The sequence below is a fragment of the Doryrhamphus excisus genome, chromosome 5 (assembly GCF_030265055.1).
Source record: "Doryrhamphus excisus isolate RoL2022-K1 chromosome 5, RoL_Dexc_1.0, whole genome shotgun sequence".
In the NCBI taxonomy this organism is placed as follows: Eukaryota; Metazoa; Chordata; class Actinopteri; order Syngnathiformes; family Syngnathidae; genus Doryrhamphus; species Doryrhamphus excisus.
Window position 1 is genome coordinate 16,531,394 of NC_080470.1, and position 72,089 is coordinate 16,603,482.

General features: G+C 42.5%; 1 protein-coding gene across 4 annotated transcripts; it reads left to right on the top strand.

The window, feature by feature from the left end:
* Nucleotides 1-14,293: 14,293 nt before the first annotated feature.
* On the top strand, nt 14,294-30,284 carry LOC131129981 (uncharacterized). Of its 4 annotated transcripts, XM_058073987.1 has the most exons (22): nt 14,303-14,373; nt 14,505-14,540; nt 15,985-16,428; nt 16,539-16,598; nt 16,677-16,760; nt 17,029-17,062; nt 17,237-17,340; nt 17,422-17,688; nt 17,780-17,873; nt 18,032-18,099; nt 18,184-18,324; nt 19,324-19,356; nt 19,427-19,573; nt 19,639-19,701; nt 19,794-19,928; nt 20,054-20,116; nt 20,690-20,755; nt 20,851-20,991; nt 21,111-21,254; nt 21,399-21,466; nt 29,488-29,545; nt 29,635-30,284. In XM_058073987.1, the coding sequence occupies exons 3-21, from the start codon at nt 16,330-16,332 to the stop codon at nt 29,516-29,518; spliced, it is 1,842 nt and encodes a 613-aa protein (XP_057929970.1). In that variant the 5' UTR covers nt 14,303-14,373; nt 14,505-14,540; nt 15,985-16,329; the 3' UTR covers nt 29,519-29,545; nt 29,635-30,284. The 4 variants fall into 4 exon arrangements, with proteins under 4 accessions (XP_057929967.1, XP_057929970.1, XP_057929969.1 ...); XM_058073984.1 differs by having other exon boundaries at nt 14,294-14,373; nt 21,399-29,545; XM_058073986.1 differs by lacking the exon at nt 14,505-14,540 and having other exon boundaries at nt 14,306-14,373; nt 21,399-29,545.
* The last annotated feature ends 41,805 nt before the right edge of the window (nt 30,285-72,089 follow it).

The window sequence follows — 72,089 nt, forward strand, 5'->3', positions numbered from 1 at the left end:
CATGTTAGCATTTAAGCTAATTTACTCATGTCTAAAGGCAAATACACACATGGCATGATGTAGGGAGGTTATAGGACAACCTTGGCACTTTCTCAACTTGATGCTCTCTTGCTAGGTGCTAGCATGGTAGCCGTTAGCATGTTAGCATTTTAGCTAATTTACTTATGTCTTCAGGCAAAAACACATATGGCATGGTGTAGGGAGGTTATAGGACAACCTTGGCACTTTCTAAACTTGAGGCTCTGTTGCTAGGTGCTAGCATAATGATTGTTAGCATGTTAGCATTTAAGCTAATTTACTCACGTTTAAAGGCAAATACACACATGACATGATGTGGGGAGGCTATAGGACAACCTTGGTAGTTTCTAAACTTGAGGCTGTCTTGCTAGGTGCTATCATATTAGCCGTTAGCATGTTAGCATTTAACCTAATTTACTCATGTCTAAAGGCAAATACACACATGGCATGATGTAGGGAGGTTATAGGACAACCTTGGCACTTTCTAAACTTGGGACTCTCTTGCTAGGTGCTAAAATGTTAGCTGTTAGCATGTTAGCATTTAAGCTAATTTACTCATGTCTTCAGGCAAATACACATATGGCATGGTGTAGGGAGGTTATAGGACAACCTTGGCACTTTCTAAACTTGAGGCTGTCTTGCTAGGTGCTAGCATAATGATTGTTAGCATGTTAGCATTTAAGCTAATTTACTCACGTTTAAAGGCAAATACACACTTGGCATGATGTGGGGACACTATGGGACTGCATCAACCTTTTCCGTACTTGAGGCTTTCTTGCTAGGTGCTACCGCGGTAGCCGTTGGCGCACCGGGCCCGAGGTTCACAGCACAGGTGGCCAGTCCATCAAAATTTCCGCGGGAATTTTCTAGTTATGGACTGGCCCAGTAGCCAGCCCATAGACTGCTACTTGCAGTAGCAGTCTATGGGCTGGCTACTGAGCCAGCCCATATTGTTATTGCTGTTTAGTTATTATTATGGACTGGCCCAGTAGCCAGCCCATAGACTGCTACTGCAAGTAGCAGTCTATGGGCTGGCTACTGAGCCAGCCCATATTGTTATTGCTGTTTAGTTATAATTATTATGGACTGGCTCAGTAGCCAGCCCATAGACTGCTACTTGCAGTAGCAGTCTATGGGCTGGCTACTGAGCCAGCCCATATTGTTATTCCTTGTGCGTTTAGTTATGGACTGGCTCAGTAGCCAGCCCATAGACTGCTACTTGCAGTAGCAGTCTATGGGCTGGCTACTGAGCCAGCCCATATTGTTATTCCTTGTGGCGTTTAGTTATGGACTGGCTCAGTAGCCAGCCCATAGACTGCTACTTGCAGTAGCAGTCTATGGGCTGGCTACTGAGCCAGCCCATATTGTTATTGCTTGTGGTGTTTAGTTATTTTTCTTCTTATTATATCTTAATCTTCCCATTTTTGCGCGCGTAATGCGGCCAAAACCGCAAGAAGGACCCCCACACATGTTACACCGTCGGAATCGTGACGCTCGGGACTACAGCGGTATTTATTTTTTGGAACGTTTCGTGTAACCATGGCGACGCTATTCGCGATAGAAAAAAAAATCGGCCACTAGATTAGGTACACCATTCTATTTTTAGAACAGCCGCATTCCAGAGAAAACGAGAATTTACAGACTTTTCACAGCCTTGTAGCTCAGCCATACGGCCACGTAGAAACGTGATTGATGGCTCATTTTTTAGATAAACTTCTGAACTCTCTCTGTGGCTAAATGCTAATTGCTAGCATGTTAGCATGTTAGCATTTAAGCTAATTTACTCACGTTTAAAGGCAAATACACACATGGCATGATATAGGGAGGTTATAGGACGACCTTGGCACTTTCTAAACTTGAGGCTCTCTTGCTAGGTGCTAGCATGATAACTGTTAGCATGTTAGCATTTAAGCTAATTTACTCACGTTTAAAGGCAAATACACACATGCATGATATAGGGAGGTTATAGGACAACCTTGGAACTTTCTAAACTTGAAACCCTCTTGCTAGGTGCTAGCATGGTAGCCGTTAGCATGGTAGCATTTAAGCTAATTTACTCATGTCTAAAGGCAAATACACATATGGCATGGTGTAGGGAGGTTATAGGACAACCTTGGCACTTTCTAAACTTGAGGCTGTCTTGCTAGGTGCTAGCATAATGATTGTTAGCATGTTAGCATTTAAGCTAATTTACTCACATTTAAAGGCAAATATACACATGACATGATGTGGGGAGGTTATAGGACAACCTTGGTAGTTTCTAAACTTGAGGCTGTCTTGCTAGGTGCTAGCATGTTAGTCGTTAGCATGTTAGCATTTAAGCTAATTTACTCATGTCTAAAGGCAAATACACACATGGCATGATGTAGGGATGTTATAGGACAACCTTGGCACTTTCTAAACTTGGGACTCTCTTGCTAGGTGCTAGCATGATGACTGTTAGCATGTTAGCATTTAAGCTACTTTGCTCATGTTTAAAGGCAAATACACACATGCATGATGCTGGGACGTTATAGGGCATCCTTGGCAGTTTCTAAACTTGAGGCTGTCTTGCTAGGTGCTAGCATGTTAGCCGTTAGCATGTTAGCATTTAAGCTAATTTACTCATGTCTAAAGGCAAATACACACATGGCATGATGTAGGGAGGTTATAGGACAACCTTGGCACTTTCTAAACTTGAGGCTCTCTTGCTAGGTGCTAGCATGACGACTGTTAGCATGTTAGCATTTAAGCTAATTTACTCACATTGAAGGCAAATACACACATGGCATGATATAGGGAGGTTATAGGACAACCTTGGCACTTTCTAAACTTGAGGCTCTCTTGCTAGGTGCTAGCATGATGACTGTTAGCATGTTAGCATTTAAGCTAATTTACTCACATTTAAAGGCAAATACACACATGGCATGATGTAGGGAGGTTATAGGACAACCTTGGCACTTTCTAAACTTGAGGCTCTCTTGCTAGGTGCTAGCATGGTAGCCGTTAGCATATTATCATTTAAGCTAATTTACTCATGTCTAAAGGCAAATACACACATGGCATGATGTCGGGGGGTTATAGGACAACCTTGGCACTTTCTAAACTTGAGGCGCTCTTGCTAGGTGCTAGCATGATAACTGTTAGCATGTTAACATTTAAGCTAATTTACTCACGTTTAAAGGCAAATACACACATGGCATGATATAGACAGTTTATAGGACAACCTTTGTAGTTTCTAAACTTGAGGCTCTCTTGCTAGGTGCTAGCATGATAACTGTTAGCATGTTAGCATTTAAGCTAATTTACTCAAGTTTAAAGGCAAATACACACTTGGCATGATGTGGGGACACTATGGGACTGCATCAACTTTTTCCGTACTTGAGGCTTTCTTGCTAGGTGCTACCGCGGTAGCCGTTGGCCCACCGGGCCCGAGGTTCACAGCACAGGTGGCCAGTCCATCAAAATTTCCGCGGGAATTTTCTAGTTATGGACTGGCCCAGTAGCCAGCCCATAGACTGCTACTTGCAGTAGCAGTCTATGGGCTGGCTACTGAGCCAGCCCATATTGTTATTGCTGTTTAGTTATTATTATGGACTGGCTCAGTAGCCAGCCCATAGACTGCTACTTGCAGTAGCAGTCTATGGGCTGGCTACTGAGCCAGCCCATATTGTTATTCCTTGTGGTGTTTACCAATTTTTATTATGGACTGGCCCAGTAGCCAGCCCATAGACTGCTACTTGCAGTAGCAGTCTATGGGCTGGCTACTGAGCCAGCCCATATTGTTATTGCTGTTTAGTTATAATTATGGACTGGCCCAGTAGCCAGCCCATAGACTGCTACTTGCAGTAGCAGTCTATGGGCTGGCTACTGAGCCAGCCCATATTGTTATTGTTGTTTAGCTATTATTATTATTCTTATATCTTAATCTTCCCACTTTTGTGCGCGTAATGCGGCCAAAACCGCAGGAAGGATCCCCACACATGTTACACCGCCGGAAACGTGGCACTCGGGACTACAGCGGTATTTATTTTTTGGAACGTTTTGTGTAACCATGGCGACGCTATTCGCGTTTGAAAAACGCAAAAATCAATCGTTCAAAAAATTAGGGACATTTGGGCTATTTTTAGAACAGCTCATGCCAGTGAAAAGAATGAGAATTTACAGACTTTTCACAGCCTTGTAGCTCAGCCATACGGCCACGTAGAAACGTGATTGATGGCTAATTTTTGAGATAAACTTCTGAAGTCTCTCTGTGGCTAAATGCTAATTGCTAGCATGTTAGCATGTTAGCATTTAAGCTAATTTACTCACATCTAAAGGCAAATACACACATGGCATGATGTGGGGAGGTTATAGGACAACCTTGGCAGTTTCTAAACTTGAGGCTGTCTTGCTAGGTGCTAGCATGTTATCCGTTAGCATGTTAGCATTTTAGCTAATTTACTCATGTCTAAAGGCAAATACACACATGGCATGATGTCGGGAGGTTATAGGACAACCTTGGCACTTTCTAAACTTGGGACTCTCTTGCTAGGTGCTAGCATGATGACTGTTAGCATGTTAGCATTTAAGCTAATTTACTCATGTCTAAAGGCAAATACACACATGGCATGATGTAGGGAGGTTATAGGACAACCTTGGCACTTTCTAAACTTGAGGCTCTCTTGCTAGGTGCTAGCATGATAACTGTTAGCATGTTAGCATTTAAGCTAATTTACTCAGGTCTAAAGGCAAATACACACATGGCATGATGTAGGGAGGTTATAGGACAACCTTGGCAGTTTCTAAACTTGAGGCCGTCTTGCTAGGTGCTAGCATGTTAGCCGTTAGCATGTTAGCATTTAAGCTAATTTACTCATGTCTAAAGGCAAATACACACATGGCATGATGTCGGGAGGTTATAGGACAACCTTGGCACTTTCTAAACTTGAGGCCCTCTTGCTAGGTGCTAGCATGGTAGCCGTTAGCATGTTAGCATTTAAGCTAATTTAGTCATGTCTAACGGCAAATACACACATGGCATGATGTCGGGAGGTTATAGGACAACCTTGGCACTTTCTAAACTTGAGGCTCTCTTGCTAGGTGCTAGCATAATGATTGTTAGCATGTTAGCATCTAAGCTAATTTACTCACGTTTAAAGGCAAATACAAACACGGCATGATATAGGGAGGTTATAGGACAACCTTGGCACTTTGTAAACTTGAAACCCTCTTGCTAGGTGCTAGCATGGTAGCCGTTAGCATGTTAGCATTTACGCTACTTTACTCATGTTTAAAGGCAAATACACACATGGCATGATGTAGGGAGGTTATAGGACAACCTTGGCACTTTCTAAACTTGATGCTCTCTTGCTAGGTGCTAGCATGGTAGCCGTTAGCATGTTAGCATTTAAGCTAATTTACTCATGTCTTCAGGCAAATACACACATGGCATGGTGTAGGGAGGTTATAGGACAACCTTGGCGCTTTCTAAACTTGAGGCTCTCTTGCTAGGTGCTAGCATGATAACTGTTAGCATGTTAGCATCTAAGCTAATTTACTCACGTTTAAAGGCAAATACACACATGGCATGATATAGGGAGGTTATAGGACAACCTTGGCACTTTGTAAACTTGAAACCCTCTTGCTAGGTGCTAGCATGGTAGCCGTTAGCATGTTAGCATTTAAGCTAATTTACTCATGTCTAAAGGCAAATACACACATGGCATGATGTAGGGAGGTTATAGGACAACCTTGGCACTTTCTCAACTTGATGCTCTCTTGCTAGGTGCTAGCATGTAGCCGTTAGCATGTTAGCATTGAAGCTAATTTACTCATGTCTTCAGGCAAATACACATATGGCATGGTGTAGGGAGGTTATAGGACAACCTTGGCACTTTCTAAATTTGAGGCTCTCTTGCTAGGTGCTAGCATGATAACTGTTAGCATGTAAGCATCTAAGCTAATTTACTCACGTTTAAAGGCAAATACACACATGGCATGATATAGGGAGGTTATAGGACAACCTTGGCACTTTGTAAACTTGAAACCCTCTTGCTAGGTGCTAGCATGGTAGCCGTTAGCATGTTAGCATTTAAGCTAATTTACTCATGTCTAAAGGCAAATACACACATGGCATGATGTAGGGAGGTTATAGGACAACCTTGGCACTTTCTCAACTTGATGCTCTCTTGCTAGGTGCTCGCATGGTAGCCGTTAGCATGTTAGCATTGAAGCTAATTTACTCATGTCTTCAGGCAAATACACATATGGCATGGTGTAGGGAGGTTATAGGACAACCTTGGCACTTTCTAAACTTGAGGCTCTCTTGCTAGGTGCTAGCATAATGATTGTTAGCATGTTAGCATTTAAGCTAATTTACTCATGTTTAAAGGCAAATACACACATGACATGATGTGGGGAGGTTGTAGGACAACCTTGGCACTTTCTCAACTTGATGCTCTCTTGCTATATGCTAGCATGGTAGCCGTTAGCATGTTAGCATTTAAGCTAATGTAATCATGTCTAAAGGCAAATACACACATGGCATGATGTAGGGAGGTTATAGGACAACCTTGGCACTTTCTAAACTTGAGGCTCTCTTGCTAGGTGCTAGCATAATGATTGTTAGCATGTTAGCATTTAAGCTAATTTACTCATGTTTAAAGGCAAATACACACATGGCATGATGTAGGGAGGTGATAGGACAACCTTGGCACTTTCTAAACTTGGGACTCTCTTGCTAGGTGCTAGCATGATGACTGTTAGCATGTTAGCATTTAAGCTAATTTGCTCACGTTTAAAGGCAAATACACACATGCATGATGCAGGGACGTCATAGGACATCCTTGGCAGTTTCTAAACTTAAGGCTGTCTTGCTAGGTGCTAGCATGTTAGCATTTAAACTAATTTACTCATGTCTAAAGGCAAATACACACATGGCATGATATAGGGAGGTTATAGGACAACCTTGGCACTTTCTAAACTTGAGGCTCTCTTGCTAGGTGCTAGCATGATAACTGTTAGCATGTTAGCATTTAAGCTAATTTACTCACATTTAGAGGCAAATACACACATGGCATGATGTAGGGAGGTTATAGGACAACCTTGGCACTTTCTAAACTTGAGGCTCTCTTGCTAGGTGCTAGCATAATGATTGTTAGCATGTTAGCATTTAAGCTAATTTACTCAAGGCAATTTACTTAAAGGCAATTACACACTTGGCATGATGTGGGGACACTATGGGACTGCATCAACTTTTTCCGTACTTGAGGCTTTCTTGCTAGGTGCTACCGCGGTAGCCGTTGGCGCACCGGGCCCGAGGTTCACAGCACAGGTGGCCAGTCCATCAAAATTTCCGCGGGAATTTTCTAGTTATTTTTATTCTTATATCTTAATCTTCCACTTTTTGCGCGCGTAATGCGGCCAAAACCGCAAGAAGGACCCCCACACATGTTACACCGTCGGAATCGTGACGCTCGGGACTACAGCGGTATTTATTTTTTGGAACGTTTCGTGTAACCATGGCGACGGTATTCGCGATAGAAAAAATAATCGGCCACTATATTAGGGACACCCCTGTTCTATTTTTAGAACAGCTCATGCCAGTGAAAGAAACGAGAATTTACAGACTTTTCACAGCCTTGTAGCTCAGCCATACGGCCACGTATAAACGTGATTGATGGCTCATTTTTTAGATAAACTTCTGAACTCTCTCTGTGGCTAAATGCTAATTGCTAGCATGTTAGCATGTTAGCATTTAAGCTAATTTACTCATCTCTAAAGGCAAATACACACATGGCATGATGTAGGGAGGTCATAGGACAACCTTGGCAGTTTCTAAACTTGAGGCTCTCTTGCTAGGTGCTAGCATGTTAGCCATTAGCATGTTAGCATTTAAGCTAATTTACTCATGTCTAAAGGCTAATACACACATGGCATGATGTAGGGAGGTTATAGGACAACCTTGGCACTTTCTAAACTTGAGGCTCTCTTGCTAGGTGCTAGCATAATGACTGTTAGCGTGTTAGCATTTAAGCTAATTTACTCACGTTTAAAGGCAAATACACACATGGCATGATATAGGGAGGTTATAGGACAACCTTGGCACTTTCTAAACTTGAAACCCTCTTGCTAGGTGCTAACATGGTAGCCGTTAGCATGTTAGCATTTAAGCTAATTTACTCATGTCTAAAGGCAAATACACACATGGCATGATGTAGGGAGGTTATAGGACAACCTTGGCGCTTTCTAAACTTGAGGCTCTCTTGCTAGGTGCTAGCATAATGACTGTTAGCGTGTTAGCATTTAAGCTAATTTACTCACGTTTAAAGGCAAATACACACATGGCATGATATAGGGAGGTTATAGGACAACCTTGGCACTTTCTAAACTTGAAACCCTCTTGCTAGGTGCTAACATGGTAGCCGTTAGCATGTTAGCATTTAAGCTAATTTACTCATGTCTAAAGGCAAATACACACATGGCATGATGTAGGGAGGTTATAGGACAACCTTGGCACTTTCTCAACTTGATGCTCTCTTGCTAGGTGCTAGCATGGTAGCCGTTAGCATGTTAGCATTTAAGCTAATTTACTCATGTCTTCAGGCAAATACACATATGGCATGTTGTAGGGAGGTTATAGGACAACCTTGGCACTTTCTAAACTTGAGGCTCTCTTGCTAGGTGCTAGCATAATGATTGTTAGCATGTTAGCATTTAAGCTAATTTACTCACGTTTAAAGGCAAATACACACATGACATGATGTAGGGAGGTCATAGGACAACCTTGGCAGTTTCTAAACTTGAGGCTCTCTTGCTAGGTGCTAGCATGTTAGCCGTTAGCATGTTAGCATTTAAGCTAATTTACTCATGTCTAAAGGCAAATACACACATGGCATGATGTAGGGAGGTTATAGGACAACCTTGGCACTTTCTAAACTTGAGGCTCTCTTGCTAGGTGCTAGCATGATACCTGTTAGCATGTTAGCATTTAAGCTAATTTACTCACGTTTAAAGGCAAATACACACATGGTATGATATAGGGAGGTTATAGGACAACCGCTGCACTTTCTAAACTTGAAACCCTCTTGCTAGGTGCTAACATGGTAGCCGTTAGCATGTTAGCATTTAAGCTAATTTACTCAATTCTAAAGGCAAATACACACATGGCATGATGTAGGGAGGTTATAGGACAACTTTGGCACTTTCTCAACTTGATGCCCCCTTGCTAGGTGCAAGCATGGTAGCCGTTAGCATGTTAGCATTTAAGCTAATTTACTCACGTTTAAAGGCAAATACACACATGACATGATGTGGGGAGGCTATAGGACAACCTTGGTAGTTTCTAAACTTGAGGCTGTCTTGCTAGGTGCTAGCATGTTAGCCGTTAGCATGTTAGCATTTAAGCTAATTTACTCATGTCTAAAGGCAAATACACACATGGCATGATGTAGGGAAGTTATAGGACAACCTTGGCACTTTCTTAACTTGAGGCTCTCTTGCTAGGTGCTAGCATAATGATTGTTAGCATGTTAGCATTTAAGCTAATTTACTCATTTCTAAAGAAAAATACACACATGGTATGATGTAGGGAGGTTATAGGACAACCTTGGCACTTTCTCAACTTGATGCTCTCTTGCTAGGTGCTAGCATGGTAGCCGTTAGCATGTTAGCATTTAAGCTAATTTACTCATGTCTTCAGCAAATACACATATGGCATGGTGTAGGGAGGTTATAGGACAACCTTGGCACTTTCTAAACTTGAGGCTCTTTTGCTAGGTGCTAGCATAATGATTGTTAGCATGTTAGCATTTAAGCTAATTTACTCATGTTTAAAGGCAAATATACACATGGCATGATATAGGGAGGTTATAGGACAACCTTGGCACTTTCTCAACTTGATGCTCTCTTGCTAGGTGCTAGCATGGTAGCCGTTAGCATGTTAGCATTTAAGCTAATTTACTCATTCTAAAGGCAAATACACACATGACATGATGTCGGGAGGTTATAGGACAACCTTGGCGCTTTCTAAACTTGAGGCTCTCTTGCTAGGTGCTAGCATAATGACTGTTAGCGTGTTAGCATTTAAGCTAATTTACTCATGTCTAAAGGCAAATACACACATGGCATGATGTAGGGAGGTTATAGGACAACCTTGGCACTTTGTAAACTTGAAACCCTCTTGCTAGGTGCTAGCATGGTAGCCGTTAGCATGTTAGCATTTAAGCTAATTTACTCATGTCTAAAGGCAAATTCACACATGGCATGATGTAGGGAGGTTATAGGACAACCTTGGCACTTTCTAAACTTGATGCTCTCTTGCTAGGTGCTAGCATGGTAGCCGTTAGCATGTTAGCATTTAAGCTAATTTACTCATGTCTTCAGGCAAATACACACATAGCATGGTGTAGGGAGGTTATAGGACAACCTTGGCGCTTTCTAAACTTGAGGCTCTCTTGCTAGGTGCTAGCATGATAACTGTTAGCATGTTAGCATCTAAGCTAATTTACTCACGTTTAAAAGCAAATACACACATGGCATGATATAGGGAGGTTATAGGAAAACCTTGGCACTTTGTAAACTTGAAACCCTCTTGCTAGGTGCTAGCATGGTAGCCGTTAGCATGTTAGCATTTAAGCTAATTTACTCATGTCTAAAGGCAAATACACACATGGCATGATGTAGGGAGGTTATAGGACAACCTTGGCACTTTCTCAACTTGATGCTCTCTTGCTAGGTGCTAGCATGGTAGCCGTTAGCATGTTAGCATTTAAGCTAATTTACTCATTTCTAAAGGCAAATACACACATGGCATGATATAGGGAGGTTATAGGACAACCTTGGCACTTTTTAAACTTGAGGGTCTCTTGCTAGGTGCTAGCACGATAACTGTTAGCATGTTAGCATTTAAGCTAATTTACCCATGTTTAAAGGCAAATACACACATGGCATGATATAGGGAGGTTGAAGGACAACCTTGGCACTTTGTAAACTTGAAACTCTCTTGCTAGGTGCTAGCATGTTAGCCGTTAGCATGTTAGCATTTAAGCTAATTTACACATGTCTAAAGGCAAATACACACATGACATGATGTAGGAAGGTGATAGGACAACCTTGGCACTTTCTAAACTTGAGGGTCTCTTGCTAGGTGCTAGCATGATGACTGTTAGCATGTTAGCAGTTAAGCTAATTTACTCATGTTTAAAGGCAAATACACACATGCATGATGCAGGGACGTTATAGGACATCCTTGGCACTTTCTAAACTTGAGGCTCTCTTGCTAGGTGCTAGCATAATGACTGTTAGCGTGTTAACATATAAGCTAATTTACTCACGTTTAAAGGCAAATACACACATGGCATGATGTGGGGAGGTTATAGGACAACCTTGGCAGTTTCTAAACTTCAGGCCCTCTTGCTAGGTGCTAGCATGGTAGCCGTTAGCATGTTAGCATTTAAGCTAATTTACTCATGTCTACAGGCAAATGCACACATGGCATGATGTAGGGAGGTTATAGGACAACCTTGGCACTTTCTAAACTTGAGGCCCTCTTGCTAGGTGCTAGCATGGTAGCTGTTAGCATGTTAGCATTTAAGCTAATTTACTCATGCCTAAAGGCAAATACACACATGGCATGATGTAGGGAGGTTATAGGACAACCTTGGCACTTTCTAAACTTGAGGTTCTCTTGCTAGGTGCTAGCATGATGACTGTTAGCATGTTAGCATTTAAGCTAATTTACTCATGTCTAAGGGCAAATACACACATGGCATGTTGTGGTGACACTGTAGAACTGCCCCAAACTTTTCAGGACCTGAGGCTGTTTTGCTAGGTGTTAGCATGGTAGCCGTTAGCATGTTAGCATTTATGCTAATTTACTCATGTTTAAAGGCAAATACACATATGTCATGATGCAGGGAGGTTATAGGACAACCTTGGCAGTTTCTAAACTTGAGGCCGTCTTGCTAGGTGCTAGCATGGTCGCCGTTAACATGTTAGCATTTCAGCTAATTTACTCATGTTTAAAGGATAATACACACATGGTATGATGTGGGGACATCATGATCGTAGGATGTTTAGTTTTCGCTCTATCTTCGTCAGAAGGAGGTGTGCGCAGTTCCAGCGTCTCCCACTCTGACTCCACTGTGGCAGGGGAGACGAAAAGATAACTTTTTTGGATTTGCAAACAACTCATCTTCCTGGCCACACCGTTTTAGCCAGCTCGATTTAATTTGGTGAAAACGTAGGAAATCTTGTCCCCTTTCCAAAAATGTCACTCTTACGTCTGAGGACGGATTGCCTTCTGGGCCCTCAGAAGCGAGAAGAGCGCCGACATGTCTCCCATTCACTCCCATTCACTCCCATGTTAAAGACGCCGTCTTTTCTTTCTCCAAATCTTTAATTTTCTGTGTTTTCAACTCGTCATCTTGCGGTCGTTTCTCAAACAATATGCAAAACGAGCAGATCTATGCAAAGCCCTGACCCTCGATTTACTGTCATGGCCGCCACCTCCTCCTCCTCACAGCCCCTCCCTTCAAAAACCACCTTCTGTTGACATGTGTGATTACAATGATTCCCTTCCCAGCTGATACCATACAGCTCATGTATTGTATGTGTGTAGATTTTAAAAGTTAGATTTTTCTAATTAAGCACAGTGACTCCAGGCACCTCAAAGACCAGAGTATCAAAATATCAACATTTTTATAGAATCCATGATACAGCAATAAACTTATCATCACTTATCAAGTGTTATCATCATGTCAGGAATCGATAGTTGAGTATCGACCCGCATGTCACACACTCTCTGCTCTTTAGTACTCCATGGCAATGCAAGTGCTGCTTTCAATTGGAAAACAACACATGACATGTACAGACACCACAGCAGTGCCTGGCAACTTTCACGACTTGATGCTATGTTGCTGGGTGCTAGCATGGTAGCCGTTAATATGTTAGCATTTAGGTTATTTACTCATGTCTAAATATAATTACAAATGTGGCACGATGTAGGGACACTATGGGAATGCCTGACTACTTTATGGACTTGGTGTTTACTTGCTAGATGCGACAATGCTAACTCCTTACATGATCTTAGATATCTCATGTATCTGGTAGATTTTAAAAGTTGTCTCTTTAAAAGTAAGCACAGTGACTGCAGTCACTTCATATGACTGGAGTATGAAATACGTATTCCCATTATCAACACCTATCATATCAACACCTGTCATTACTGCATGGATAATTGTAAAACCACGCATGACATCATGTACAGACATTACAGGAGTGACTTGGCACTTTCACCACTTCATGCTATGTTATTCGGTGCTAGCATGCTGATTCATGTTTAAATGTAAATAAACCCATGGCATGGTATATACTAGTATAATAGTAAAAAAAATTACTATTGAACTGCCCTGGCACATTGGGTAGTTCATGCTATAGGTGCTACTATGCTAACTGTTCGTCCATTCATCCTTTTTCTATGCAGCTTATCTTCACTCGGATGGGGGTATGCTGTGTCTCGTTGTGTCTAGGGCAAGAGGCGGGGTCCACCCTGGACTGGTGGCCAGCCAATCCCAGGGCACATATAGACAAACAACCATTCACACTCACATTCATACCTATGGGCAATTTGGAGTAGCCTATGAAGCTACCACGTATGTTTTGGGAAATGTGGGATGACACCGGAATACCCGGAATGCATGCGTGCATGCACGCACGCATGCACAGAGATGGCCAAGGGTGGAATTGAACTTGGGTCTTCTTGCTGTGAGGCCTGTGCGCTAACCACTCGCTGCCGTATTTTCTTGACTTACAGTTGAAATTGTATTAACAGGGATATAAATACAACAGTTGTGGGGGTGGGAGTTGTACACTGAATATAAAATATTTTTAAATATATATATTTCAAATTAATATTAAAATAATAATATACTAGTAAATAATATTAAAATAAGATTTTAAAATAAAATATACTTTTGTCATTTCTCTATTTGTTTTGGATTTAATTGTGTTGGACTATTATTATTATTATTATAAGTACATTATCTGATAACATATACCACATCACTGATAGTATTGGTAGTTTAAATAGTGAAAATCTATGTAATGAAATGACGGTGGGGTGGGGGAGGGGCCACAGCGTGGGTTGCTTAATGCATCATTGAAGCAGAACTGCCTCTGTTGTATTTATTGTATTTGTAGTTGTTTTTATTTAACACAAATTCAATCTCGTTTAAAAAAATAAAACTAACAATCATTTTACAGGTTGTATATTATTTTTAATTCATTTATCACATAACGTTTCGTTGAGGTTGAGTGTGTGGTGTTAATGGCTTCCAAAGACAAGGGGGAGGGGTGGATTTTGCCGATCCAGTATGAACAGCGCCGATCCCGGTAATTGGACCTATACCTTAGCAGTATCTGATATCAATTTCGACTTGGTATCGATCCATAAAATATCATCATATACAATATCGCCATCTGGATCTCCTGGTTGGCTGATCAACCAACGCATGCGCAACCAGATCAATCAGCGAGTTCACTCCTTCCTTGCGACTGAGGTAAGTAGACGCATCCAATTATGCTCCTTTATATTAAGAGTACTGTTGTTTTTGTTACTTGTCAATTGTAGTTTATGGACAAATATGAAGTTAGATATGAACGTTGATAGATGTAGAAAGTATGTTTGTTTGCCTTGGTGATCTCTTTTGCTAAAGTTCAGTGCCACACCCAACTTGCAATTGGTTGATTGGACCTGTTGGTTGTACAGCTAAAATACACGCTTGGTGAAAGTACAAAAGTGCATACATTTACTTTAAGAATATTTCTATCATGTTTTAAAAGTTCTTTTAGCTGTTGTTTGATAGCTGTTGTCTGCATGTTTTAAGCTAGTTTGGTCCATGCGGTCCTATGTGTGCATGATTAATGTGATGATTGATGCTTTTTGCCAGCAATAATGCTCTCTTTACCTTTTAAACATTAAAATAATACAACATATTTAAAAGATGTTTTTCTAGCATGTTTTAATAGTGTGGATTGCTTATGGATGCAAAATAAGCTATGTGCATGTTTAAGCTAGCTTGGTCCATGGTCCTATGTGTGCATGATTGTGACGATTGATGCTTTTTGCCAGCAATAATGCTCTCTTTACCTTTAAACATTAAAATAATACAACATATTTAAAAGATGTTTTTCTAGCATGTTTTAATAGTGTGGATTGCTTATGGATGCAAAATAAGCTATGTGTATGTTTAAGCTAGCTTGGTCCATGGTCCTATGTGTGCATGATTAATGTGACCATTGATGCTTTTTGCCAGCAATAATGCTCTCTTTACCTTTAAACATTAAAATAATACAACATATTTAAAAGATGTTTTTCTAGCATGTTTTAATAGTGTGGATTGCTTATGGATGCAAAATAAGCTATGTGTATGTTTAAGCTAGCTTGGTCCATGGTCCTATGTGTGCATGATTAATGTGACGATTGATGCTTTTTGACAGCAATTATGCTCTCTTTACCTTTAAACGTTACTATAATACAACATATTTAAAATATGTTTTTTCTAACATGTTTTTGTAGTTTGGATTGCTTATGGATGCAAAATAAGTTATGTGCATGTGCTCGGTGGTAGCATGTGCTCACACTGCTTGCTTTTGTTGCCTTTTAAAGGTAAAAATGAGAAAACGTATACTAAAGAGAGGGGTTCTTTGCATGTGTATGTAGTGTGGGTTGAGTATGGAGCATGCTAGCTGCAGGTGCTGTGGTCCCATGTGCTCAGACTGATGTGTTTGTTCAAAGTGGAATTGACGTTTTGAGAACTATTTACAATTGTATCGCAACACATTGATGCTATATTGATAAGATATGCAATTATTCATCCCTCAGTGGGGAAATTAGCTCATTTCAAATTTGATATTGTTCTAATCAGCAGAGGTCTCAGGGTTGTTTAGCAAATATTAATCCTGATTTGTTTAATGAATTAAAATATTTTCTGTTCTTTCCAGCATCTCCCTGAGCATTGCACATTGCGAGATTTGGAAATCTGTTGGCAGCTGAAGGCGACTGAAAGCATCATCATCATCATCAGCCCTACCACCATTAGCTAATCACTACATTCATATCTATACACCAGAGAAGACATCAGTGCATAAACAACACACACCATATATTGCTAAACTAGAGTCACTGAAAACACTACACACCATCCATCCATCCATCCACACATCCATCCACGCACACACACACTGGGAAAAAGTACTATCCTAGTACTTTGCAGTGTACTACTGCTGTATTTTCAACATTCAAGTGTTGGGAAGTGTTTTTGTGCTTTTGTCTTTGCTGTGAACAGGATGCCACGGAAGGGGAAGCGTTCCGAAGCAGCAAAGCGCCGATGGAGGAAGCTGGACCTTGCTGATCCACAGACGGGCCAGACCAGCGCACCCCAGCAGGTACTTTTCCTCTTATGACTGATTTCTTACTACAGTGTTGTAGCTGTACTAAATGATTAAAGAGAATATTCCTTTGGGACCAATATGTACTACATTGACATTGTTCACAGCCTGGGTCCCCACCCTCGACGACCAGCGATGGGACCACCCTGCAGTCTCCCACGAAGAAGGTATTGGTTTCACTTTTCATTTTGAATATGAATTTGTCTTCATTGTCATAAACTTAACATCCTCTAATGTGTAATCAGAGAGCCAGGTTCCAGACCTCCCCTCTGGCCGACCAGCCCCGTGTGGTGGATGCCTGCTCCGCCACTTCTTCTGTGGTTGCCCAGGTAAGAATTTCGTCAGCCTTTTGGAAAATGTATGGGATAATTGTCATTCGTGCTGCACCTAAAGTTTTGTAGATATTCACTGACTGGTCTGGTGACTGTTTGATGAGAAATGTGAATATAACAGATAAATTGCTGGTGTTTACATGTAAGACGTGTATGTTACTGTATAGACGTACTGTAGTTGCTGACTGATTTTGCTAAAGATATATTGGTACTGGTTGGTTTTACTCGTACTCACGTTTTTTAAATGTTTGTGCTACTTCCTTAGGAGTCTCTGGCCAGACACCAGCCTCCGAGACACGGTCAGCCCTCCTGTGACTTGAATACACATTTTTTTATCGTTTTAATGTCTATTTTCTTTCACTGTGTCAAATGTATTGTCTATAGTCTCGTACTGTGCAAAACATTGCCACGGTATCTAATTTGTTTAAGGTTGCAGGATTTACCTTTTTAATTGTGTCTGTAATTGTGATTAGTCCGAGGCACTGGGCGGCGCCACACCGTGCGGAAATGGCCAGTTTCTGCAGTGACTGGGAAGAACCACAAGCTGGTCATTCCAGCCGTGGCTCAGGGCAAGCGGGTATGTAGAATGTCTGAATACAAGAGTACATTGAAGACCAATGAAGAATATGCGCTCACGTATTTATTTGTATGTTTGTAGTTTGTCCTGATCGTTGGAGACTCCCATCTGCGAGCCATTGCAGATGGATTTGTGAAGATGCCGGAGGGACCCTTGTCTTTTGGAGTGATGTCCACCCCGGGTGCCACGGCGGCTCAGTTGTGGGCTGAGGTGCAGAATGCGGTTCTGTCTCGTTCTCCTGAGGCGGTCTGTGTTTTGGCACCCAGCAACAACTTGGGTCGTCCCGTTGGCGAGGCAGCCACTGACTTCGGGCAGCTCCTGACCGCCACCTGCAGCCGCTGGCCTAACGTAAATACCTTGTGATCTATATTCTTGTTACAAATAATGATTTACATGAAGTGGAATTTATATTGTTATGATGATATGTTCATTTATTCAGGTCGTCGTCATGGACTTTCCTCCACGTCTGAACGTCGTGGTGGCCCAGCAGGATCGTCTGCGCCGGGAGTACCGTCGGGTGGCAGCTAGCATGGGTATGCAAATTGAAATAAAGGAATACTGTTATCAACGCTTAACATAAGTAGGAAACCTCAACGATGTGAAATGCCAGTGTCATTTCATTGACTTGACCTGGTAAACAAAAGTTTATAGAAACTAATAAGGGATTTGTTTTTTCCTTTCTGTACCGCAGGTATTCCCTACCTATCCTCAGCTGACCACTTCCCGCTGTCACGCCTTGAGATGTGGTGTAGGGATGGCGTAAGTAGATGACATCCTATAGTAAGGATATGTACAAGTAGAATATTTCCAGGTTTACTAATCATTTTGGGTTATGTGTGGCAGGTACACCTCAGTGACAGCGATGGGATGCCTGTGCTTGCCAGGTTGTTGTGGGTTGCTGCCCGCCGTCAGCTGGAGAGTACCGCACCAACCCCACCCCCTCCACCTCCGCCACCAGCTCCTCCTATGTCACCGCCGGGCGAGGTACTTTTGGGTTGCACCTTCATTCACACTACATTTTAATCACAAACACATTAGGGCTGGGTTAAATGATTATTTTTGTAATTATGTAATTTAGAAAATAGTTTTTCGATGCATCGATTAATCTAACAATTCATTTTTAAAACCGATTTGATTCGATTTTGATTAGACTATCGTTTAATAATTTGACATATATAGCAATTAAAGCAAATTTATCATGAATCAAACAAATATATTTTTATTAACAAGTTCAAAAATGAATTGTTTTGAACAATACAACAAAGTGCACAATGGAATCCGAAAACAACAAAAGTAATAAACTTTCTTTAAATAAATAAAACTATTGTTTTTAACACAATCTGAATTAGGGATGGGCACAATTAATAGATGATCGATTATTGATAATTTTTTTTCGACAGTGTTAAACATGTTCATGTAGCAATGCTTCGAGAAAGCAGTCACTCGGCTGCATTCACCTCTGAGCATGTCAACATGCTCATTTTTCTCAACAAAAACCATAAGGTTAAGCTATAGCCCAGGACAGTTACCACCGTAGCCTTGATATAAACCTATAAGCTTTTGTGTTGTTGTTATGTGGGATCTCCCCCTCTCATCCGTGCCTTTTGGCAAAAAGGAACAAAAGGTCAGCTACAAGTCTTTGTTCTTTGATTAAATACTATTAGTTAATAATATGATTTATTTTGTTTAAAAGAGGCAAACTGTAGGCTATTTTGTTTGAGAATCGGCTCTTATTTTGTTAAGTCTCAACGCCTCCGCGTAGAGGCCTATTCCTATAGTTTAACAACTGCACATTTAAATTGTAAATCGCACCAGACGTGGATTAAAGTTCTACTTAAACTATTATTTATGATTTTTATATTTTGTGTCGACGCCATTGATGTTGACGCGTTGTCCCAGCCCTAAAACACATGCATGTGACTCATTGTGTTGGTTTATCAAACCTATGTGTCACAAATAATTTTTGCCTGTGTTCCCCATCAGCCCCATCGTCTTTGGTCATCCCTGTTCCAGAAGGTACTTTCAAAAAGGCATCTCATTGTGTAATGGATGCCATGTTATGATTGCCTTTTCTGTGCCCCATCAGCTGGAGACGACTGTACCACCAGCACCTTCTCTTCAGACGTCCCCACCGATGCGAGTGTTCCTGCCAAAAGTGGTCGTGAAGGGTGAGGTCACCGTGCAGCATCCTTCCAACCCTTTTGACTGGACACTCATTGGCAGCGCAGAGGGGGTAAAAAAAAATTGGAAAAATGGACAAGAATATGTATGTAGCCATAATGTGACTTATCGCAACAGAGGAGTCGGCGTGTCAAGTCCAAGGTGCCCCGTGACTCCAGCAAAGGGATGTGCAAGCAGCAGGTTTGTTTGTCACAGTTGATGGAGACGAGCATGGATGTTAGGATGGTGATAGTTTCAAGTCTCAGTATATGTATTTTGGTACTTTTTGACAGGAGGACCTGTTGCAGTGCAACATCCCTGTGAACCCTGTGTGGTTCAGCCCGCCCATGCTGGTTGCAATGGACAAGCTGGCTCCATCGCATCTTCCAAGCCCTGAGACCTCCACAGTTATCCCCAAGGGCAAGAAGGTACTTTAGCCGCTTCATAGAAAGTATGTTATTCACAAATACATCTAAATCTTGTAAGTACAGCACTTTCTATTTTGTAAAAGCTATGCATGTGAAATATTTCCTTTTTTCCTGTGCCACGTCAGGCGGTGACTGCAGAGTGCCAACCGCGTCGTCCAGCCTCCAAGAGGAGAGTGGGAGAGCTGCAGGTTTGTAGTCCATGTACAGTCATCCCTTTTTCATCTTGGTTCAATGGTTCCACACAGGACCATGATAAGCAACTTTCTGCAAAGATTGTTTAGGAAAATATAACTTGGCAAGAAGTATGCATATGCAACTATGCATATGCTATGCAACTATGCATATGCAACTATGCATATGCTATGCAACTATGTCATAGTGGCTGCACGATGGGTGAGTGTGTCTCTGTGTGGAGTTTGCATGTTCTTCCCATGGATGTGTGGGTTTTTTCTTCCTTCCCCCTTCCAAAAACATGCTAGGTTAATTGGCCACTCCAAATTGTCCTTAGGTATGAATGTGAGTGTGAATGGTTGTTTGTCTATATGTGCCCTGTGATTGGCTGGCCACCAGTCCAGGGTTTACCCCGCCTCTCGCCCGAAGACAGCTGGGATAGGCTCCAGCACCTCCACGATCCTCATGAAGACAAGTGATAGAAAACGAATGAATGAACAAAATATGTCATAGGAGGAAAATAAAATGTTGTTCTGGTTGTAAAAGTGTGTGTGTGCATTGTTAGTAAAGTGGTGTGTGTACATTTTTAGATGGAGGCAACATCGCCACCTTCCTCCACGCCACTGCAGCACATTGTACAGGATGAGGCCAGCTGGGTAAAATGCACTTTTTTCTTTTTATAGTATATGCAGCCTACATTTGTTGGTGTAGAAAAATGGCATGACAGAAATGTGTGTGTTTGTGTGTGTAGATGGAGGAAACACCACATCGTGTGGAGCTGCCTTCCACCCCAACGCCACCTTGCAGTCCCGGGCCAGTGGTCGTCACAGAGGAGACGTGTGCGCCATCCTCCACACCACCACAGCACATTGTCATGGATGGGACCAGCTGGGTAAAACAAACATTTTCTATGTTTATCATATACACACGCTATATTTGTTACTATATTAAAGGTGGTATTCTGTTGGATTTGTGTGCCATTTTTAAGTTAGTTTTGTGTTTCTCATTTAGACTGAGGCGAAGGCGACACTGCATACTGTAGAGCTGCCGTCAACACCATCACCGCCTTGTAGTCCAGAGACAGTGGTTCAGAGAGACATTTGTGCAAAGTCCTCAATGCCACTACTGCACATTGTCCTGGATGAAACCAGCCAGGTAATTTTAACACAGGAAATGAATACGCCTACTAGATCTACTGTAAAGTTGCATTGATAAAACAAGGCTAATGTAAGCTTTTCTATGGTAAAAACTAACCTGATTACACAAATGTATGTTAACACGACAAATACTACATTTCAGGATTGTGGCACAGAAGCTGGTCGACGCATTCGTACCGTCTGGGCCACTCACTCCCAGATGGATTTGAGGTATGACGATTGCACTCGCAATAATCAGTGCACGTGTATGGCACTGACGTTCTTGGCCTACCATGCTGAGGGGTTTCATTTTGATTCAGACGTTCTTGACAGAGTTCTTGAAAATGGAGACTCACTCTATGCGTGGACAATATGTGGGCTAGGACTACGTTTAATCAGCAATCATTTAACCAAAGAGGAAATGCCAAAGATAGTTCACACCGACAACAATGCATACACAGTTACACAGTTGGAGCCGAAATTTGGTTTGGTGAGGGATCGCAGCAATTCCCTAATAGATCCTTATTTGTTGCCACTTGCCAGACAACTTGAGTGCCTCTCACAAGATGTCACTCATGCTTTTCTGATTGTGGCTCCAGAGTGCTTTGCGGTTTTTCGTGATAGGTCAGGATGCTATGGTTTTTTTGATTCGCACAGTCGATCTTCAGTAGGTTTGCCAGTCCCAAACGGAACTGCGATTATGATGACATTTTCACACTTAGATGACTTAGTCGACCATGTGCATGAGCTCCTTTCGGATCGCAGCCCCGATGCGAACTACGAGTTGGTACCGGTTTCCTTTGGATTAGAACAGATAGCAAGTGACAGACAGGTACAGTTGGATGTCGTAATCACTTCAGAGCCCACCAAAGAAACAGACGCAGCAATAAGAGAATGTGTTGAGACAGATCAGGAGGAGCTGATAGTACCACCATGCGTCCATGTTCAAATAGATTTTTCCAAAGTGAGTAAAACGAGGCGACGGACCGCTATGAAAAGGGCACTAAAGTGCCAACAATGTAGACCGTTTGAAGCTTCAAACAAACCCGATCCGCGTCAAAAAAAACGTCTACAAATGAAGGTCAAGTATGTAACAGACACTAATTACCGCCAACAAAAATTAAACGGCTTTACCACGCGATACAGGTGTGATAGTGCCTTTAAGAATAAACAGAAGACGCACGTAGCTGAAAAATACCACAGAAGTCCGACGACCAAAAAGACTTTAATGTCAGCATATGTTAGGAGAAGGTATCAATCTGATCTGGCTTTTGTTGAACGACAGAAGCTGAATCTCAGGGAAGGGTATCACCTGGATTCAGATATTCAGGTGAGAAAAAAGTTATATCAGAGGGAGCGGTATCAACGGGATCCAGCTTTTCAGGCGAGACAAAAGTTATATGTGAGGGAGCGGTATCAACGGGATCCAGCTTTTCAGGCGAGACAAAAGTTATATGTGAGAGAGAGGTATCACGGGGATCCAGCTTTTCAGGCGAGACAAAAGTTATATGTGAGAGAGAGGTATCACGGGGATCCAGCTTTTCAGGCGAGACAAAGGTTATATCTGAGGGAGCGGTATCATCGGGATCCAGCTTTTCAGGCGAGATATAGGGTGTATCTAAGAGATAAATATCGCAACCATCCAGGTTTTAAGCAAAGGTGGGCTGTTTTCATGAAAACATGGATGCAGAAGTATAGAAACAATCCTTATTTTCAAAATAACAAATATGTGCGAGATAGTAATAGACATTCTAATGTAAGGCTACATGTTCAGCGTTGTGAAAAGAACCGTCTTAACGGGCAGCGTATTCGGCACAAATTACAATGCGCGCTTCAAATAAAGACTAAATACATGACTAGAACTCAACATTCAGCCAACAATGTGCAGGATCCAGCAAGCGCTGTAATGAAAGCAGCAATATCGTCGTTCCGCGAAAGAGTCGCACATGGGCCCACATATGTTTGTACTGTATGCCACCGTGCTCTTTTCCTAAATCAGGTACAGAAATGCAATCGAGGAAAATATAGCGACAACCATGACATAGTGGCCGCCAGCTTGACAGGTAAATATGTTCACGTCTGCAACAACAGTTGTTCTGCCCCATGCACTGCCCCGCAAGAGAGAAAGCAGGAATGGATATGTCACTCCTGTGACTCCCACCTCAGGAGATGTGCAATGCCACCTCTGGCAGTTGCAAATAAGTTGGATCTGGCACCCATTCCCCAAGAACTGTCCGATTTAAATGTACTCGAGAGACAGCTGATAGCAAAAATTATACCTTTTGCAAAAATTGTAGCATTGCCCAAAGGACGGCAACGAGCTGTTCATGGCTCAGTAGTGTGCGTACCGTCGGAAATGGAAGCAGCAGTGAACTCACTACCTAGGCCACGTAGTGAAGCTCAACTGCTGCAGGTAAAGCTGAAGAGACGCCTTCGGTATAAAGGACATCAGCATTTTTATACAGTAAATATGGCGAATGTTATAGCTGGGCTCAGGACGCTGATACACACTCATCCACAGTACAGGGATGTGTGCATCAATGAGAGTGCAGCAGCTGAAAGTGTCCTTGAAGGGGAAGAGGAGCCATCCGCCCTGCCGTCATCATCCTTGCAGCAAGAGGCCAGCAACGCCCAAGTTACGCAGGCACAGCATGTTGAACGTGATCAGGAGGAACTTCGGCCGGGCCTCATGCTCGATACATGCATGCAGCCGCTTGACATTGCACAGGAAAGTCTTTCATTTGGGGATGGGATATTCAGCATTGCTCCTGCCCAACAAAACAAGCCTGTTGGATTTTTTGCTGTGCCGCAGCTGGAGGCCATGGCCTTTCCTGTTCTGTTCCCAACGGGAAAGAACACAATGGATGAGGAGAGGATCGTTAAAGTATCACCGAGTTCTTACTTCAACACCAGATTGTTTTCCGTGGATCCACGCTTTGCTGAAGATCAGGGCTACCTTTTCTTTGCCCAATTTGTTATTGAAACTTACATGGCCAATAACAGCATGTCGATTCAGTCGCGGAAAGGAAAACCTCACACTGCGGATGGGAGGAAAATTCTGAACCGGATGATCCAGGACAAGGCGGCGTTGGAGCGGCTCATACAGAACAGGGAAGCGACCAGATTTATGCAGCCACTCCGAGGAACACCAGCATACTGGGAGAAAGCTCACCGGGAGCTCCACGCAATGGCCAGGCAGTTGGGGAAGCCAACATTTTTTCTTACCTTTTCTGCGGCGGAAATGAGATGGCCTGAAGTCACTGCTGTGATAAAAGCGCAGCAAGGCCAACAGGAGGATCACTTTTCAGATCTGGACTGGAACGCTAAATGCGAGATTCTCCGCAGCAATCCAGTCACGGTCATGCGCATGTTTGAGAAAAGGGTAGATGCTCTCTTAGAGCTTATTCTGTCTCCTGCGCAGCCCATCGGCCCAGTCGAGGACTACTTTTATCGTGTTGAGTTTCAAGCACGAGGAAGTCCTCATATACACATGGTGGTGTGGATAAAGGACGCACCGGTGATCGAGGAACCAGATCCCATCTACTGTGGCGAAGTGGTCGAATTCATCGACCGTTATATCACCTGCCACATCCCCGATCAAACCAAGGATCCGGAACTCCATGAAGTGGTTACGAGTGTTCAAACTCACAGCCGCAGTCACACCAAATCTTGCCGAAAAGGAAATGTCTCCTGTCGCTTTGGATTCCCTAAACTGCCCATGGATGTCACCACAATTACCTTTCCCTTTGAGGACCCGACCAGTGATGACGAAGAGGAAAACGATGACCCCAAGAAGAAGAGACGGAAGGAGGAAGACGCCCGTGCCAAAAGGACCAAGTTGGCGAAGAAACAGAGGGAGTCCAAGGAAAAGCTGAAACAGCTAAGAGAGCGTCTTATGGACACACAGGTTCCGGAGGACTTGACGGACCTGCTCAATTCGTGCCAGCTGACCCTGGGTCGGTATAAGCACTATGTTGAGAACCTCAGCACTGGGATGGCTGTCCACTTGAAGCGTACACCGCAAGAAAGTTGGACTAATGCCTACAACCCCCATCTGCTGCGTGCGTGGAACGCCAACATGGACATCCAGTATATTCTGGATGATATCAGCTGCATCATGTACATGATGTCTTACATCTCCAAGCCGGAGCACGAGATGACAGAGTTCCTCAAATCTGTCATCAAGGACGTGCAAAAGTCTGACGCCAACCAGAAGGAGGAGATGCAAAAGATCATGCAGGCGTATTCAAAGCACAGAGAGGTAAGTGCTCAGGAAGCAGTGGCACGAACATGCAGTTTGCCCCTGAAGAAGTCCTCACGCAATGTGGTGTTCCTCCAAACCGACGAGGACGGTTTCCGAATGAGTCTGCCCATGAGTCGGCTTATGACCATGCACCCAGATTCAGCTGAAGTGTGGATGTCAAGTTTGCCGGAAAAGTACGCCAACAGACCACGTACGCAGGCGTTTGAGTCTATGTGTCTGGCAGAGTTTGCGTCTGATTACAGGGTGGTCTACGGTTACGAGAGAGAAGGGCCAAATGTCATTCCCCTTTTGAACGACATGGGTTGCATTCAGAAGAGGACCAGGGGAAAACCTGCCGTCATAAGATACACGCGGTTTTCCATGACAAAGTTTCCTGAAAAATATTTCAGGGCCCTTCTCAAACTCTACTTGCCCCACAGGACGGACCGTGAGTTGACCAGCGACTCCCACCCAACTTATGAGTCATTCTACCTGGACGGATGGTCAAGGCTAGGTCCTGCAAAGGCCATCGTTGATGAGAAAATGAAGCGGTTTGAGGGCCAAGCGAAGAAACTGGACAAGGCTTTGGAGCGACTCCAACAGGAAGGTCCAGCTGTTAATGCGTGGAACTCTTTTGCGCCAGAGGTGGAAGCAGAGCGCCTGGAATGTCTTGCTGCGCTGAAGGCCATGATGCCAAACGCAGCGGACGAGCGGGATGAGCAGGATGATGTTCCTGCCTATCAGGCTGACCTTTCCGGCGCCCCAGCACTGCCGGCCTTTGAAGCACCCCAGTTGAGTCCGGACTTTGTGAGGAGGATGTACCGCAGTCTTAACATCATGCAGGCTTCCGTCTTCTATGCCGTACGCGACTGGTGTTTGCAGCGCGTTTCTGATCGCGACCTTGAGCCCTTTCATTATTTCATCTCAGGGGGAGCTGGATGTGGCAAGTCACATGTCATCAAGTGCATTTACCAGGAGGCCACCAAGATTTTTCGGCAGCTTCCTGGCATTCGTACCGATGCGGATTTGTCTCAGCCCACGGTTCTGTTGACGTCATTTACCGGCACAGCTGCGTTCAACATTTCTGGGAAAACCTTGCACTCGGTCTTGAAGCTCCCAAGAAGTTTGAGGCCTCCATATCAAGGACTCGGCAACGCGCTGGACACCTTGCGGGCGAGTCTTTCCAACGTGCAGATTTTAATCATTGATGAAATATCAATGGTCTCCAAGGATCTTTTTGCGTATGTCCACTGGCGGTTCCAGCAAGTCAAGGGCAACCGGAAGACCTTTGGAGGGATCTCTGTGCTTGTAGTTGGGGACTTTTACCAGCTGCCACCTCTTGGAAGGGCCAAACCCCTCTGTGTGTATGAGGATAATGTCCTTGACCTCTGGACCAACTTTCAGTTGGTCCGACTTACGGAGATCATGCGGCAGAAGGAGGACCTGACCTTTGCCCAGCTTTTGAACAGGGTAAGGGAAAAGCGGAAGGAGGAGCCCTTGTATGAAAGTGACCGGGCTTTACTGCAGCAGGCTACTGTCGAAACATCGCAGTGTCACACCAGTACGCTCCACATTTTTGCAACCAATAAGGAGGTTGACGAACACAACCGTGCAACTGTGGCAGCTTTGAAACTGAATGTGGTCGACATTCCGGCAGAAAACTACAGAAAAGACCCCCGGACCGGACAATTGGTCATCGTGTCCAACATGATAACCGGGAGGAAAAGAGATCTGCCCGACAACCTGCAAGCCGCTGTAGGAGCGCGAGTCATGATCATCCGGAACTTGGACATTGAGGATGGTCTCGTGAACGGCACCTTCGGGACCATCATGAACATTGTCCGTGGACCACAGGCCGCTGTTACTTTTCTTGGCATTTCTTTGGACAATCCTGGAGCAGGCCTGAAATTTCGGAAGAAACTTCAGGGATCCGGGGACGATTTGGCCTACATAGAAAAGTCAGAGGAAAGTTTAAGCATCAAAGGACTGGTGAGGCGGCAATTCCCGGCAAAACTGGCCTTTGGATGCACGGCGCACAAAGTGCAAGGCATGACGCTATCTTCTGCGGTCGTATCTCTGAAGCGCGTGTTTGAACCTGGAATGGCCTACGTCGCTCTAAGTCGCACGACCTCGCTCCAGGGACTGAAGATCATGGACTTGGATGAGAAGAAAATATATGCTGATCCCACCATTGCTTTGGCAATGGACAGCATGTTGCACGCTTCTTTCTTGTCTGTCAGACCGCTGTTGCACTTTGCACAAGGGCCTTCTCCGACTTTGAAGATTGTCCACCATAACACAGAGGGCCTCGCGTGTCACATGGAGGACATCAAATCTCATCATGAGCTGAGACTGGCTGATGTGCTTTGTTTGACGGAAACCCATTTGTCTGGTTCCATCTCGCCACACTTGCAGCTGGAGGACTACGCTGTTTTTGTACGGAACAGATGTGTTACCTACTTAAACAGGCCAGACATGGCTGCGAAAGAGGGAGGCGGGGTTGCAGCCTACTGTCGGAGGGAACTTCAAGGCCAGCCCCTTCGGTTTGTCCAGAATGTGCCAGACCTTGAATTCTTGGTGGTTAAAGTCATGGTGCCGATCACGGCTGTGGTGGCTACTGTTTATCGACCACCGAACTTGAGTCTGGGCACATTTCTACCTAATTTGACAAACCTCTTGGACACCTTGGCAATGATGGAAAGCCACCCCATTGTTGTTTGTGGCGACTTCAACGAGGACCTGCTTTCGAAACGGAAGAAGCCTATACTGGAGTTGTTTGAGTCCAGAGGCTATACTCAGCTCATCGGCAAGGCAACAACTGGCAAGCAGACACTGATTGATCACATTTACATTTCTCAACCGCAGTCTTGCATTCAGTCAGGTGTTCTGCATTCTTACTACAGTTACCACAGTCCGGTGTACTGTATCTTAACATCTTTGTAGGCCCTGGTCTGGTCTACACATGCTGTCTTGTCCCCAATGAACATTTGCTTGCAATGACCATGTGGCCATTTCTTCCCCTCCATCCATCCACGCCGTCTCACATACGTAAGTACTCCGTGCTTGTGACCTGAAGGCTAGGTATGCTGTACCTCTGCTCATGGGCTGCCTTTCAGAAATGCTGCTGCACACGCTTTAGCCCCAACCGGAAGATGTCGCTTTATTATATGTAGTAGATACATACTCGAGTCAGAATTACTGTATTATCATCTCTGAACGGGCAGTGTTGGCGCAGTCATGTTCTCCCTATTCCTGAAACTTCATGTCACTTATATGATGGAACATTCTAATAACTTGTCTCTCTCTCTCTCTCTCTCCCCTGTAGTAGGCACTGTTGCAATAATAGCCTGTTCGAGGCTGTTATGTTATACTCGGTCATAGCATTACTTTCAGCTTTTTCAATTACTGACTTGTTACTAACCTGTCTCTCTTTCTCTCCCCTGTAGTAGGCACTGCTGCACGAAGACATGAGAACGGTTATCGGTATCAGCGTTGCTGATATGTAGTCATCGGACCTCTTTTTTTTTCCGCAATATATAATATTGATAAAGTATATAGTGTGTTTGGGTGTGTGTGTGTGTATATACAGTATGTATATGACTGATTTATTTGACTAACTTGTCTCTCTTTCTCTCCCCTGTAGTAGGCACTGCTGCACAAAGAGCTGAGAACAGCAAAGCTCAAAGATTTGTATTAGTGGCAGTACATTTTACGCAATATATAACATGTATAAAGTGTATATGTATATGACATTTGAATAACTTGTCTCTCTTTCTCTCCCCTGTAGTAGGCACTGCTGCATGAAAAGCTGAGAAAAGCAAAGCTCATAGATTTGTATTAGTCGCAGTACTTTTCCGCAATATGTCACGTGGAGTCTATATATTTGGGATGCTCGGCATATGAGTATCCCAACTGACTTCCTGTGTGAGGACTAAGCCTAGCAAAACAGAAGGATGCTAAGGATAAAAAGCTGATAGAGTGTCAGATTTGTGATTTGTGTGTTTTACAGCTACAGAGAACAGGTTCAACTCGCATTCTGATACCAACTGCAGGACATGACAGAAAAGGTGTGTTGACAATTTGTTTTCTGAATTGACAATTAAGAAGTCAGTCTTGATACAATTTTTACTGGGTTTGTGTGTGTGTGTCTGTTTAGGGAAAAGACAAGCCTTTACAGAAACATTTCCCGGACGTGTTAATACTTCATTCCTGTTGTAATACGTAGTTACCTACCACATACATATGTTCACTATGCCTTTTTGTTCTCAAGCGTTTGCACCTTTATAAAGACCATTATTATGCATAATCATGCTGTACCAAACATTTTTGTATTGTAACCTAAACGGTCGAGACAGACGGCTGCCCCACTGAGCCTGGGTTCTGTCCAAGGTTTCTTCCCAAGTGGGAGTTTTTCCTTGCCTCCGTTGCCAGGTGCTTGCTCATGTGGGTTTCTGTTGTTCATTTATGACAAACTTGATAGACCAAACTAATGATAATAATAATGTGAACCAAAGTGCCTCGAGATCACTTGTTTTGTTGTGAGTTGGTGCGATATGTCATTGAACGCTTCTTTTAATTACTGTTGTTTTTTTTTCTGAAATATTTGATGTGCCTTGGGCCGCTGACCTAAACTGTTGAGTTACATACGGGACATGTTGCCTTGCTACATTAAGTGTTTGTCATTGGTTTTATCTTTCTATATTACAGAATATTATACAACACAATACTGTTCATAACTGGTGTAATTGTTGACATTTTGACTTCAAGAATTTAAGGCTTTGTTGCATCTTGTGGTTCCTTTTTAAATAAACTGTCAAATGATTTATTCAGAAATTGTCTGGTTTTATATATGAACTTAAGTACAGGTTTTGCTTCCATGGTCTTTTTAAACTGAAAAATGTGCTAATATTCCACTGCATTCTACCCATCTACTGCTTTTCCGAGGTTGGGTCAAGGGCGGCAGCCTCAGCAGGGAAACCCCGACTTCAGTCTCCTGGCTCCTTCATCCAGCTGCACATGCCTTGAAATCTACTGTTTGGTTCTATTTTGGCTTTTGAGGTGACAGTAAGTTGAGAAACCCCAACTTTGGAAATAACTGCTGATGTTAGGTCACATGAATGAACACATTTAAGCTTTCACTTTCAATGTGATGCCACTAGATGCCTTTTACAAATAGTTTTGTACAAAATAATTCCTGCAATATGCAATGCATAATGCCCGGCGGCACGGCACGGCAGACACCGGGCCCGAGGTTCACAGCACAGGTGGCCAGTCCATCAAAATTTCCGCGGGAATTTTCTAGTTATTCTTATATCTTAATCTTCCACTTTTTGTGCGCGTAATGCGGCCAAAACCGCAAGAAGGACCCCCACACATGTTACACCGTCGGAATCGTGACGCTCGGGACTACAGCGGTATTTATTTTTTGGAACGTTTCGTGTAACCATGGCGACGCTATTTGCAATAGAAAAAAAAATCGGCCACTAGATTAGGTACACCATTCTATTTTTAGAACAGCCGCATTCCAGAGAAAACGAGAATTTACAGACTTTTCACAGCCTTGTAGCTCAGCCATACGGCCACGTAGAAACGTGGTTGATGGCTCATTTTTTAGATAAACTTCTGAACTCTCTCAGTACTGAATGCTAATTGCTAGCATGTTAGCATGTTAGCATTTAAGCTAATTTACTCATGTTTAAAGGCAAATACACCCATGGCATGATGCAGGGAGGTTCTAGGACAACCTTGGCAGCTTCTAAACTTGAGGCTCTCTTGCTAGGTGCTAGCATGGACCCGTTAGCATGTTAGCATTTAAGCTAATTTACTCACGTTTAAAGGCAATTGCACACATGACATGATGTAGGGAGGTTATAGGACAACCTTAGCAGTTTCTAAACTTGAGGCTCTCTTGCTAGGTGCTAGCATGGTAGCCGTTAGCATGTTAGCATTTAAGCTAATTTGCTCATGTTTAAAGGCAAATACACACATGCATGATGCAGGGACGTCATAGGACATCCATGGCAGTTTCTAAACTTGAGGCTGTCATGCTAGGTGCTAGCATGTTAGCCGTTAGCATGTTAGCATTTAAGCTAATTTACTCATGTCTAAAGGCAAATACACACATGGCATGATGTAGGGAGGTTATAGGACAACCTTGGCACTTTTTAAACTTGAGGGTCTCTTGCTAGGTGCTAGCATGATAACTGTTAGCATGTTAGCATTTAAGCTAATTTACCCACGTTTAAAGGCAAATACACACATGGCATGATATAGGGAGGTTGAAGGACAACCTTGGCACTTTGTAAACTTGAAACTCTCTTGCTAGGTGCTAGCATGTTAGCCGTTAGCATGTTAGCATTTAAGCTAATTTACTCATGTCTAAAGGCAAATACACACATGACATGATGTAGGGAGGTTATAGGACAACCTTGGCACTTTCTAAACTTGAGGGTCTCTTGCTAGGTGCTAGCATGATGACTGTTAGCATGTTAGCATTTAAGCTAATTTGCTCATGTATAAAGGCAAATACACACATGCATGATGCAGGGACGTTATAGGACATCCTTGGCACTTTCTAAACTTGAGGCTCTCTTGCTAGGTGCTAGCATAATGACTGTTAGCGTGTTAGCATATGAGCTAATTTACTCACGTTTAAAGGCAAATACACACATGGCATGATGTGGGGAGGTTATAGGACAACCTTGGCAGTTTCTAAACTTCAGGCCCTCTTGCTAGGTGCTAGCATGGTAGCCGTTAGCATGTTAGCATTTAAGCTAATTTTCTCATGTCTACAGGCAAATGCACACATGACATGATGTAGGGAGGTTATAGGACAACCTTGGCACTTTCTAAACTTGAGGCCCTCTTGCTAGGTGCTAGCATGATAACTGTTAGCATGTTAACATTTAAGCTAATTTACTCACATTTAAAGGCAAATACACACATGGCATGATATAGGGAGGTTATAGGACAACCTTGGCACTTTCTAAACTTGAAACCCTCTTGCTAGGTGCTAGCATGGTAGCCGTTAGCATGTTAGCATTTAGGCTAATTTACTCATGTCTACAGGCAAATACACACATGGCATGGTGTAGTGATGTTACAGGACAACCTTGGCACTTTCTAAACTTGAGGCCCTCTTGCTAGGTGCTAGCATGGTAGCCGTTAGCACGTTAGCATTTAAGCTAATTTACTCATGTCTAAAGGCAAATACACACATGGCATGATGTAGGGAAATTATAGGACAACCTTGGCACTTTCTAAACTTGAGGCTCTCTTGCTAAGTGCTAGCATGTTAGCCGTTAGCATGTTAGCATTTAAGCTAATTTGCTATCGTTTAAAGGCAAATACACACATGCATGATGCAGGGACGTCATAGGACATCCTTGGCAGTTTCTAAACTTAAGGCTGTCTTGCTAGGTGCTAGCATGTTAGCATTTAAGCTAATTTACTCATGTCTAAAGGCAAATACACACATGGCATGATGTAGGGAGGTTATAGGACAACCTTGGCACTTTCTATACTTGAGGCTCTCTTCCTAGGTGCTAGCATGATAACTGTTAGCATGTTAGCATTTAAGCTAATTTACTCACGTTTAAAGGCAAATACACACATGGCATGATGTAGGGAGGTTATAGGACAACCTTGGCACTTTCTAAACTTGAGGCTCTCTTGCTAGGTGCTAGCATAATGATTGTTAGCATGTTAGCACTTAAGCTAATTTACTCAAGTTTAAAGGCAATTACAGACTTGGCATGATGTGGGGACACTATGGGACTGCATCAACTTTTTCCGTACTTGAGGCTTTCTTGCTAGGTGCTACCGCGATAGCCGTTGGCCCACCGGGCCCGAGGTTCACAGCACAGGTGGCCAGTCCATCAAAATTTCCGCGGGAATTTTCTAGTTATTTTTTTTATTCTTATATCTTAATCTTCCACTTTTTGCGCGCGTAATGCGGCCAAAACCGCAAGAAGGACCCCCACACATGTTACACCGCCGGAAACGTGGCGCTCGGGACTACAGCGGTATTTAGTTTTTGGAAAGTTTTGTGTAACCATGGCGACGCTATTAACGAAAACGTTAAAAAATGGGCCACTTGATTAGGGAATCGCTGTTCTATTTTTAGAACAGCACATAGAAAACGAGAATTTACAGACTTTTCACAGCCTTTTAGCTCAGCCATACGGCCACGTAGAAACGTGATTGATGGCTCATTTTTGAGATAAACGTCTGAACTCTCTCTGTGGCTAAATGCTAATTGCTAGCATGTTAGCATGTTAGCATTTAAGCTAATTTACTCATGTCTAAAGGCAAATACACACATGGCATGATGTAGGGAGGTCATAGGACAACCTTGGCAGTTTCAAAACTTGAGGCTCTCTTGCTAGGTGCTAGCATGTTAGCCGTTAGCATGTTAGCATTTTAGCTAATTTACTCATGACTAAAGGGAAATACACACATGGCATGATGTAGGGAGGTTATAGGACAACCTTGGCACTTTCTAAACTTGAGGCTCTCTTGCTAGGTGCTAGCATGATAACTGTTAGCATGTCAGCATTTAAGCTAATTTACTCACGTTTAAAGGCAAATACACACATTGCATGATATAGGGAGGTTATAGGACAACCTTGGCACTTTCTAAACTTGAAACGCTCTTGCTAGGTGCTAACATGGTAGCCGTTAGCATGTTAGCATTTAAGCTAATTTACTCATGTCTAAAGGTATATACACACATGGCATGATGTAGGGAGGTTATAGGACAACCTTGGCACTTTCTAAACTTGATGCTCTCTTGCTAGGTGCTACCATGGTAGCCGTTAGCATGTTAGCATTTAAGCTAATTTACTCATGTCTACAGGCAAATAGACACATGGCATGATGTAGGGAGGTTATAGGACAACCTTGGCAGTTTCTAAACTTGAGGCCCTCTTGCTAGGTGCTAACATGGTAGCCGTTAGCATGTTAGCATTTAAGCTAACTTACTCATGTCTACAGGCAAATAGACTCATGGCATGATGTAGGGAGGTTATAGGACAACCTTGGCACTTTCTAAACTTGAGGGCCTCTTGCTAGTTGCTAGCATGGTAGCCGTTAGCATGTTAGCATTTAAGCTAATTTACTTATGTCTACAGGCAAATTCACACATGGCATGATGTAGGGAGGTTATAGGACAACCTTGGCACTTTCTAAACTTGAGGCTCTCTTGCTAGGTGCTAGCCTGATGACTGTTAGCATTTTAGCATTTAAGCTACTTTGCTCATGTTTAAAGGCAAATACACACATGCATGATGCGGGGACGTTATAGGACATCCTTGGCACTTTCTAAACTTGAGGCTCTCTTGCTAGGTGGTAGCATAATGACTGTTAGCATGTTAGCATTTAAGCTAATTTACTCACGTTTAAAGGCAAATACACACATGGCATGATGTAGGGAGGTTATAGGACAACCTTGGCAGTTTCTAAACTTGAAACTAGCTAGCATGGTAGCCGTTAGCATGTTAGCATTTAAGCTAATTTACTCATGTCTTCAGGCAAATACACATATGGCATGGTGTAGGGAGGTTATAGGACAACCTTGGCACTTTCTAAACTTGAGGCTCTCTTGCTAGGTGCTAGCATAATGATTGTTAGCATGTTAGCATTTAAGCTAACTTACTCACGTTTAAAGGCAAATACACACATGACATGATGTGGGGAGGCTATACGACAACCTTGGTAGTTTCTAAACTTGAGGCTGTCTTGCTAGGTGCTAGCATGTTAGCCGTTAGCATGTTAGCATTTAAGCTAATTTACTCATGTCTAAAGGCAAATACACACATGGCATGATGTAGGGAGGTTATAGGACAACCTTGGCACTTTCTAAACTTGAGACTCTCTTGCTAGGTGCTAGCATGATGACTGTTAGCATGTTAGCATTTAAGCTAATTTGCTCATGTTTGAAGGCAAATTAACACATGCATGATGCAGGGACGTTATAGGACATCCTTGGCAGTTTCTAAACTTGAGGATGTCTTGCTAGGTGCTAGCATGTTAGCCGTTAGCATGTTAGCATTTAAGCTAATTTACTCATGTCTAAAGGCAAATACACACATGGCATGATGTAGGGAGGTTATAGGACAAGCTTGGCACTTTCTAAACTTGAGGGTCTGTTGCTATGTGCTAGCATGATAACTGTTAGCATGTTAGCATTTAAGCTAATTTACTCACATTTAAAGGCAAATACACACATGGCATGATATAGGGAGGTTGAAGGACAACCTTGGCACTTTGTAAACTTGAAACTCTCTTGCTAGGTGCTAGCATGTTAGCCGTTAGCATGTTAGCATTTAAGCTAATTTACTCATGTCTAAAGGCAAATACACACATGCATGATGCAGGGACGTTATAGGACAACCTTGCCAGTTTCTAAAATAAGGCCCTCTTGCTAGGTGCTAGCATGGTAGCCGTTAGCATGTTAGCATTTAAGCTAATTTACTCATGTCTACAGGCAAATGCACACATGACATGATGTAGGGAGGTTATAGGACAACCTTGGCACTTTCTAAACTTGAGGCCCTCTTGCTAGGTGCTAGCATGGTAGCCGTTAGCACGTTAGCATTTAAGCTAATTTACTCATGTCTAAAGGCAAATACACACATGGCATGATGTAGGGAGGTTTTGGACAACCTTGGCACTTTCTAAACTTGAGGCTCTCTTGCTAGGTGCTAGCATGACGACTGTTAGCATGTTAGCATTTAAGCTAATTTACTCACATTTAAAGGCAAATACACACATGGCATGATGTAGGGAGGTTATAGGACAACCTTGGCACTTTCTAAACTTGAGGCGCTCTTGCTAGTTGCTAGCATGATAACTGTTAGCATGTTAGCATTTAAGCTAATTTACTCACGTTTAAAGGCAAATACACACATGGCATGATGTAGGGAGGTTATCGGACAACCTTGGCACTTTCTAAACTTGAGGCTCTCTTGCAAGGTGCTAGCATAATGATTGTTAGCATGTTAGCATTTTAGCTAATTTACTCAAGTTTAAAGGCAAATACACACTTGGCATGATGTGGGGACACTATGGGACTGCATCAACCTTTTCCGCACTTGAGGCTTTCTTGCTAGGTGCTACCGCGGTAGCCGTTGGCGCATCGGGCCCGAGGTTCACAGCACAGGTGGCCAGTCCATCAAAATTTCCGCGGGAATTTTCTAGTTATGGACTGGCCCAGTAGCCAGCCCATAGACTGCTACTTGCAGTAGCAGTCTATGGGCTGGCTACTGAGCCAGCCCATATTGTTATTGCTGTTTAGTTATAATTATTTTTATTCTTATATCTTAATCTTCCACTTTTTGCGCGCGTAATGCGGCCGAAACCACAAGAAGGACCCCCACACATGTTACACCGCCGGAAACGTGGCGCTCGGGACTACAGCGGTATTTATTTTTTGGAACGGTTTGTGTAACCATGGCGACGGTATTCGCGATAGAAAAAACAATCCGCCACTTTATTAGGGACACCCTATTCTATTTTTAGAACAGCTCATGCCAGTGAAAGAAACGAGAATTTACAGACTTTTCACAGCCTTGTAGCTCAGCCATACGGCCACGTAGAAACGTGATTGATGGCTCATTTTTTAGATAAACTTCTGAACTCTCTCTGTGGCTAAATGCTAATTGCTAGCATGTTAGCATGTTAGCATGTAAGCTAATTTACTCATCTCTAAAGGCAAATACACACATGGCATGATGTAGGGAGGTCATAGGACAACCTTGGCAGTTTCTAAACTTGAGGCTCTCTTGCTAGGTGCTAGCATGTTAGCCATTAGCATGTTAGCATTTAAGCTAATTTACTCATGTCTAAAGGCAAATACACACATGGCATGATGTCTGGAAGTTATAGGACAACTTTGGCGCTTTCTAAACTTGAGGCTCTCTTGCTAGGTGCTAGCATGATAACTGTTAGCATGTTAGCATCTAAGCTAATTTACTCACGTTTAAAGGCAAATACACACACGGCATGATATAGGGAGGTTATAGGACAACCTTGGCACTTTGTAAACTTGAAACCCTCTTTCTAGGTGCTAGCATGGTAGCCGTTAGCATGTTAGCATTTAAGCTAATTTACTCATGTCTAAAGGCAAATACACACATGGCATGATGTAGGGAGGTTATAGGACAACCTTGGCACTTTCTAAACTTGATGCTCTCTTGCTAGGTGCTAGCATGGTAGCCGTTAGCATGTTAGCATTTAAGCTAATTTACTCATGTATTCAGGCAAATACACACATGGCATGGTGTAGGGAGGTTATAGGACAACCTTGGCGCTTTCTAAACTTGAGGCTCTCTTGCTAGGTGCTAGCATGATAACTGTTAGCATGTTAGCATCTAAGCTAATTTACTCACGTTTAAAGGCAAATACACACATGGCATGATATAGGGAGGTTATAGGACAACCTTGGCACTTTGTAAACTTGAAACATTCTTGCTAGGTGCTAGCATGGTAGCCGTTAGCATGTTAGCATTTAAGCTAATTTACTCATGTCTAAAGGCAAATACACACATGGCATGATGTAGGGAGGTTATAGGACAACCTTGGCACTTTCTCAACTTGATGCTCTCTTGCTAGGTGCTAGCATGGTAGCCGTTAGCATGTTAGCATTTAAGCTAATTTACTCATGTCTTCAGGCAAATACACATATGGCATGGTGTAGGGAGGTTATAGGACAACCTTGGCACTTTCTAAACTTGAGGCTCTCTTGCTAGGTGCTAGCATAATGATTGTTAGCATGTTAGCATTTAAGCTAATTTACTCATGTTCAAAGGCAAATACACACATGACATGATGTGGGGAGGTTGTAGGACAACCTTGGCACTTTCTCAACTTGATGCTCTCTTGCTAGGTGCTAGCATGGTAGCCGTTAGCATGTTAGCATTTAAGCTAATTTACTCATGTCTAAAGGCAAATACACACATGGCATGATGTAGGGAGGTGATAGGACAACCTTGGCACTTTCTAAACTTGGGACTCTCTTGCTAGGTGCTAGCATGATGACTGTTAGCATGTTAGCATTTAAGCTAATTTGCTCATGTTTAAAGGCAAATACACACATGCATGATGCAGGGACGTCATAGGACATCCTTGGCAGTTTCTAAACTTAAGGCTGTCTTGCTAGGTGCTAGCATGTTAGCATTTAAGCTAATTTACTCATGTCTAAAGGCAAATACACACATGGCATGATATAGGGAGGTTATAGGACAACCTTGGCACTTTCTAAACTTGAGGCTCTCTTGCTAGGTGCTAGCATGATAACTGTTAGCATGTTAGCATTTAAGCTAATTTACTCACATTTAAAGGCAAATACACACATGGCATGATGTAGGGAGGTTATAGGACAACCTTGGCACTTTCTAAACTTGAGGCTCTCTTGCTAGGTGCTAGCATAATGATTGTTAGCATGTTAGCATTTAAGCTAATTTACTCAAGTTTAAAGGCAAATACACACTTGGCATGATGTGGGGACACTATGGGACTGCATCAACCTTTTCCGTACTTGAGGCTTTCTTGCTAGGTGCTACCGCGGTAGCCGTTGGCGCACCGGGCCCGAGGTTCACAGCGCAGGTGGCCAGTCCATCAAAATTTCCGCGGGAATTTTCTAGTTATGGACTGGCTCAGTAGCCAGCCCATAGACTGCTACTTGCAGTAGCAGTCTATGGGCTGGCTACTGAGCCAGCCCATATTGTTATTGCTGTTTAGTTATTATTCCGTATATCTTAATCTTCCACTTTTTGCGCGCGTAATGCGGCCAAAACCGCAAGAAGGACCCCCACACATGTTACACCGCCGGAAACGTGGCGCTCGGGACTACAGCGGTATTTAATTTTTGGAAAGTTTTGTGTAACCATGGCGACGCTATTAACGAAAACGTTAAAAAATGGGCCACTTGATTAGGGAATCGCTGTTCTATTTTTAGAACAGCACATAGAAAACGAGAATTTACAGACTTTTCACAGCCTTTTAGCTCAGCCATACGGCCACGTAGAAACGTGATTGATGGCTCATTTTTGAGATAAACGTCTGAACTCTCTCTGTGGCTAAATGCTAATTGCTAGCATGTTAGCATGTTAGCATTTAAGCTAATTTACTCATGTCTAAAGGCAAATACACACATGGCATGATGTAGGGAGGTCATAGGACAACCTTGGCAGTTTCTAAACTTGAGGCTCTCTTGCTAGGTGCTAGCATGTTAGCCGTTAGCATGTTAGCATTTAAGCTAATTTACTCATGTCTAAAGGCAAATACACACATGGCATGATGTAGGGAGGTTATAGGACAACCTTGGCACTTTCTAAACTTGAGGCTCTCTTGCTAGGTGCTAGCATGATAACTGTTAGCATGTTAGCCTTTAAGCTAATTTACTCACGTTTAAAGGCAAATACACACATGGCATGATATAGGGAGGTTATAGGACAACCTTGGCACTTTCTAAACTTGAAACCCTCTTGCTAGGTGCTAACATGGTAGCCGTTAGCATGTTAGCATTTAAGCTAATTTACTCATGTCTAAAGGCAAATACACACATGGCATGATGTAGGGAGGTTATAGGACAACCTTGGCACTTTCTCAACTTGATGCTCTCTTGCTAGGTGCTAGCATGGTAGCCGTTAGCATGTTAGCATTGAAGCTAATTTACTCATGTCTTCAGGCAAATACACATATGGCATGGTGTAGGGAGGTTATAGGACAACCTTGGCACTTTCTAAACTTGAGGCTCTCTTGCTAGGTGCTAGCATAATGATTGTTAGCATGTTAGCATTTAAGCTAATTTACTCATGTTTAAAGGCAAATACACACATGACATGATGTGGGGAGGTTGTAGGACAACCTTGGCACTTTCTCAACTTGATGCTCTCTTGCTAGGTGCTAGCATGGTAGCCGTTAGCATGTTAGCATTTAAGCTAATGTAATCATGTCTAAAGGCAAATACACACATGGCATGATGTAGGGAGGCTATAGGACAACCTTGGCACTTTCTAAACTTGAGGCTCTCTTGCTAGGTGCTAGCATAATGATTGTTAGCATGTTAGCATTTAAGCTAATTTACTCATGTTTAAAGGCAAATACACACATGGCATGATGTAGGGAGGTGATAGGACAACCTTGGCACTTTGTAAACTTGGGACTCTCTTGCTAGGTGCTAGCATGATGACTGTTAGCATGTTAGCATTTAAGCTAATTTGCTCACGTTTAAAGGCAAATACACACATGCATGATGCAGGGACGTCATAGGACATCCTTGGCAGTTTCTAAACTTAAGGCTGTCTTGCTAGGTGCTAGCATGTTAGCATTTAAACTAATTTACTCATGTCTAAAGGCAAATACACACATGGCATGATATAGGGAGGTTATAGGACAACCTTGGCACTTTCTAAACTTGAGGCTCTCTTGCTAGGTGCTAGCATGATAACTGTTAGCATGTTAGCATTTAAGCTAATTTACTCACATTTAAAGGCAAATACACACATGGCATGATGTAGGGAGGTTATAGGACAACCTTGGCACTTTCTAAACTTGAGGCTCTCTTGCTAGGTGCTAGCATAATGATTGTTAGCATGTTAGCATTTAAGCTAATTTACTCAAGTTTAAAGGCAATTACACACTTGGCATGATGTGGGGACACTATGGGACTGCATCAACTTTTTCCGTACTTGAGGCTTTATTGCTAGGTGCTACCGCGGTAGCCGTTGGCCCACCGGGCCCGAGGTTCACAGCACAGGTGGCCAGTCCATCAAAATTTCCGCGGGAATTTTCTAGTTATTATTATATCTTAATCTTCCCTTTTTTGCGCGCGTAATGCGGCCAAAACCGCAAGAAGGACCCCCACACATGTTACACCGTCGGAATCGTGACGCTCGGGACTACAGCGGTATTTATTTTTTGGAACGTTTCGTGTAACCATGGCGACGCTATTAACCGAAACGTTCAAAAATGGGCCAGTTGATTAGGTACACAATTCTATTTTTAGAACAGCCGCATTCCAGAGAAAACGAGAATTTACAGACTATTCACAGCCTTGTAGCTCAGGCATACGGCCACGTAGAAACGTGATTGATGGCTCATTTTTTAGATAAACTTCTGAACTCTCTCTGTGGCTAAATGCTAATTGCTAGCATGTTAGCATGTTAGCATTTAAGCTAATTTACTCACGTTTAAGGTCAAATACACATATAGCATGATGTGGGCATGTTATAGGACAACCTTGGCACTTTCTAAACTTGAGGCCCTCTTGCTAGGTGCTAGCATGTAGCCGTTAGCATGTTAGCATTTAAGCTAATTTACTCATGTCTAAAGGCAAATACACACATGGCATGATGTCGGGAGGTTATAGGACAACCTTGGCGCTTTCTAAACTTGAGGCTCTCTTGCTAGGTGCTAGCATGATAACTGTTAGCATGTTAGCATCTAAGCTAATTTACTCACGTTTAAAGGCAAATACACACATGACATGATGTGGGGAGGCTATAGGACAACCTTGGTAGTTTCTAAACTTGAGGCTGTCTTGCTAGGTGCTAGCATGTTAGCCGTTAGCATGTTAGCATTTGAGCTAATTTACTCATGTCTAAAGGCAAATACACACATGGCATGATGTAGGGAGGTTATAGGACATCCTTGGCAGTTAATAAACTTGAGGCTGTCTTGCTAGGTGCTAGCATGTTAGCTGTTAGCATGTTAGCATTTAAGCTAATTTACTCATGTCTAAAGGCAAATACACACATGGCATGATTTAGGGAGGTTGAAGGACAACCTTGGCACTTTGGAAACTTGAAACTCTCTTGCTAGGTGCTAGCATGTTAGCCGTTAGCATGTTAGCATTTAAGCTAATTTACTCATGTCTAAAGGCAAATACACACATGGCATGATGTAGGGAGGTTATAGGACAACCTTGGCACTTTCTAAACTTGGGACTCTCTTGCTAGGTGCTAGCATGATGACTGTTAGCATGTTAGCATTTAAGCTAATTTGCTCATATTTAAAGGCAAATACCCACATGCATGATGCAGGGACGTTATGGGACAACCTTGGCAGTTTCGAAAATAAGGCCCTCTTGCTAGGTGCTAGCATGGTAGCCGTTAGCATGTTAGCATTTAAGCTAATTTACTCATGTCTACAGGCAAATGCACACATGTCATGATGTAGGGAGGTTATAGGACAACCTTGGCACTTTCTAAACTTGAGGCCCTCTTGCTAGGTGCTAGCATGGTAGCCGTTAGCACGTTAGCATTTAAGCTAATTTACTCATGTCTAAAGGCAAATACACACATGGCATGATGTAGGGATGTTATAGGACAACCTTGGCACTTTCTAAACTTGAGGCTCTCTTGCTAGGTGCTAGCATGACGACAGTTAGCATGTTAGCATTTAAGCTAATTTACTCACATTTAAAGGCAAATACACGCATGGCATGATATAGGGAGTTTATAGGACAACCTTGGCACTTTCTAAGCTTGAGGCTCTCTTGCTAAGCGCTAGCATGACGACAGTTAGCATGTTAGCATTTAAGCTAAATTACTCACATTTAAAGGCAAATACACACATGGCATGATATAGGGAGGTTATAGGACAACCTTGGCACTTTCTAAGCTTGAGGCTCTCTTGCTAAGCGCTAGCATGACGACAGTTAGCATGTTAGCATTTAAGCTAAATTACTCACATTTAAAGGCAAATACACACATGGCATGATATAGGGAGGTTATAGGACAACCTTGGCACTTTCTAAACTTGAGACTCTCTTGCTAGGTGCTAGCATGATAACTGTTAGCATGTTAACATTTAAGCTAATTTACTCACGTTTAAAGGCAAATACACACATGGCATGATATAGGGAGGTTATAGGACAACCTTTGTAGTTTCTAAACTTGAGGCCATCTTGCTAGGTGCTAGCAGGGTAGCCGTTAGCATGTTAGCATTTTAGCTAACTTATTCAATTTTAAAGGCAAATACACACTTGGCATGATGTGGGGACACTAGGAGACTGCATCAACCTTTTCCATACTTGAGGCTTTCTTGCTAGGTGCTACCGCGGTAGTCGTTCGCGCACCGGGCCCGAGGTTCACAGCACAGGTGGCCAGTCCATCAAAATTTCCGCGGGAATTTTCTAGTTATGGACTGGCTCAGTAGCCAGCCCATAGACTGCTACTTGCAGTAGCAGTCTATGGGCTGGCTACTGAGCCAGCCCATATTGTTATTCCTTGTGGTGTTTACCAATTTTTATTATTCTTATATCTTAATCTTCCACTTTTTTTGCGCGTAATGCGGCCAAAACCGCAAGAAGGACCCCCACACATGTTACACCGTCGGAATCGTGACGCTCGGGACTACAGCGGTATTTATTTTTTGGAACGTTTCGTGTAACCATGGCGACGCTATTTGCGATAGAAAAAAAAATCGGCCACTAGATTAGGTACACCATTCTATTTTTAGAACAGCCGCATTCCAGAGAAAACGAGAATTTACAGACTTTTCACAGCCTTGTAGCTCAGCCATACGGCCACGTAGAAACGTGGTTGATGGCTCATTTTTTAGATAAACTTCTGAACTCTCTCTGTGGCTAAATGCTAATTGCTAGCATGTTAGCATGTTAGCATTTAAGCTAATTTACTCATGTTTAAAGGCAAATACACCCATGGCATGATGCAGGGAGGTTCTAGGACAACCTTGGCAGTTTCTAAACTTGAGGCTCTCTTGCTAGGTGCTAGCATGGACCCGTTAGCATGTTAGCATTTAAGCTAATTTACTCACGTTTAAAGGCAATTGCACACATGACATGATGTAGGGAGGTTATAGGACAACCTTAGCAGTTTCTAAACTTGAGGCTCTCTTGCTAGGTGCTAGCATGGTAGCCGTTAGCATGTTAGCATTTAAGCTAATTTGCTCTTGTTTAAAGGCAAATACACACATGCATGATGCGGGGACGTTATAGGACATCCTTGGCACTTTCTAAAGTTGGGACTCTCTTGCTAGGTGCTAGCATGATGACTGTTAGCATGTTAGCATTTAAGCTAATTTGCTCATGTTTAAAGGCAAATACACACATGCATGATGCAGGGACGTTATTGGACATCCTTTGCAGTTTCTAAACTTGAGGCTGTCTTGCTATGTGGTAGCATGTTAGCCGTTAGCATGTTAGCATTTAAGCTAATTTGCTCATGTCTAAAGGCAAATACACAGATGGCATGATGTAGGGAGGTTATAGGACAACCTTGGCACTTTCTAAAGTTGGGACTCTCTTGCTAGGTGCTAGCATAATGATTGTTAGCATGTTAGCATTTAAGCTAATTTACTCACGTTTAAAGGCAAATACACACATGGCATGATGTGGGGAGGTTATAGGACAACCTTGGCACTTTCTAAACTTGGGACTCTCTTGCTAGGTGCTAGCATGATGACTGTTAGCATGTTAGCATTTAAGCTAATTTGCTTATGTTTAAAGGCAAATACACACATGCATGATGCAGGGACGTTATAGGACAACCTTGGCAGTTTCTAAACTTGAGGCTGTCTTGCTAGGTGCTAGCATGTTAGCCGTTAGCATGTTAGCATTTAAGCTAATTTGCTCATGTCTAAAGGCAAATACACAGATGGCATGATGTAGGGAGGTTATAGGACAACCTTGGCACTTTCTAAAGTTGGGACTCTCTTGGTAGGTGCTAGCATGATGACTGTTAGCATGTTAGCATTTAAGCTAATTTGCTCATGTTTAAAGGCAAATACACACATGCATGATGCAGGGACGTTATTGGACATCCTTTGCAGTTTCTAAACTTGAGGCTGTCTTGCTATGTGGTAGCATGTTAGCCGTTAGCATGTTAGCATTTAAGCTAATTTGCTCATGTCTAAAGGCAAATACACACATGGCATGATGTAGGGAGGTTATAGGACAACCTTGGCACTTTCTAAACTTAAGACTCTCTTGCTAGGTGCTAGCATGATGGCTGTTAGCATGTTAGCATTTAAGCTAATTTGCTAATGTTTAAAGGCATATACACACATGCATGATGCAGGGACGTTATAGGACATCCTTGGCAGTTTCTAAACTTGAGGCTGTCTTGCTAGGTGCTAGCATGTTAGCCGTTAGCATGCTAGCATTTAAGCTAATTTACTCATGTCTAAAGTAAAATACACACATGGCATGATGTAGGGAGTTTATAGGACAACCTTGGCACTTTCTAAACTTGAGGCCCTCTTGGTAGTTGCTAGCATGTTAGCCGTTAGCATGTTAGCATTTAAGCTAATTTACTCATGTCTAAAGGCAAATACACACATGGTATGATGTAGGGAGGTTATAGGACAACCTTGGCACTTTCTAAACTTGAGGCTCTCTTGCTAGGTGCTAGCATGATGACTGTTAGCATGTTAGCATTTAAGCTACTTTGCTCATGTTTAAAGGCAAATTAACACATGCATGATGCAGGGACGTTATAGGACATCCTTGGCACTTTCTAAACTTGAGGCTCTCTTGCTAGGTGCTAGCATAATGCCTGTTAGCATGTTAGCATTTAAGCTAATTTACTCATGTCTACAGGCAAATACACACAGAGCATGGTGTAGGGATGTTACAGGACAACCTTGGCACTTTCTAAAGTTGAGGTTCTCTTGCTAGGTGCTAGCATGATAACTGTTAGCATGCTAGCATTTAAGCTAATTTACTCATGCCTAAAGGCTACTAAGCACATGTCATGATGTGGGGAGGTTATAGGACAACCTTGGTACTTTCTAAACTTGAGGCCCTCTTGCTAGGTGCTAGCATGATGACTGTTAGCATGTTAGCATTTTAGCTAATTTACTCATGTCTAGAGGAAAATACACACATGGCATGATGTGGGGACACTGTAGGACTGCCCCCAAACTTTTCAGGACCTGAGGCTGTTTTGCTATGTGTTAGCACGGTAGCCGTTAGCATGTTAGCATTTTAGCTAATTTACTCAAGTTTAAAGGCAAATACACACTTGGCATGATGTGGGGACACTATGGGACTGCATCAACCTTTTCCGCACTTGAGGCTTTCTTGCTAGGTGCTACCGCGGTAGCCGTTGGCACACCGGGCCCGAGGTTCACAGCACAGGTGGCCAGTCCATCAAAATTTCCGCGGGAATTTTCTAGTTATGGACTGGCTCAGTAGCCAGCCCATAGACTGCTACTTGCAGTAGCAGTCTATGGGCTGGCTACTGAGCCAGCCCATATTGTTATTCCTTGTGGTGTTTACCAATTTTTATTATGGACTGGCCCAGTAGCCAGCCCATAGACTGCTACTTGCAGTAGCAGTCTATGGGCTGGCTACTGAGCCAGCCCATATTGTTATTCCTTGTGGTGTTTACCAATTTTTATTATGGACTGGCCCAGTAGCCAGCCCATAGACTGCTACTTGCAGTAGCAGTCTATGGGCTGGCTACTGAGCCAGCCCATATTGTTATTGTTGTTTAGCTATTATTATTATGGACTGGCCCAGTAGCCAGCCCATAGACTGCTACTTGCAGTAGCAGTCTATGGGCTGGCTACTGAGCCAGCCCATATTGTTATTGCTGTTTAGTTATAATTATTATGGACTGGCCCAGTAGCCAGCCCATAGACTGCTACTTGCAGTAGCAGTCTATGGGCTGGCTACTGAGCCAGCCCATATTGTTATTCCTTGTGCGTTTAGTTATTATTATATCTTAATCTTCCCTTTTTTGCGCGCGTAATGCGGCCAAAACCGCAAGAAGGACCCCCACACATGTTACACCGTCGGAATCGTGACGCTCGGGACTACAGCGGTATTTATTTTTTGGAACGTTTTGTGTAACCATGGCGACGCTATTAACCGAAACGTTCAAAAATGGGCCAGTTGATTAGGTACAGAATTCTATTTTTAGAACAGCCGCATTCCAGAGAAAACGAGAATTTACAGACATTTCACAGCCTTGTAGCTCAGCCATACGGCCACGTAGAAACGTGATTGATGGCTCATTTTTGAGATAAACGTCTGAACTCCCTCTGTGGCTAAATGCTAATTGCTAGTATGTTAGCATGTTAGCATTTAAGCTAATTTACTCATGTCTAAAGGCAAATACACACATGGCATGATGTAGGGAGGTCATAGGACAACCTTGGCAGTTTCTAAACTTGAGGCTCTCTTGCCAGGTGCTAGCATGTTAGCCGTTAGCATGTTAGCATTTAAGCTAATTTACTCATGTCTAAAGGCAAATACACACATGGCATGATGTAGGGAGGTTATAGGACAACCTTGGCACTTTCTCAACTTGATGCTCTATTGCTAGGTGCTAGCATGGTAGCCGTTAGCGTGTTAGCATTTAAGCTAATTTACTCATGTCTTCAGGCAAATACACATATGGCATGGTGTAGGGAGGTTATAGGACAACCTTGGCACTTTCTAAACTTGAGGCTCTCTTGCTAGGTGCTAGCATAATGATTGTTAGCATGTTAGCATTTAAGCTAATTTACTCACGTTTAAAGGCAAATACACACATGACATGATGTGGGGAGGCTATAGGACAACCTTGGTAGTTTCTAAACTTGAGGCTGTCTTGCTAGGTGCTAGCATGATGACTGTTAGCATGTTAGCATTCAAGCTAATTTGCTCATGTTTAAAGGCAAATTAACACATGCATGATGCGGGGACGTTATAGGACATCCTTGGCAGTTTCTAAACTTGAGGCTGTCTTGCTAGGTGCTAGTATGCTAGCCGTTAGCATGTTAGCATTTAAGCTAATTTACTCATGTCTAAAGGCAAATACACACATGGCATGATGTAGGGAGGTTATAGGACAACCTTGGCACTTTCTAAACTTGAGGGTCTCTTGCTAGGTGCTAGCATGATAACTATTAGCATGTTAGCATTTAAGCTAATTTACTCACGTTTAAAGGCAAATACACACATGGCATGATATGGGGAGGTTGAAGGACAACCTTGGCACTTTGTAAACTTGAAACTCTCTTGCTAGGTGCTAGCATGTTAGCCGTTAGCATGTTAGCATTTAAGCTAATTTACTCATGTCTAAAGCCAAATACACACATGGCATGATGTAGGGAGGTTATAGGACAACCTTGGCAAATTCTAAACTTGAGGCTCTCTTGCTAGGTGCTAGCATAATGATTGTTAGCATGTTAGCATTTAAGCTAATTTACTCACGTTTAAAGGCAAATACACACATGGCATGATGTAGGGAGGTGATAGGACAACCTTGGCACTTTCTAAACTTGGCACTCTCTTGCTAGGTGCTAGCATGATGACTGTTAGCATGTTAGCATTTAAGCTATTTTGCTCATGTTTAAAGGCAAATACACACATGCATGATGAAGGGATGTCATAGGACATCCTTGGCAGTTTCTAAACTTAAGGCTGTCTTGCTAGGTGCTAGCATGTTAGCAATTAAGCTAATTTACTCATGTCTAAAGGCAAATACACACATGGCATGATGTAGGGAGGTTATAGGACAACCTTGGCACTTTCTAAACTTGAGGCTCTCTTGCTAGGTGCTAGCATGATAACTGTTAGCATGTTAGCATTTAAGCTAATTTACTCATGTTTAAAGGCAAATACACACATGGCATGTTGTAGGGAGGTAATAGGACAACCTTGGCACTTTCTAAACTTGAGGCTCTCTTGCTAGGTGCTAGCATAATGATTGTTAGCATGTTAGCATTTAAGCTAATTTACTCAAGTTTAAAGGCAATTACACACTTGGCATGATGTGGGGACACTATGGGACTGCATCAACTTTTTCCGTACTTGAGGCTTTCTTGCTAGGTGCTACCGCGGTAGCCGTTGGCCCACCGGGCCCGAGGTTCACAGCACAGGTGGCCAGTCCATCAAAATTTCCGCGGGAATTTTCTAGTTTTTATTCTTATATCTTAATCTTCCACTTTTTGCGCGCGTAATGCGGCCAAAACCGCAAGAAGGACCCTCACACATGTTACACCGTCGGAATCGTGACGCTCGGGACTACAGCGGTATTTATTTTTTGGAACGTTTCGTGTAACCATGGCGACGGTATTCGCGATAGAAAAAAAAATCGGCCACTATATTAGGGACACCCCTGTTCTATTTTTAGAACAGCTCATGCCAGTGAAAGAAACGAGAATTTACAGACTTTTCACAGCCTTGTAGCTCAGCCATACGGCCACGTAGAAACGTGATTGATGGCTCATTTTTTAGATAAACTTCTGAACTCTCTCTGTGGCTAAATGCTAATTGCTAGCATGTTAGCATGTTAGCATTTAAGCTAATTTACTCATCTCTAAAGGCAAATACACACATGGCATGATGTAGGGAGGTCATAGGACAACCTTGGCAGTTTCTAAACTTGAGGCTCTCTTGCTAGGTGCTAGCATGTTAGCCGTTAGCATGTTAGCATTTAAGCTAATTTACTCATGTCTAAAGGCAAATACACACATGGCATGATGTAGGGAGGTTATAGGACAACCTTGGCACTTTCTAAACTTGAGGCTCTCTTGCTAGGTGCTAGCATAATGACTGTTAGCGTGTTAGCATTTAAGCTAATTTACTCACAATTAAAGACAAATACACAGATGGCATGATGTGGGGAGGTTATAGGACAACCTTGGCAGTTTCTAAACTTGAGGCCCTCTTGCTAGGTGCTCGCATGGTAGCCGTTAGCACGTTAGCATTTAAGCTAATTTACTCATGTCTAAAGGCAAATACACACATGGCATGATGTAGGGAGGTTATAGGACAACCTTGGCACTTTCTAAACTTGAGGCTCTCTTGCTAGGTGCTAGCATGGTAGCCGTTAGCATATTAGCATTTAAGCTAATTTACTCATGTCTAAAGGAAAATACACACATGGCATGATGTAGGGAGGTTATAGGACAACCTTGGCACTTTCTAAACTTGGGACTCTCTTGCTAGGTGCTAGCATGATGACTGTTAGCATGTTAGCATTTAAGCTAATTTGCTCATGTTTAAAGGCAAATACACACATGCATGATGCAGGGACGTCATAGGACATCCTTGGCAGTTTCTAAACTTGAGGCTGTCTTGCTAGGTGCTAGCATGGTAGCCGTTAGCATGTTAGCATTTAAGCTAATTTACTCATGTCTAAAGGCAAATACACACATGGCATGATGTAGGGAGGTTATAGGACAACCTTGGCACTTTCTCAACTTGATGCGCTCTTGCTAGGTGCTAGCATGGTAGCAGTTAGCATGTTAGCATTTAAGCTAATTTACTCATGTCTTCAGGCAAATACACATATGGCATGGTGTAGGGAGGTTATAGGACAACCTTGGCACTTTCTAAACTTGAGGCTCTCTTGCTAGGTGCTAGCATAATGATTGTTAGCATGTTAGCATTTAAGCTAATTTACTCACGTTTAAAGGCAAATACACACATGACATGATGTGGGGAGGCTATAGGACAACCTTGGTAGTTTCTGAACTTGAGGCTGTCTTGCTAGGTGCTAGCATGTTAGCCGTTAGCATGTTAGCATTTGAGCTAATTTACTCATGTCTAAAGGCAAATACACACATGGCATGATGTAGGGAGGTTATAGGACAACCTTGGGACTCTCTTGCTAGGTGCTAGCATGATGACTGTTAGCATGTTAGCATTTAAGCTAATTTGCTCATGTTTAAAGGCAAATTAACACATGCATGATGCAGGGACGCGATAGGACATCCTTGGCAGTTTCTAAACCTAAGGCTGTCTTGCTATGTGCTAGCATGTTAGCTGTTAGCATGTTAGCATTTAAGCTAATTTACTCATGTCTTCAGACAAATACACACATGGCATGGTGTAGGGAGGTTATAGGACAACCTTGGCGCTTTCTAAACTTGAGGCTCTCTTGCTAGGTGCTAGCATGATAACTGTTAGCATGTTAGCATCTAAGCTAATTTACTCACGTTTAAAGGCAAATACACACATGGCATGATATAGGGAGGTTATAGGACAACCTTGGCACTTTGTAAACTTGAAACCCTCTTGTTAGGTGCTAGCATGGTAGCCGTTAGCATGTTAGCATTTAAGCTAATTTACTCATGTCTAAAGGCAAATACACACATGGCATGATGTAGGGAGGCTATAGGACAACCTTGGCACTTTCTCAACTTGATGCTCTCTTGCTAGGTGCTAGCGTGGTAGCCGTTAGCATGTTAACATTTAAACTAATTTACTCATGTCTAAAGGCAAATACACACATGGCATGATGTAGGTAGGTTATAGGACAACCTTGGCACTTTCTAAACTTGAGGCCCTCTTGCTAGGTGCTAGCATGGTAGCCGTTAGCACGTTAGCATTTAAGCTAATTTACTCATGTCTAAAGGCAAATACACACATGGCATGATATAGGGAGGTTATAGGACAACCTTGGCACTTTCTAAACTTGAGGCTCTCTTGCTAGGTGCTAGCATAAAAATTGTTAGCATGTTAGCATTTAAGCTAATTTATTCACGTTTAAAGGCAAATACACACATGCATGATGCAGGGACGTCATAGGACATCCTTGGCAGTTTCTAAACTTAAGGCTGTCTTGCTAGGTGCTAGCATGTTAGCAATTAAGCTAATTTACTCATGTCTAAAGGCAAATACACAAATGGCATGATGTAGGGAGGTTATAGGACAACCTTGGCACTTTCTAAACTTGAGGCTCTCTTGCTAGGTGCTAGCATGATAACTGTTAGCATGTTAGCATTTAAGCTAATTTACTCATGTTTAAAGGCAAATACACACATGGCATGATGTAGGGAGGTTATAGGACAACCTTGGCACTTTGTAAACTTGAAACCCTCTTGCTAGGTGCTAGCATGGTAGCCGTTAGCATGTTTGCATTTAAGCTAATTTACTCATGTCTAAAGGCAAATACACACATGGCATGATGTAGGGAGGTTATAGGACAACCTTGGCACTTTCTAAACTTGAGGCTCTCTTGCTAGGTGCTAGCATGGTAGCCGTTAGCATGTTAGCATTTAAGCTAATTTACTCACGTTTAAAGGCAAATACACACATGGCATGATATAGGGAGGTTATAGGACAACCTTGGCACTTTGTAAACTTGAAACCCTCTTGCTAGGTGCTAGCATGGTAGCCGTTAGCATGTTAGCATTTAAGCTAATTTACTCATGTATACAGGCAAATACACACATGGCATGGTGTAGGGATGTTACAGGACAACCTTGGCACTTTCTAAAGTTGAGGTTCTCTTGCTAGGTGCTAGCATGATAACTGTTAGCATGTTAGCATTTAAGCTAATTTACTCATGATTAAAGGCTACTAAGCACATGTCATGATGTGGGGAGGTTATAGGACAACCTTGGTACTTTCTAAACTTGAGGCCCTCTTTCTAGGTGCTAGCATGATGACTGTTAGCATGTTAGCATTTTAGCTAATTTACTCATATCTAAAGGAAAATACACACATGGCATGATGTGGGGACACTGTAGGACTGCCCCAAACTTTTCAGGACCTGAGGCTGTTTTGCTACGTGTTAGCACGGTAGCCGTTATCATGTTAGCATTTTAGCATTTTAGCATTTTAGCTAATTTACTCAAGTTTAAAGGCAAATACACTCTTGGCATGATGTGGGGACACTATGGGACTGCATCAACCTTTTCCGTACTTGAGGCTTTCTTGCTAGGTGCTACCGCGGTAGCCGTTGGCACACCGGGCCCGAGGTTCACAGCACAGGTGGCCAGTCCATCAAAATTTCCGCGGGAATTTTCTAGTTATGGACTGGCCCAGTAGCCAGCCCATAGACTGCTACTTGCAGTAGCAGTCTATGGGCTGGCTACTGAGCCAGCCCATATTGTTATTGCTTGTGGTGTTTAGTTATTTTTATGGACTGGCTCAGTAGCCAGCCCATAGACTGCTACTTGCAGTAGCAGTCTATGGGCTGGCTACTGAGCCAGCCCATATTGTTATTCCTTGTGGTGTTTACCAATTTTTATTATGGACTGGCTCAGTAGCCAGCCCATAGACTGCTACTTGCAGTAGCAGTCTATGGGCTGGCTACTGAGCCAGCCCATATTGTTATTGCTTGTGGTGTTTAGTTATGGACTGGCCCAGTAGCCAGCCCATAGACTGCTACTTGCAGTAGCAGTCTATGGGCTGGCTACTGAGCCAGCCCATATTGTTATTGTTGTTTAGCTATTATTATTATGGACTGGCTCAGTAGCCAGCCCATAGACTGCTACTTGCAGTAGCAGTCTATGGGCTGGCTACTGAGCCAGCCCATATTGTTATTGCTGTTTAGTTATTATTCCGTATATCTTAATCTTCCACTTTTTGCGCGCGTAATGCGGCCAAAACCGCAAGAAGGACCCCCACACATGTTACACCGCCGGAAACGTGGCACTCGGGACTACAGCGGTATTTAATTTTTGGAAAGTTTTGTGTAACCATGGCGACGCTATTAACGAAAACGTTAAAAAATGGGCCACTTGATTAGGGAATCGCTGTTCTATTTTTAGAACAGCACATAGAAAACGAGAATTTACAGACTTTTCACAGCCTTTTAGCTCAGCCATACGGCCACGTAGAAACGTGATTGATGGCTCATTTTTGAGATAAACGTCTGAACTCTCTCTGTGGCTAAATGCTAATTGCTAGCATGTTAGCATGTTAGCATTTAAGCTAATTTACTCATGTCTAAAGGCAAATACACACATGGCATGATGTAGGGAGGTCATAGGACAACCTTGGCAGTTTCTAAACTTGAGGCTCTCTTGCTAGGTGCTAGCATGTTAGCCGTTAGCATGTTAGCATTTAAGCTAATTTACTCATGTCTAAAGGCAAATACACACATTGCATGATGTAGGGAGGTTATAGGACAACCTTGGCACTTTCTAAACTTGAGGCTCTCTTGCTAGGTGCTAGCATGATAACTGTTAGCATGTTAGCCTTTAAGCTAATTTACTCACGTTTAAAGGCAAATACACACATGGCATGATATAGGGAGGTTATAGGACAACCTTGGCACTTTCTAAACTTGAAACCCTCTTGCTAGGTGCTAACATGGTAGCCGTTAGCATGTTAGCATTTAAGCTAATTTACTCATGTCTTCAGGCAAATACACATATGGCATGGTGTAGGGAGGTTATAGGACAACCTTGGCACTTTCTAAACTTGAGGCTGTCTTGCTAGGTGCTAGCATAATGATTGTTAGCATGTTAGCATTTAAGCTAATTTACTCACGTTTAAAGGTAAATATACACATGACATGATGTGGGGAGGTTATAGTACAACCTTGGTAGTTTCTAAACTTGAGGCTGTCTTGCTAGGTGCTAGCATGTTAGCCGTTAGCATGTTAGCATTTAAGCTAATTTACTCATGTCTAAAGGCAAATACACACATGGCATGATGTAGGGAGGTTATAGGACAACCTTGGCACTTTCTAAACTTGGGACTCTCTTGCTAGGTGCTAGCATGATGACTGTTAGCATGTTAGCATTTAAGCTAATTTGCTCATGTTTAAAGGCAAATACACATATGCATGATGCAGGGACATTATAGGACATCCTTGGCAGTTTCTAAACTTGAGGCTGTCTTGCTAGGTGGTAGCATGTTAGCCGTTTGCATGTTAGCATTTAAGCTAATTTACTCATGTCTAAAGGCAAATACACACATGGCATGATGTAGGGAGGTTATAGGACAACCTTGGCACTTTCTAAACTTGAGGCCCTCTTGCTAGGTGCTAGCATGATAACTGTTAGCATGTTAGCATTTAAGCTAATTTACTCACGTTTAAAGGCATATACACACATGGCATGATGTAGGGAGGTTATAGGACAACCTTGGCACTTTCTAAACTTGAGGCTCTCTTGCTAGGTGCTAGCATAATGATTGTTAGCATGTTAGCATTTAAGCTAATTTATTCACGTTTAAAGGCAAATACACACATGCATGATGCAGGGACGTCATAGGACATCCTTGGCAGTTTCTAAACTTAAGGCTGTCTTGCTAGGTGCTAGCATGTTAGCAATTAAGCTAATTTACTCATGTCTAAAGGCAAATACACAAATGGCATGATGTAGGGAGGTTATAGGACAACCTTGGCACTTTCTAAACTTGAGGCTCTCTTGCTAGGTGCTAGCATGATAACTGTTAGCATGTTAGCATTTAAGCTAATTTACTCATGTTTAAAGGCAAATACACACATGGCATGATGTAGGGAGGTTATAGGACAACCTTGGCACTTTCTCAACTTGATGTTGTCTTGCTAGGTGCTAGCATGGTAGCCGTTAGCATGTTAGCATTTTAGCTAATTTACTTATATCTTCAGGCAAAAACACATATGGCATGGTGTAGGGAGGTTATAGGACAACCTTGGCACTTTCTAAACTTGAGGCTCTCTTGCTAGGTGCTAGCATAATGATTGTTAGCATGTTAGCATTTAAGCTAATTTACTCACGTTTAAAGGTAAATACACACATGGCAAGATATAGGGAGGTTATAGGACAACCTTGACACTTTCTAAACTTGAAACCCTCTTGCTAGGTGCTAGCATATTAGCCGTTAGCATGTTAGCATTTAACCTAATTTACTCATGTCTAAAGGCAAATACACACATGGCATGATGTAGGGAGGTTATAGGACAACCTTGGCACTTTCTAAACTTGGGACTCTCTTGCTAGGTGCTAGCATGATGACTGTTAGCATGTTAGCATTTAAGCTAATTTGCTCATGTTTAAAGGCAAATTAACACATGCATGATGCAGGGACGTTATAGGACATCCTTGGCAGTTTCTAAACTTGAGGCTGTCTTGCTAGGTGCTAGTATGTTAGCCGTTAGCATGTTAGCATTTAAGCTAATTTACTCATGTCTAAAGGCAAATACACACATGGCATGATGTAGGGAGGTTATAGGACAACCTTGGCACTTTCTAAACTTGAGGGTCTCTTGCTAGGTGCTAGCATGATAACTTTTAGCATGTTAGCATTTAAGCTAATTTACTCACGTTTAAAGGCAAATACACACATGGCATGATGTAGGGAGGTTATAGGACAACCTTGGCACTTTCTAAATTTGAAACCCTCTTGCTAGGTGCTAACATGGTAGCCGTTAGCGTGTTAGCATTTAAGCTAATTTACTCATGTCTAAAGGCAAATACACACATGGCATGATGTAGGGAGGTTATAGGACAACCTTGGCACTTTCTCAACTTGATGCTCTCTTGCTAGGTGCTAAAATGTTAGCCGTTAGCATGTTAGCATTTAAGCTAATTTACTCATGTCTTCAGGCAAATACACATATGGCATGGTGTAGGGAGGTTATAGGACAACCTTGGTACTTTCTAAACTTGAGGCTGTCTTGCTAGGTGCTAGCATAATGATTGTGAGCATGTTAGCATTTAAGCTAATTTACTCACGTTTAAAGGCAAATACACACTTGGCATGATGTGGGGACACTATGGGACTGCATCAACCTTTTCCGTACTTGAGGCTTTCTTGCTAGGTGCTACCGCGGTAGCCGTTGGCGCACCGGGCCCGAGGTTCACAGCACAGGTGGCCAGTCCATCAAAATTTCCGCGGGAATTTTCTAGTTATTCTTATATCTTAATCTTCCCACTTTTGTGCGCGTAATGCGGCCAAAACCGCAGGAAGGATCCCCACACATGTTACACCGCCGGAAACGTGGCACTCGGGACTACAGCGGTATTTATTTTTTGTAACGTTTTGTGTAACCATGGCGACGCTATTCGCGTTTGAAAAACGCAAAAATCAATGGTTCAAAAAATTAGGGACATTTGGGCTATTTTTAGAACAGCTCATGCCAGTGAAAAGAATGAGAATTTACAGACTTTTCACAGCCTTGTAGCTCAGCCATACGGCCACGTAGAAACGTGATTGATGGCTAATTTTTGAGATAAACTTCTGAAGTCTCTCTGTGGCTAAATGCTAATTGCTAGCATGTTAGCATGTTAGCATTTAAGCTAATTTACTCACATCTAAAGGCAAATACACACATGGCATGATGTAGGGAGGTTATAGGACAACCTTGGCACTTTCTCAACTTGATGCTCTCTTGCTAGGTGCTAGCATGGTAGCCGTTAGCATGTTAGCATTTTAGCATTTAAGCTAATTTACTCATGTCTTCAGGCAAATACACATATGGCATGGTGTAGGGAGGTTATAGGACAACCTTGGCACTTTCTAAACTTGAGGCTCTCTTGCTAGGTGCTAGCATAATGATTGTAGCATGTTAGCATTTAAGCTAATTTACTCACGTTTAAAGGCAAATACACACATGACATGATGTGGGGAGGCTATAGGACAACCTTGGTAGTTTCTAAACTTGAGGCTGTCTTGCTAGGTGCTAGCATGTTAGCCGTTAGCATGTTAGCATTGAAGCTAATTTACTCATGTCTAAAGGCAAATACACACATGGCATGATGTAGGGAGGTCATAGGACAACCTTGGCAGTTTCTAAACTTGAGGCTCTCTTGCTAGGTGCTAGCATGGTAGCCGTTAGCATGTTAGCATTTAAGCTAATTTACTCACGTTTAAAGGCAATTGCACACATGGCATGATGTAGGGAGGTTATAGGACAACCTTAGCAGTTTCTAAACTTGAGGCTCTCTTGCTAGGTGCTAGCATGGTAGCCGTTAGCATGTTAACATTTAAGCTAATTTACTCATGTCTAAAGGAGAATACACATATGGCATGGTGTAGGGAGGTTATAGGACAACCTTGGCACTTTCTAAACTTGAGGCTCTCTTGCTAGGTGCTAGCATAATGATTATTAGCATGTTAGCATTTAAGCTAATTTACTCACGTTTAAAGGCAAATACACACATGACATGATGTGGAAAGGTTATAGGACAACCTTGGTAGTCTCTAAACTTGAGGCTGTCTTGCTAGGTGCTAGCATGTTAGCCGTTAGCATGTTAGCATTTAAGCTAATTTACTCATGTCTAAAGGCAAATACACACATGGCATGATGTAGGGAGGTTATAGGACAACCTTGGCACTTTCTAAACTTGAGGCTCTCTTGCTAGGTGCTAGCATGACAACTGTTAGCATGTTAACATTTAAGCTAATTTACTCACATTTAAAGGCAAATACAAACATGGCATGATGTAGGGAGGTTATAGGACAACCTTGGCACTTTCTAAACTTGAGGCTCTCTTGCTAGGTGCTAGCATAATGATTGTTAGCATGTTAGCATTTAAGCTAATTTACTCAAGTTTAAAGGCAATTACACACTTGGCATGATGTGGGGACACTATGGGACTGCATCAACTTTTTCCGTACTTGAGGCTTTCTTGCTAGGTGCTACCGCGGTAGCCGTTGGCCCACCGGGCCCGAGGTTCACAGCACAGGTGGCCAGTCCATCAAAATTTCCGCGGGAATTTTCTAGTTATGGACTGGCCCAGTAGCCAGCCCATAGACTGCTACTTGCAGTAGCAGTCTATGGGCTGGCTACTGAGCCAGCCCATATTGTTATTGCTGTTTAGTTATTATTATTTTTTTTATTCTTATATCTTAATCTTCCACTTTTTGCGCGCGTAATGCGGCCAAAACCGCAAGAAGGACCCCCACACATGTTACACCGCCGGAAACGTGGCGCTCGGGACTACAGCGGTATTTAATTTTTGGAAAGTTTTGTGTAACCATGGTGACGCTATTAACGAAAACGTTAAAAAATGGGCCACTTGATTAGGGAATTTCTTGTTCTATTTTTAGAACAGCACATAGGAAACGAGAATTTACAGACTTTTCACAGCCTTGTAGCTCAGCCATACGGCCACGTAGAAACGTGATTGATGGCTCATTTTTGAGATAAACGTCTGAACTCTCTCTGTGGCTAAATGCTAATTGCTAGCATGTTAGCATGTTAGCATTTAAGCTAATTTACTCATGTCTAAAGGCAAATACACACATGGCATGATGTAGGGAGGTCATAGGACAACCTTGGCAGTTTCTAAACTTGAGGCTCTCTTGCTAGGTGCTAGCATGTTAGCCGTTAGCATGTTAGCATTTAAGCTAATTTACTCATGTCTAAAGGCATATACACACATGGCATGATGTAGGGAGGTTATAGGACAACCTTGGCACTTTCTAAACTTGAGGCTCTCTTGCTAGGTGCTAGCATGGTAGCCGTTAGCATGTTAACATTTAAGCTAATTTACTCATGTCTTCAGGCAAATACACATATGGCATGGTGTAGGGAGGTTATAGGACAACCTTGGCACTTTCTAAACTTGAGGCTCTCTTGCTAGGCGCTAGCATGTTAGCCGTTAGCATGTTAGCATTTAAGCTAATTTACTCATTTCTAAAGGCAAATACACACATGGCATGATGTAGGGAGGTTATAGGACAACCTTGGCACTTTCTCAACTTGATGCTCTCTTGCTAGGTGCAAGCATGGTAGCCGTTAGCATGTTAGCATTTAAGCTAATTTACTCACGTTTAAAGGCAAATACACACATGACATGATGTGGGGAGGCTATAGGACAACCTTGGTAGTTTCTAAACTTGAGGCTGTCTTGCTAGGTGCTAGCATGTTAGCCGTTAGCATGTTAGCATTTAAGCTAATTTACTCATGTCTAAAGGCAAATACACACATGGCATGATGTAGGGAAGTTATAGGACAACCTTGGCACTTTCTAAACTTGAGGCTCTCTTGCTAGGTGCTAGCATAATGATTGTTAGCATGTTAGCATTTAAGCTAATTTACTCACGTTTAAAGGCAAATACACACATGACATGATATGGGGAGGCTATAGGACAACCTTGGTAGTTTCTAAACTTGAGGCTGTCTTGCTAGGTGCTAGTATGTTAGCCGTTAGCATGTTAACATTTAAGCTAATTTACTCATGTCTTCAGGCAAATACACACATGGCATGGTGTAGGGAGGTTATAGGACAACCCTGGCGCTTTCTAAACTTGAGGCTCTCTTGCTAGGTGCTAGCATGATAACTGTTAGCATGTTAACATCTAAGCTAATTTACTCACATTTAAAGGCAAATACACACATGGCATGATATAGGGAGGTTATAGGAAAACCTTGGCACTTTGTAAACTTGAAATCCTCTTGCTAGGTGCTAGCATGGTAGCCGTTAGCATGTTAGCATTTAAGCTAATTTACTCATGTCTAAAGGCAAATACACACATGGTATGATGTAGGGAGGTTATAGGACAACCTTGGCACTTTCTCAACTTGATGCTCTCTTGCTAGGTGCTAGCATGGTAGCCGTTAGCATGTTAGCATTTAAGCTAATTTACTCATGTCTAAAGGCAAATACACACATGGCATGATGTAGGGAGGTTATAGGACAACCTTGGCACTTTCTAAACTTGAGGCTCTCTTGCTAGGTGCTAGCATGATAACTGTTAGCATGTTAGCCTTTAAGCTAATTTACTCACGTTTAAAGGCAAATACTCACATGGCATGATATAGGGAGGTTATAGGACAACCTTGGCACTTTCTAAACTTGAAACCCTCTTGCTAGGTGCTAACATGGTAGCCGTTAGCATGTTAGCATTTAAGCTAATTTACTCATGTCTTCAGGCAAATACACATATGGCATGGTGTAGGGAGGTTATAGGACAACCTTGGCACTTTCTAAACTTGAGGCTGTCTTGCTAGGTGCTAGCATAATGATTGTTAGCATGTTAGCATTTAAGCTAATTTACTCACGTTTAAAGGCAAATATACACATGACATGATGTGGGGAGGTTATAGGACAACCTTGGTAGTTTCTAAACTTGAGGCTCTCTTGCTAGGTGCTAGCATGTTAGCCGTTAGCATGTTAGCATTTAAGCTAATTTACTCATGTCTAAAGGCAAATACACACATGGCATGATGTAGGGATGTTATAGGACAACCTTGGCACTTTCTAAACTTGGGACTCTCTTGCTAGGTGCTAGCATGATGACTGTTAGCATGTTAGCATTTAAGCTAATTTGCTCATGTTTAAAGGCAAATACACATATGCATGATGCAGGGACGTTATAAGACATCCTTGGCAGTTTCTAAACTTGAGGCTGTCTTGCTAGGTGCTAGCATGTTAGCCGTTAGCATGTTAGCATTTAAGCTAATTTACTCATGTCTAAAGGCAAATACACACATGGCATGATGTAGGGAGGTTATAGGACAACCTTGGCACTTTCTAAACTTGAGGGTCTCTTGCTAGGTGCTAGCATGATAACTGTTAGCATGTTAGCATTTAAGCTAATTTACTCACGTTTAAAGGCATATACACACATGGCATGATATAGGGAGGTTGAAGGACAACCTTGGCACTTTGTAAACTTGAAACTCTCTTGCTAGGTGATAGCATGTTAGCCGTTAGCATGTTAGCATTTAAGCTAATTTACTCATGTCTTCAGACAAATACACACATGGCATGGTGTAGGGAGGTTATAGGACAACCTTGGCGCTTTCTAAACTTGAGGCTCTCTTGCTAGGTGCTAGCATGATAACTGTTAGCATGTTAGCATCTAAGCTAATTTACTCACGTTTAAAGGCAAGTACACACATGGCATGATATAGGGAGGTTATAGGACAACCTTGGCACTTTGTAAACTTGAAACCCTCTTGCTAGGTGCTAGCATGGTAGCCGTTAGCATGTTAGCATTTAAGCTAATTTACTCATGTCTAAAGGCAAATACACACATGGCATGATGTAGGGAGGCTATAGGACAACCTTGGCACTTTCTCAACTTGATGCTTTCTTGCTAGGTGCTAGCGTGGTAGCCGTTAGCATGTTAACATTTAAGCTAATTTACTCATGTCTAAAGGCAAATACACACATGGCATGATGTAGGTAGGTTATAGGACAACCTTGGCACTTTCTAAACTTGAGGCTCTCTTGCTAGGTGCTAGCATAATGATTGTTAGCATGTTAGCATTTAAGCTAATTTACTCACGTTTAAAGGCAAATACACACATGGCATGATGTAGGGAGGTGATAGGACAACCTTGGCACTTTCTAAACTTGGGACTCTCTTGCTAGGTGCTAGCATGATGACTGTTAGCATGTTAGCATTTAAGCTAATTTGCTCACGTTTAAAGGCAAATACACACATGCATGATGCAGGGACGTCATAGGACATCCTTGGCAGTTTCTAAACTTAAGGCTGTCTTGCTAGGTGCTAGCATGTTAGCATTTAAGCTAATTTACTCATGTCTAAAGGCAAATACACACATGGCATGATGTAGGGAGGTTATAGGGCAACCTTGGCACTTTCTAAACTTGAGGCTCTCTTGCTAGGTGCTAGCATGATAACTGTTAGCATGTTAGCATTTAAGCTAATTTACTCACGTTTAAAGGCAAATACACACATGGCATGATATAGGGAGGTTATAGGACAACCTTGGCACTTTCTAAACTTGATGCTCTCTTGCTAGGTGCTAGCATGGTAGCCGTTAGCATGTTAGCATTTAAGCTAATTTACTCATGTCTAAAGGCAAATACACACATGGCATGATGTCGGGGGGTTATAGGACAACCTTGGCACTTTCTAAACTTGAGGCGCTCTTGCTAGGTGCTAGCATGATAACTGTTAGCATGTTAACATTTAAGCTAATTTACTCACGTTTAAAGGCAAATACACACATGGCATGATATAGACAGTTTATAGGACAACCTTTGTAGTTTCTAAACTTGAGGCTCTCTTGCTAGGTGCTAGCATGATAACTGTTAGCATGTTAGCATTTAAGCTAATTTACTCAAGTTTAAAGGCAAATACACACTTGGCATGATGTGGGGACACTATGGGACTGCATCAACCTTTTCCGTACTTGAGGCTTTCTTGCTAGGTGCTACCGCGGTAGCCGTTGGCGCACCGGGCCCGAGGTTCACAGCACAGGTGGCCAGTCCATCAAAATTTCCGCGGGAATTTTCTAGTTATTCTTATATCTTAATCTTCCCACTTTTGTGCGCGTAATGCGGCCAAAACCGCAGGAAGGATCCCCACACATGTTACACCGCCGGAAACGTGGCACTCGGGACTACAGCGGTATTTATTTTTTGGAACGTTTTGTGTAACCATGGCGACGCTATTCGCGTTTGAAAAACGCAAAAATCAATGGTTCAAAAAATTAGGGACATTTGGGCTATTTTTAGAACAGCTCATGCCAGTGAAAAGAATGAGAATTTACAGACTTTTCACAGCCTTGTAGCTCAGCCATACGGCCACGTAGAAACGTGATTGATGGCTAATTTTTGAGATAAACTTCTGAAGTCTCTCTGTGGCTAAATGCTAATTGCTAGCATGTTAGCATGTTAGCATTTAAGCTAAATTACTCACATTTAAAGGCAAATACACACATGGCATGATATAGGGAGGTTATAGGACAACCTTGGCACTTTCTGAAATTGAAATCTCTTGCTAGGTGCTAGCATGGTAGCCGTTAGCATGTTAGCATTTAAGCTAATTTACTCATGTCTAAAGGCAAATACACACATGGCATGATGTAGGGAGGTTATAGGACAACCTTTGCACTTTCTAAACTTGATGCTCTCTTGCTAGGTGCTAGCATGGTAGCCGTTAGCATGTTAGCATTTAAGCTAATTTACTCATGTCTAAAGGCAAATACACACATGGCATGATGTAGGGAGGTTATAGGACAACCTTGGCACTTTCTAAACTTGATGCTCTCTTGCTAGGTGCTAGCATGATGACTGTTAGCATGTTAGCATTTAAGCTAATTTGCTCATGTTTAAAGGCAAATACACACATGCATGATGCAGGGACGTCATAGGACATCCTTGGCAGTTTCTAAACTTGAGGCTGTCTTGCTAGGTGCTAGCATGTTAGCCGTTAGCATGTTAGCATTTAAGCTAATTTACTCATGTCTAAAGGCAAATACACACATGGCATGATGTAGGGAGGTTATAGGACAACCTTGGCACTTTCTAACTTGATGCTCTCTTGCTAGGTGCTAGCATGGTAGCCGTTAGCATGTTAGCATTTAAGCTAATTTACTCATGTCTTCAGGCAAATACACATATGGCCTGGTGTAGGGAGGTTATAGGACAACCTTGGCACTTTCTAAACTTGAGGCTCTCTTGCTAGGTGCTAGCATGATAACTGTTAGCATGTTAGCATTTAAGCTAATTTACTCACGTTTAAAGGCAAATACACACATGGCATGATGTAGGGAGGTGATAGGACAACCTTGGCACTTTCTAAACTTGGGACTCTCTTGCTAGGTGCTAGCATGATGACTGTTAGCATGTTAGCATTTGAGCTAATTTGCTCACGTTTAAAGGCAAATACACACATGCATGATGCAGGGACGTCATAGGACATCCTTGGCACTTTCTAAACTTAAGGCTGTCTTGCTAGGTGCTAGCATGTTAGCATGTTAGCATTTAAGCTAATTTACTCATGTCTAAAGGCAAATACACACATGGCATGATGTAGGGAGGTTATAGGACAACCTCGGCACTTTCTTAACTTGAGGCTCTCTTGCTAGGTGCTAGCATGATAACTGTTAGCATGTTAGCATTTAAGCTAATTTACTCAAGTTTAAATGCAATTACACAGTTGGCATGATGTGGGGACACTATGGGACTGCATCAACTTTTTCCGTACTTGAGGCGTTCTTGCTAGGTGCTACCGCAGTAGCCGTTGGCCCACCGGGCCCGAGGTTCACAGCACAGGTGGCCAGTCCATCAAAATTTCCGCGGGAATTTTCTAGTTATGGACTGGCCCAGTAGCCAGCCCATAGACTGCTACTGCAAGTAGCAGTCTATGGGCTGGCTACTGAGCCAGCCCATATTGTTATTGCTGTTTAGTTATAATTATTTTTATTCTTATATCTTAATCTTCCACTTTTTGCGCGCGTAATGCGGCCGAAACCTCATGAAGGACCCCCACACATGGTACACCGCCGGAATCGTGACGCTCGGGACTACAGCGGTATTTATTTTTTGGAACGTTTCGTGTAACCATGGCGACGGTATTCGCGATAGAAAAAAAAATCGGCCACTATATTAGGGACACCCCAGTTCTATTTTTAGAACAGCTCATGCCAGTGAAAGAAACGAAAATTTACAGACTTTTCACAGCCTTGTAGCTCAGCCATACGGCCACGTAGAAACGTGATTGATGGCTCATTTTTTAGATAAACTTCTGAACTCTCTCTGTGGCTAAATGCTAATTGCTAGCATGTTAGCATGTTAGCATTGAAGCTAATTTACTCATGTCTAAAGGCAAATACACACATGGCATTATGCAGGGAGGTCATAGGACAACCTTGGCAGTTTCTAAACTTGAGCCTCTCTTGCTAGGTGCTAGCATGTTAGCCGTTAGCATGTTAGCATTTAAGCTAATTTACTCATGTCTAAAGGCAAATACACACATGGCATGATGTAGGGAGGTTATAGGACAACCTTGGCACTTTCTAAACTTGAGGCTCTCTTGCTAGGTGCTAGCATGATAACTGTTAGCATGTTAGCATTTAAGCTAATTTACTCACGTTTAAAGGCAAATACACACATGGCATGATATAGGGAGGTTATAGGACAACCTTGGCACTTTCTCAACTTGATGCTCTCTTGCTAGGTGCTAGCATGGTAGCCGTTAGCATGTTAGCATTTAAGCTAATTTACTCATGTCTTCAGGCAAATACACATATGGCATGATGTAGGGAGGTTATAGGACAACCTTGGCACTTTCTAAACTTGAAACCCTCTTGCTAAGTGCTAACATGGTAGCCGTTAGCATGTTAGCATCTAAGCTAATTTACTCATGTCTAAAGGCAAATACACACATGGCATGATGTAGGGAGGTTATAGGACAACCTTGGCACTTTCTAAACTTGAAACCCTCTTGCTAAGTGCTAACATGGTAGCCGTTAGCATGTTATCATTTAAGCTAATTTACTCATGTCTTCAGGCAAATACACACATGGCATGATGTAGGGAGGTTATAGGACAACCTTGGCACTTTCTATACTTGAGGCTCTCTTCCTAGGTGCTAGCATGATAACTGTTAGCATGTTAGCATTTAAGCTAATTTACTCATGTCTAAAGGCAAATACACACATGGCATGATGTAGGGAGGTCATAGGACAACCTTGGCAGTTTCTAAACTTGAGGCTCTCTTGCTAGGTGCTAGCATGGTAGCCGTTAGCATGTTAGCATTTAAGCTAATTTACTCACGTTTAAAGCCAATTGCACACATGGCATGATGTAGGGAGGTTATAGGACAACCTTAGCAGTTTCTAAACTTGAGGCTCTCTTGCTAGGTGCTAGCATTGTAGCCGTTAGCATGTTAGCATTTAAGCTAATTTACTCATGTCTAAAGGAGAATACACATATGGCATGGTGTAGGGAGGTTATAGGACAACCTTGGCACTTTCTAAACTTGAGGCTCTCTTGCTAGGTGCTAGCATGATAACTGTTAGCATGTTAGCATCTAAGCTAATTTACTCACGTTTAAAGGCAAATACACACATGGCATGATATAGGGAGGTTATAGGACAACGTTGGCACTTTCTAAACTTGAAACCCTCTTGCTAGGTGCTAACATGGTAGCCGTTAGCATGTTAGCATTTAAGCTAATTTACTCATGTCTAAAGGTATATACACACATGGCATGATGTAGGGAGGTTATAGGACAACCTTGGCACTTTCTAAACTTGAGGCTCTCTTGCTAGGTGCTAGCATAATGATTGTTAGCATATTAGCATTTAAGCTAATTTTAAGTTTAAAGGCAAATACACACTTGGCATGATGTGGGGACACAATGGGACTGCATCAACCTTTTCCGTACTTGAGGCTTTCTTGCTAGGTGCTACCGCGGTAGCCGTTGGCCCACCGGGCCCGAGGTTCACAGCACAGGTGGCCAGTCCATCAAAATTTCCGCGGGAATTTTCTAGTTATTCTTATATCTTAATCTTCCACTTTTTGTGCGCGTAATGCGGCCAAAACCGCAAGAAGGACCCCCACACATGTTACACCGTCGGAATCGTGACGCTCGGGACTACAGCGGTATTTATTTTTTGGAACGTTTCGTGTAACCATGGCGACGCTATTTGCAATAGAAAAAAAAATCGGCCACTAGATTAGGTACACCATTCTATTTTTAGAACAGCCGCATTCCAGAGAAAACGAGAATTTACAGACTTTTCACAGCCTTGTAGCTCAGCCATACGGCCACGTAGAAACGTGGTTGATGGCTCATTTTTTAGATAAACTTCTGAACTCTCTCAGTACTGAATGCTAATTGCTAGCATGTTAGCATGTTAGCATTTAAGCTAATTTACTCATGTTTAAAGGCAAATACACCCATGGCATGATGCAGGGAGGTTCTAGGACAACCTTGGCAGCTTCTAAACTTGAGGCTCTCTTGCTAGGTGCTAGCATGGACCCGTTAGCATGTTAGCATTTAAGCTAATTTACTCACGTTTAAAGGCAATTGCACACATGACATGATGTAGGGAGGTTATAGGACAACCTTAGCAGTTTCTAAACTTGAGGCTCTCTTGCTAGGTGCTAGCATGGTAGCCGTTAGCATGTTAGCATTTAAGCTAATTTGCTCATGTTTAAAGGCAAATACACACATGCATGATGCAGGGACGTCATAGGACATCCATGGCAGTTTCTAAACTTGAGGCTGTCATGCTAGGTGCTAGCATGTTAGCCGTTAGCATGTTAGCATTTAAGCTAATTTACTCATGTCTAAAGGCAAATACACACATGGCATGATGTAGGGAGGTTATAGGACAACCTTGGCACTTTTTAAACTTGAGGGTCTCTTGCTAGGTGCTAGCATGATAACTGTTAGCATGTTAGCATTTAAGCTAATTTACCCACGTTTAAAGGCAAATACACACATGGCATGATATAGGGAGGTTGAAGGACAACCTTGGCACTTTGTAAACTTGAAACTCTCTTGCTAGGTGCTAGCATGTTAGCCGTTAGCATGTTAGCATTTAAGCTAATTTACTCATGTCTAAAGGCAAATACACACATGACATGATGTAGGGAGGTTATAGGACAACCTTGGCACTTTCTAAACTTGAGGGTCTCTTGCTAGGTGCTAGCATGATGACTGTTAGCATGTTAGCATTTAAGCTAATTTGCTCATGTTTAAAGGCAAATACACACATGCATGATGCAGGGACGTTATAGGACATCCTTGGCACTTTCTAAACTTGAGGCTCTCTTGCTAGGTGCTAGCATAATGACTGTTAGCGTGTTAGCATATGAGCTAATTTACTCACGTTTAAAGGCAAATACACACATGGCATGATGTGGGGAGGTTATAGGACAACCTTGGCAGTTTCTAAACTTCAGGCCCTCTTGCTAGGTGCTAGCATGGTAGCCGTTAGCATGTTAGCATTTAAGCTAATTTACTCATGTCTACAGGCAAATGCACACATGACATGATGTAGGGAGGTTATAGGACAACCTTGGCACTTTCTAAACTTGAGGCCCTCTTGCTAGGTGCTAGCATGATAACTGTTAGCATGTTAACATTTAAGCTAATGTACTCACATTTAAAGGCAAATACACACATGGCATGATATAGGGAGGTTATAGGACAACCTTGGCACTTTCTAAACTTGAAACCCTCTTGCTAGGTGCTAGCATGGTAGCCGTTAGCATGTTAGCATTTAGGCTAATTTACTCATGTCTACAGGCAAATACACACATGGCATGGTGTAGGGATGTTACAGGACAACCTTGGCACTTTCTAAACTTGAGGCCCTCTTGCTAGGTGCTAGCATGGTAGCCGTTAGCACGTTAGCATTTAAGCTAATTTACTCATGTCTAAAGGCAAATACACACATGGCATGATGTATGGAAATTATAGGACAACCTTGGCACTTTCTAAACTTGAGGCTCTCTTGCTAAGTGCTAGCATGTTAGCCGTTAGCATGTTAGCATTTAAGCTAATTTGCTATCGTTTAAAGGCAAATACACACATGCATGATGCAGGGACGTCATAGGACATCCTTGGCAGTTTCTAAACTTAAGGCTGTCTTGCTAGGTGCTAGCATGTTAGCATTTAAGCTAATTTACTCATGTCTAAAGGCAAATACACACATGGCATGATGTAGGGAGGTTATAGGACAACCTTGGCACTTTCTATACTTGAGGCTCTCTTCCTAGGTGCTAGCATGATAACTGTTAGCATGTTAGCATTTAAGCTAATTTACTCACGTTTAAAGGCAAATACACACATGGCATGATGTAGGGAGGTTATAGGACAACCTTGGCACTTTCTAAACTTGAGGCTCTCTTGCTAGGTGCTAGCATAATGATTGTTAGCATGTTAGCACTTAAGCTAATTTACTCAAGTTTAAAGGCAATTACAGACTTGGCATGATGTGGGGACACTATGGGACTGCATCAACTTTTTCCGTACTTGAGGCTTTCTTGCTAGGTGCTACCGCGATAGCCGTTGGCCCACCGGGCCCGAGGTTCACAGCACAGGTGGCCAGTCCATCAAAATTTCCGCGGGAATTTTCTAGTTATTTTTTTTATTCTTATATCTTAATCTTCCACTTTTTGCGCGCGTAATGCGGCCAAAACCGCAAGAAGGACCCCCACACATGTTACACCGCCGGAAAGGTGGCGCTCGGGACTACAGCGGTATTTAGTTTTTGGAAAGTTTTGTGTAACCATGGCGACGCTATTAACAAAAACGTTAAAAAATGGGCCACTTGATTAGGGAATCGCTGTTCTATTTTTAGAACAGCACATAGAAAACGAGAATTTACAGACTTTTCACAGCCTTTTAGCTCAGCCATACGGCCACGTAGAAACATGATTGATGGCTCATTTTTGAGATAAACGTCTGAACTCTCTCTGTGGCTAAATGCTAATTGCTAGCATGTTAGCATGTTAGCATTTACGCTAATTTACTCATGTCTAAAGGCAAATACACACATGGCATGATGTAGGGAGGTCATAGGACAACCTTGGCAGTTTCTAAACTTGAGGCTCTCTTGCTAGGTGCTAGCATGGTAGCCGTTAGCATGTTAGCATTTAAGCTAATTTACTCATGTCTAAAGGCAAATACACACATGGCATGATGTAGGGAGGTTATAGGACAACCTTGGCACTTTCTAAACTTGGGACTCTCTTGCTAGGTGCTAGCATAATGGCTGTTAGCATGTTAGCATTTAAGCTAATTTGCTAATGTTTAAAGGCAAATACACACATGCATGATGCAGGGACGTTATAGGACATCCTTGGCAGTTTCTAAACTTGAGGCTGTCTTGCTAGGTGCTAGCATGTTAGCCGTTAGCATGTTAGCATTTAAGCTAATTTACTCATGTCTAAAGGCAAATACACACATGGCATGATGTAGGGAGTTTATAGGACAACCTTGGCACTTTCTAAACTTGAGGGCCTCTTGCTAGTTGCTAGCATGGTAGCCGTTAGCATGTTAGCATTTAAGTTAATTTACTTATGTCCACAGGCAAATTCACACATGGCATGATGTAGGGAGGTTATAGGACCACCTTGGCACTTTCTAAACTTGAGGCTCTCTTGCTAGGTGCTAGCATGATGACTGTTAGCATGTTAGCATTCAAGCTACTTTGCTCATGTTTAAAGGCAAATACACACATGCATGATGCGGGGACGTTATAGGACATCCTTGGCACTCTCTAAACTTGAAACCCTCTTGCTAGGTGCTAGCATGGCAGCCATTAGCATGTTAGCATTTAAGCTAATTTACTCAATCTAAATGCAAATACACACATGGCATGATGTAGGGAGGTTATAGGACAACCTTGGCACTTTCTAAACTTGAGGCTCTCTTGCTAGGTGCTAGCATAATGATTGTTAGCATGTTAGCATTTAAGCTAATTTACTAACGTTTAAAGGCAAATACACACATGACATGATGTAGGGAGGTGATAGGACAACCTTGGTAGTTTCTAAACTTGAGGCTGTCTTGCTAGGTGCTAGCATGTTAGCCGTTAGCATGTTAGCATTTAAGCTAATTTACTCACGTCTAAAGGCAAATACACACATTGCATGATGTAGGGAGGTTATTGGACAACCTTGGCACTTTCTAAACTTGACGCTCTCTTGCTAGGTGCTAGCATGATGACTGTTAGCATGTTAGCATTTAAGCTAATTTGCTCATGTTTAAAGGCAAATACACACATGCATGATGCAGGGACGTCATAGGACATCCATGGCAGTTTCTAAACTTGAGGCTGTCATGCTAGGTGCTAGCATGTTAGCCGTTAGCATGTTAGCATTTAAGCTAATTTACTCATGTCTAAAGGCAAATACACACATGGCATGATGTAGGGAGGTTATAGGACAACCTTGGCACTTTCTAAACTTGAGGCTCTCTTGCTAGGTGTTAGCATGATAACTGTTAGCATGTTAGCATTTAAGCTAATTTACTCATGTCTAAAGGCAAATACACACATGGCATGATGTAGGGAGGTTATAGGACAACCTTGGCAGTTTCTCAACTTGATGCTCTCTTGCTAGGTGCTAACATGGTAGCCGTTAGCATGTTAGCATTTAAGCTAATTTACTCATGTCTTCAGGCAAATACACATATGGCATGGTGTAGGGAGGTTATAGGACAACCTTGGCACTTTCTAAACTTGAGGCTCTCTTGCTAGGTGCTAGCATAATGATTGTAAGCATGTTAGCATTTAAGCTAATTTACTCACGTTT

Bases quoted from the DNA above. Each gene is read 5' to 3' on its own strand.
- LOC131129981 (XM_058073984.1), top strand. From the start codon at position 16,330: ATGCCACGGAAGGGGAAGCGTTCCGAAGCAGCAAAGCGCCGATGGAGG. The intron at 16,761-17,028 runs GTAAGAATTTCG...CTACTTCCTTAG, and splicing joins CTTCTTCTGTGGTTGCCCAG to GAGTCTCTGGCCAGACACCA. The intron at 19,357-19,426 runs GTACTTTCAAAA...GTGCCCCATCAG, and splicing joins GGTCATCCCTGTTCCAGAAG to CTGGAGACGACTGTACCACC.